At 45.8% G+C, this 60,948-nt stretch overlaps 2 protein-coding genes across 2 annotated transcripts in view; both read right to left on the reverse strand.

Annotated features, from left to right (window-relative positions):
* The window catches only part of LOC121150183 (butyrophilin subfamily 1 member A1-like), a 14,256-nt gene extending 16 nt beyond the window's left edge, over window positions 1–14,240 (reverse strand). The window contains exons 1-8 of the mRNA XM_040970868.1: window positions 14,156–14,240; window positions 13,554–13,901; window positions 9,667–9,948; window positions 9,170–9,196; window positions 8,936–8,962; window positions 7,634–7,660; window positions 971–997; window positions 1–637 (exon numbers count right to left, since the gene is read on the reverse strand). The exon at window positions 1–637 is cut by the window's left edge and continues 16 nt beyond it. Of these exons, the coding sequence (XP_040826802.1) occupies window positions 1–637; window positions 971–997; window positions 7,634–7,660; window positions 8,936–8,962; window positions 9,170–9,196; window positions 9,667–9,948; window positions 13,554–13,901; window positions 14,156–14,240 (1,460 nt within the window). The remainder of the gene's footprint in view (window positions 638–970; window positions 998–7,633; window positions 7,661–8,935; window positions 8,963–9,169; window positions 9,197–9,666; window positions 9,949–13,553; window positions 13,902–14,155) is intronic.
* A 32,214-nt stretch (window positions 14,241–46,454) lies between these two features.
* On the reverse strand, window positions 46,455–59,755 carry LOC121150190 (butyrophilin-like protein 1). The gene is given in 6 exon segments (XM_040970881.1): window positions 46,455–46,489; window positions 46,580–46,600; window positions 46,883–47,083; window positions 47,188–47,469; window positions 59,330–59,656; window positions 59,659–59,755. Coding segments are annotated over 6 exon segments (963 nt in total).
* Window positions 59,756–60,948: the final 1,193 nt, after the last annotated feature.

The raw sequence follows: 60,948 nt of genomic DNA on the forward strand, positions 1-60,948 counted from the left end.
AGTAATGGAGACTCAGCCCCTGGGAGAGCAACCTCAGCACCAGAGCCTGAGCTCAGCCCCTCCCCTCGGGACCTCCCAGACTGCTCTAAAGAAGGAGAATTGCTCAGGGCCGCAGGAAGTCCCTCAGACCCACCCACTGGGGAGCAGATACTCAGGGTCACATCTCCTGTATTAAGCCTGAAGTATGGGTGGAGGGGTCCAGAGAACACAGCTGTGGGGAAGGAGAACATGTGGGACCCATCTGTCATGTTATAGAAGGAGACATCACCCTCACTGTAGTCCAGGAAGATCCCAACACTGCGGGGATACTGCCTAAGGAATAGAGGACTTGATTTGTCAGGACAAGCATAATATTCATGGTAAGCACACTCCAAAACCCAAAATCCCTTCTCTGATGATTCTCTGATTAAGACTGACCTTTCCACATGCTTCTGACAGACCCCCAGAGCCCACTGACTTCTCCAGTCATCCTTGATCTCCACCTCCCAGTAACATCTTCCTGATGTGATACCCTCAAGGCCCAACACACTGGAATGATCCCAAAAGCCCAAATTTTTGTCATTCCAGGTCACAGTGGTGCTTTCAGGAGAAATGGCAAGGTCAGCATCGGCAGAGGCTGGATCCAGAGTGACAGACCCTGCAGAGAGAATTCTCAGTCAGTCCTGTCCCCCCTTACCCCATAAACAGGACACAAAACCAACCGAATAGCATCCAGTTGCATGGGGAAAAGGCAAAGCCCCTGAATTAAGACCCCAGGGAGTCAAGCCCATGTCATTCAAGCAGGGGGGACCACAATGCTTTGAGAATCAGATGCGTCCCAGAGACCTGAGGGGCAGGTCGTTCTTCCACATACTCCCCATCCCCCAAAGCTGATGATGCCAGCATCTACATCAACACAGAGAACTGAAGGAGAAGTCAGGGCCATGGGCACCACATGATGAACACCCAGGAAAAACATGAAGGAACTCACAGGCCTGGAACTCTTCTTTCCGCCAATCTATAAGAAAATAGAGGTTGGTGTCATGGTTTGCATGTCCGGTCAGCACCTGCTCCTTTCAGACAGTGATGTGCAGAATGAAGGAGAATTGTGCTGGGAGACATTCAGTTCATGAAAAGCTTCTTACACACATGCGTGCGTGCACACACACACACACACACACACACACACACACAGGGGGAGAGAGAGAAAGCTTGCAGCAGCCTTCCTGCAAAGACCAAACATAAAATTAACATTCAGGATTGAGAAACTGGACTCTGACCTCAACAGATAAGCCATTATAAAAATTTCATTAACAGGTGCTAACCAATTTCCTAGCCATAAAATCATCCTGAAAGCTAGATTTCCCTTGAATAAATTGGGGGTTTCAAAATTCCAAGTCCTCTATTCACTTGCAGAACACTAAGCTAAGCTTCTAGGTTGCTTCTACAGTTCTATTTCACTTATTGCAGTTGGTACACCGCTATTTTTTTTGCATTTATGCCACTCCTTCCAGCGGGTTCCAGGTCTGTGTTCTTATGATAGATTTCCACCATGGTCTCTGTAGCCCCAGCTCCTGGCTCACCAGTTTCCACCTTCTGTGATAACATGCTGAGGCTGCACCATTACTATACAAACTTTCTCCCACTTCCAGTTGGAGCAGGCCCCATGATTAAAGAGACACCAGGTGTCCTATATAGCTGGGTTGTTGATAGTGTTGATCTTGCTGGAACCTATTGGCCATTAGTTCTGAGGGCCACTTGGACCTATTTTGACCCATACAATGCCAAAGTCGGTATTATGTTCCTGTCTGACCAGTACAATGCACTGTGCTCAGGCAGTTCTTGCCAAGCTCAGCACATGTACAGCTCACTGTTGTCCTCCGCAATCTTAAATTCTTTGCCATCCATATGAAATGACACCTGATGTGCCACTAGTAGAATTCTTGATCTGTTTGCTGTCATGTCTGAAGGCTACCCACCTGTCTTGTGTGGAACCTGTAGGATGTCGTGTTGTTGCAGTCCACTGAACCAGAAATGAGTTCACTCCCAGCTCAACGCATGTATAGTACTGTACCATATCCCTTGCCTCCTTAAACAAAGTGGCATACAATACGGTTCTATGGGGACAGACTGGGCTGTGAAATCCAACCTGTTCTAACAGTGCCTGACTGAGACCTGGCGCTCTGTCTCTGCTCTTGGTCAAATTAAACAGAGCAGCAGGACAAGCAGTTCTTTGACTGGGTTCACCTCCTGAGCTCCAGGTGAACATCCCTTCCCACCTTGTTGCTGGTGGAATTCTGGCTGCTGGTGGAGTTCAGATCACCACTTGCTGAATGCTGCTGGGGTATTGGTCACTGCAACACCACACCTTTGTGTCCGCTGCTTTCCTGTGTCTGTCAGTCTCCAGGTACCCCTGTGCTGTTGTTCCGTCCTCTCCTATTTCCTGAAATGTGCCCTCTCTGCTTCATGCTGGCTTATATTTCTCCATCTGTTTCTGAGCAGGCATTTTCCAATAGAACAATTTCTGGCCAAATGTGGTAGCCTAGTGGATAAAGTCCTTGTCTTGAACATGCCAGGATCCCATATGAAGGTAGTTCATGCCCCAACAGACCCACTTTCCATCCAGCTTCCTGCTTATGGCCTGAGACAGGAGTCAAGAATGGCCCAATTACTTGGAAATCTGCACCCATGTGGGAGATCCTAAAAAGTCTAAGAGCTCCTGGCTTTGGATCAGCTCAGCTCAGCTAATGTGGCTACTTGGGGAGTGAATCAGCAGTCGAAAGATTTCCCTTTCTATCTCTCCTCTTCTCAGTACAGCTGACTTTCCACTAAAAATTGACAAATGTTAAAAAAAATTTCAAATAGTTCATATTTTGTACAATGCTCAGGTTCCCTAGCTATCAGGAAAATACAAATAAAAACTACCTTGAGATGTCACCTAACTCCAGTGAGAATGGCCTACATTCAGAAATCTATGCACAATACCTGCTGGTGCTGCCTCTGTGAATGTGGGGAGAAAGGTATCCTACTTCACTGTTGATGGGAATGTAGGCTGGTACAGTCACTGTGGAACTCAGTATGGAGAGTGCTAAGAGAACTGAAAATTGATTTATGATATGACCCGGCTATCCCACTTCAGGGAATATATCCAAAGGAAATGAAATCTGCATATGAGAAGGGGATCTGTAATCCTATATTTACAGCAGCACAATCTACAATAGCAAAGCAAGGAAACAACCCAGATGCCCATCAAAAAAGGAGTGGATAAAGAACCTGATACATCTACTCTGTGAAATACTATTCAGCCATTAAAAAGAATGAAATTCTATCATTTGCAACAAAATGTTCCCAACTAGAGTTCAGTGAAATGAGCCAATCCCAAAAGCAGAAACACCATATTTTTTCTCTGATATGTCACAACCTTTATGCAATATAAAGATCAATACATATGTAGGTGAGCAAGCATACACATGTATTTTTCTAGAAGAACTGTATACTGAGAAGTGAATGAACAATGCAGTATACCTCTCTACTCCTCCATCAAAGATGAACTCTCAATGAAATTGTTAAATATATCTTGACAGTAGGATACTGTACTCTCTACCATTGGCTATACCTACAATGTCATGATACACTTGTACAGCAGAATGCTGGACTTGTGACTTGCTGCAGGAGTATACCATTGTAATAATATAGGAAAAAAAATGGGGGAAGGGTGAATAGGGAGGATGGAAGGGGAAATCCTTCAGCCTAGCATGAAAAAAATGAAAATTTTAAAAAGCAAGAAAACAAAACAAACTATTTCATTTTTAAAATCAAGACATTTGTTCTCAAATAAAATAAATTTGTATGCCCTGTCACATATAATAATAAGGAAGAAAAAGAGGAACAAAAGGGGAAAGAGAAGGAAAAGGAGGGAAAAATAGAAGCAGAGCCAGGCTGTGAGAGTAAAACTGTCTAGTACTGCTTAATAAACATCAGTGTACAGGTGCTGGCACAGTGGCTTAGCAGACAATCCTCCACCTGCACCGTGATCATCCCAGAGGGGTGCAAACTTGAATCCCTACAGGCTCACTTCCCATCCAGCTTCCTGCTTACACCCTCAGAAGGCAGCAGGGAGTGACTGAAGTTTCAGGGTGCTGCATCCATGACAGAGAACCCAAAGAAGCTCCTAGCTCCTGGCGTCAGACAGACTCGGCTCCAGCTGTTACACCCATGAGGGGAATAAACCAGCAGACAGAAGATATCTCTCTTCCCTTCTCAGTGTGTGTGTGTGTGTGTCCTTCCCCTTCTGTAACTCTGCTTTCAAATAAAAACACTAAAACAAGAATTTTTAAACATCAATTTGCTTCATTTTCACAAGACAAGTGTAAGTTAGGAATTGTTTCAATATCAAAAGTAGAGATCACACATTTGTCCAGAGATGAACTCACCACAGGAAAATCTTGATTTTAATGTAATGATGCTCTCTGTTCTTGCAATGGGTAAAAGACCCTGATAGGGTTATTAAAATACAAAAGATAAACTCTGCAGATGACAGAAAAGATAGATAGATAGATAGATAGATAGATAGATAGATAGATAGATAGATAGATAGATAGATAGATAGGAGATAGATAAGAGCATCATCAGCCTTTATAAATAATACAGGTCCTAGAGAATGAGACTCTGCAATGTGGGCTTCCCAGTCACCTGGTGTCCAGGCCTCCTGCCCCTCAGAGGAGCCATGACTCTCAGTTGTTCAGTCTTTGTTCCCAACCATGAACACAGACACCAGAGCAGGGAAGGGCCTCTCACACAGGTCCAGGGAGGACAGATCCTGCATCAACACCTGGTGCAGGGTCTTCTGGATGAACATCCACTGAACAGCGTTCTCCTGCCCACATTCCTTCCCTGACTGCTCCTAAAATATTGACATGGTCTTACTATCAAGAAAAATGTAGTTGTGTGTTTATTTCTTTTTTAAGATTTATTTATTTTTTATGGGAAAGGCAGATATACAGAGAGGAGACACAGAGAGGAAAATCTTTCAACCCATGATTCACTCCCCAAGTGACTGCAATGGCCCTGTCCAAAGCCAGGAGTCAGGAATTTCCTCCAGGTCTCCCACACGGGTGCAGGTTCCCAAGGCTTTGGGCCATCTTCCACTGCATTCCCAGGCCATAAGAGGAAACTAGATGGGAAGCAAGGCCGCCAACCGGGATTAGAACTGGCAACCATATGGGATTCTGGCGCATTCAAGCTGAGAATTTTAACCACTACGCTATCGTGCCAGGCCCCAAATTGTCTTTTTAAGATCAGATTTAGAAGCTACATTTATTCCAGTCATTGAGATACCCACATCCACCTCCTGGTGCCTGGTTCAATCCCGATTGACTCTGACTTCCTTCTGTTGAAGATCCTGGGAGGCAGCAATGATGGTTCAAGTAATTGGATTCCTGCCACTCAGGAAGGAGACCTGGTATGAGTTCCAATCCTGGCTCTGTCCTCAGCACACAATCAGAGATTGAAGGAGTCAAACAGGGCATAAAGCACTTGCTTGCACTCCCTCTGTCCAAAGAAATTTACTTTTATTTTAATTTCAGGCTTTTACCTAAATGTGTCAAGGAGATATCTTGGAGACAATCATATTCCCTACCTACTCCCTAAGACCTCTGTAACCTTCCTAGATTGCAAAACCATGCTGTGACCCTCAGCCCACATCGGTCCCTCTGAACCACCCAGAACCTCTGCACAGCATCACTGCAGGTGCTTCTTTGCTGCCTAACTCATCTCCTCCTCACTTCCCCATAGAACATACTACACCACCGTTTATTTATTTTTTTTTTACTTCTCTTTCTTTGGTAAGTAATTTCAATTTCATAGACTTCTATTTTCTAGTGTTCATGTATAAACCCTAAAGAAAACTGAACAAGTCAAGAATCTTTACACAAACAGAGTTCTCCTAAAGCATGACAAAGTGATGTAAAAATCTTACATTAAAATTTTGCTTCTGTTTTTGGGGCCCAGCACCATGACCTAGTGGATAAAGTCCTCACCTTGAACGAATCGGGATCCCATATTGGCACAAATTCTAATCCCGGCAGTCTCAACTTTAATCCACCTCCCTGCTTATGGCCTGGGAAAGCAGCTGAGGATGGCCTAAAGTCGTGGGACCCTGCACCCACATGGGAGACTCGGAAGAGCTCCTGGCTTCCGATTGGCACAGCACCGGCCATTGCAGTCACTTGGGGAGTAAATCATGGGATGGAAGATATTTCTGTCTGTCTCTCCTCCTCTCCATATATATCTGACTTTGCAATATAAATAAACGAATCTTTTTAAAATATTTGTTCTTGATTTTTTTAAAAAGCATCTAATTGTGGACAGATGTTTCACCTCAACAGTCACAATACAGGGACTGGGTAACAGGCCACATTCCAAATCTGAGTGCTTGCATTTGATGACCAGAATCAACTCCAACTCCCAATTATGTCTTTTTATCAGTGAACACCATGGGAGGGAACAAGTGACAGATCAGGTAAGTGGATCCCTGACGTGCATATTGGAGACCATGAATGAGTTGCACACTCATAGATTTGATCCCAGCACAGCCCTGAAACTACCCTGGACACTGCAGACATTCAAGGAATGCAACAACAAATAAGTAAGAGTGTGTGTCCCTTCTCACTTTCTCTTCCTCCCAAACAAGAATTATTTTCATTCACAGGGTCTAGTACTTAGTAGACTCTACTAGTACTATAGTAGCAGTTAAGACACTACTGCCACTGAAATGTCTGGTTCAATTCCAAGCTCCAAGAACTGACTCCTGCTTCTATTGACTAAAGACACTCTTGAGAGGCAGCACTGAGCAGGGGAGATGCTGACATCACATGGGAGACCTGAAGGAGTGCCCAACCAGCAGCTTTGATCTGGCCAAGCACTGGCTGTTGATGGCAGATGGGGAGAAAACTAGACATGGAATCTCTTGTCTTTCTCTTCCTCTGCCTCTCATTCTCACTCTGCCTGTCTCCCTGTCAAGCAATACTCAGAATGATGCAATAATTTCAGATGTTTCATACACACCAACTCAGAAATCCATCCACAAATACCCTGGACGGTTTCCAGGATTAAGAACATGTACTCAGAGTAACTCATTCCTCTGCAACCAACGATGTGTAGAGGAAGACACACAGCTTGGACAGTGGTCAGAGCACAATACACAGAGAGCAGCATCCCAGAAGACCGGGAATACATGGGGAAACAAACGTGGTACTTACAGTGTAGGTATTTGGGGATAAGAAGATCATAGAACTAACAACCCTCTTACTGACATCTGATGTCTAAGCAGGTGAATGTGGTTTCCAGCATCTTCTAGAGACCAGCAATTCTTGATCTGAACAGCTGTCACCCTGCTACTATCTCCCCGTGGTCACCACCCCAATGAGAAATACGAGCTGAACAAGGTCCTGCAGAGGGTGTCCCAAACAGTGACCTTCAGGAGAGGGAGAGTCCAGAATGGAAGCAGAGCTGTGCTCCTAAGGAGGAGTCCCTGCATGGGGGCCACAACAGGGACAGGGAAAGCAGGGATACCTTCCCATGCTGGAGGAAGTCCACACACAGAGGAGGGGCAGGGCAGAGGGAAGGGAGGCAGAGGAACCACCAGTTCACTTACCAGCATACAGCTGCGCCTTCCTCCAGCCTGAAAGGAAACACACCTGTGAGACCACAGCCACCACCTGCTCAGCCCCCACCTGCCCTCTGTGCTGAGGGGAGAGACAGCAGGAGGAGGGAGGCTGCAGAGGAGTGGCCTCCTGTAGGTTAAGACATCCAGCAGAGGACTGTGGGAAGTTCCTGGCCACAGATCAGGAAGCCTGCTCTGACACATTGCTGTGTGATTTTTAACTGTCAACCCGTTGCCCTGAGCCTAAGAACACAGAGACTCCTGTGTCATGTGTCCCTCAGTGTTGCTTCTGTTATAAAACAGAACAGCATAGTGAAAATTATAATTGATGCTATATGTATGACAATTGGTTATTACCTATCATTTCCAGAAAGTAAAAATTGGAAAAATTAAAACACAGAGAACGTGGGATTCCAGGGTTGAATATCAGGCTAAGCCATCATATACAGTGCAGCACTCCAATATGGGGGCTAATGCAAAACACAGCAGCACCACTTCTGATCTGGATCCCTGCTACTTGACATTGGAAGGCAGAAAATGAAGTCCAAAGGGCTTGGAACATTACAACCACTTAGGAGACAAAGAAAAGCTCCTGGTCCCTGGCTTTAGCATCAACCAGAACTGGCTATTGTGACCATCTGCAAAATGAACTAGCAGATGGAAGACATTTGTCTCTATAAAATTCACAGCCCCAATTATAACTTTCGAAATATACAGTAAATCTTAAACATTTATAAACATAAATATGGAGAGAGAGGAGAAACCATTACTCAGAAATATTCATCTCCTCCCATCACAGGCTGCACCTGGTCCTCTTCTCGACCATTAGCACCTGCACCTGTGCAGAACAGGACAGAAATGCCTCCCCCTGGTGGTACGTTGAGAAGGAAGCGGGTCACACTCCCAAGCCCAGTGTGCCATTTACTCATATCCCACCTCCCATGAAACCTAGAACATCTGTTTTTGGCTTCCTGATGCAGACCCAAACGTGGTGCATTGCAGGTTAACACAGCAACAATAAACATGGGAGGGACACAAGTCAGAGTTGAAATAAAACCCAGGTGGCAGGACAAAATCCTTGGCCTGGGTTTGTACCCTGGGCTTAAAGAGAGGTGGGAAAACAGCTGCACAGATGGAAAAACACATTGAGCCAGGATTAGCCACCCACCACTACTGCTGCTGCCCCCCCCCCAAGAAGGGGTCCATATCTCTGTGCCAGGTCAGAAACAAAGAGAGGGGACAGCTGGCCAGGCCTGGGACAGGAAACCACAAATCATTTGCAAAGTCACTCACCAGCCCGGAATGCTGCCTTCCTCCGACCTGAAAAGCACCACACAGGGAACAGGTGAGCTGACAGCCACAGGATTCTCTCCAGCAAACACAGAGCTCAGGAGAGAGAGCAGAGCTTACCGAGTTCTGCCTGGAGCTCATCTGAAAGAGAGTGGAAACACCGTGAACTCCACACCAGGAAAAGGAGAGACCATGTGCTGAAGACCCCACAGGAAAGCCCTCTGCTCTGTGCTATACACAGCTCTGACTCCAGAACAACCACACCTCCACATCCCCCCGCTCTGCTCTGAGTCTCCACAACCACCTGCTCTGGGCCTGCGGTCCTGGATGTCCTCTGAGAGCTGCACCCATGGACTCCAGTCATGTCAGGCTGTCCCCTCTATGCACTAACTGTCGCCCCTGCCCTTCTGAAACCTTCCTCCCTACCTCTGGACTTCAGAGCCTCCTCCTTTGCCTGCTGGTCTTCCTCCTTAGCCCGGCACAGATCCTTCTGTCTCTGCCTTTCCTGCACCTTTGCAGAATGTTCTCTCTTGGTGACCCAGCCAGCTCCAACAAGTAGCAGCCCCAGCACAGTCAGGCTTACAGCACAGGCTGCCTTCCAGGGAGAAACCTGAGGGAAAAAGGGCTCTGTGCCCAGAGGGGGACACACAGTCAGGGGAGGACCCAAGCCCAACCAGCACACCCAGGGACACCACCCTCTCCAACCCTGCTGGGAAAGAACAGACAGCACTGACCTGGGATGGGAATGGCCATGACCTTCTCCTGGCCCAGGATGGGATTGAGGATGGAGCAGGTCACATCCCCTGCAGAGTTGTCTCTCACCACCAGAGCAGACTCCACGCTGAACAAACCTGCTGCATCTTGGGTGTTGGCCTCGGAGAACTCCAGGAACTTCTCTCCACGGACGTCTCTCCACTGCACCTGGGGCTTCGGGAACCACCCTGAGGCCTTGCACACCACACGGACTCCATCCTTCTCTGGCCCCTCAATGTGTACTTGTGGGGCAGAGCCCAGGCCTGCAAGAGGGGAGCTGTGGAGATCTTGGGGAAGCTACAGGGGAGCACAGTTTCAGCAAAGTCTAGTGTTGCCCACATTCACAGGGAGCCATGCATGCTGCATTCTTGGACCCCATGGAAAGGGCATGCCCTAAACGACATCAAGAGCCCTGGGACCTTTAGGAGGCACAGGTTGAGGGAGCATTTATGACTGAGGGTCCTAGATAACAGAAAATACTGAGTCCCAGGACTTTGCCTTGATTCTCTACCCTTTTCATCTCACTGACCTTTACATCTGCTTCCACACACACTGCCTCTGGAAACTGCTTGCAAAACCACACCAATCAAAACCTCTTCTCCCCAGCTCCCTTCCTTATATCCATGTACCTGTGTGTTATCTCAACCAATTGCCTTACAAACATTTGAAACTCAAACACTCAGCACTGAATTCACAATTTTGACATCTTAGAGATCAATTGATTACAACGTACCTCTTAAACATTATCCTTCTTTATGCTGAGCTAGTGCTTCACCATGTGCTTTGTAATTGATTAACACTCAGAAATTCATCATGTGATTCAATTTGACCAATGAAAAACTAGATAATGTGGCTTAAGCAGAGACTGGGAATGTTCTTGTGTTATTGGTTTACTCTCAGCCATTTCCACAAGAACAAAGTGCCTGGGTAGGCCTTGGAGGACAGGACTGTTGGGATGTCACTGGTCACCCAGGCGCTCTGGTTGAGGATGCCTAGGAGAGCCAACAGTCATGTGAGCACACACAGCCCATGGTCACCCAGTGACCTCTTCAGCTGATGGAAAGGACAAACAGCACTTAGAGTAAGATTTCAGTCTCCATGTTGTAATGAGATGAGAAATCCCCCTCTCCTCTTTTTTTCTGCAACTGTTCACTTTTGATCACTGAGAACTGTAGGCACCTCTTCTTGTATGGAATATGAAGGTGTAATTTTGAAAAAAATACAGGACTTTTAATGACTAAATGACCCCGGTATATCTTTCATTGCTCAGGAGACAGCATGCTGAAATGTCACCATCAAAAGTTTCAGCTCCCCTCTATCATTTTCTTTGAAAGCATCAGGGCCTCACTATGTTGAAAAAACCACCTGCTAGTATAGAATGAAAGAAGTTGAGATTGCCTCAAGGTAAAAGCAATTAACCATTACAATAATCAGGTGAATTTCTAGTGAATTACATGTAATATTTAGTATGCCAAGTGTTATTATTGGAGGAATAATTGTAGTTTGTTTCTAAAACTATGCATGAGGTTGTTTGTTGCAGCAGGTGAAGTAATGCTGGGGATGGCCACATCTGAGTGCTGGGTTCGAGTTCCCCCTGTTTCCAATCAAGCTTCCTCCTGATGGGCACATTCTAAGCCATTGATTCAACAATCGATACTTCTGACTGCTCTGGATCCATGCAATAGGCCCTCATTGCTTCAGAAACAGAAGCAGGATAACCTGATAAGAGACACCAAGGGCCCAGCAGCCTGTGGCTGCATCAGTGGCTACGATCATTGAATCTGTCACAGTTCCTGTTGGCACTGCAGGTTTTCATTAAGCTTTAGTGCTAGGGTATCCCTGTCAGCCATGAACCAGGGACCCAGCACATTCACCCACACGAGATAAAGGGCCAAATCCAGACAGCCCTGGCGTAGAGAGAGAGACAGCTGAGCATCTGCACAATGGTTGTCAGTTTGTTCCATCCTGGACCATGCACAGGCTCACACCACACATCAAGGACACATACTCAGAGAAGGTCACTGATCCTTGTGAGATCACAGAGAGGTGGCTGGCAATGAACTCAGCCAGACTGCAGCCCAGAGCCTCCAGGCCCAAAATGAGGGAGACAAGGAGAAGAAGACCAAGGTCACAAGAGAATAAACAGAGTTGGCCCTCAGCATGATGGCTGGTACACTCCAGGGTCTCTCTATTCCTTTAATATATCTGCTTCTTCCCTCTCATGCCCAATTGGCCCTTGGGTGCCATTGTGTCAAACAAAGACCCAACTGAAAAAATGAAAATGTAACATGTATAAAGATATGGAATGCATATTGCACCTGCTTGTCTATATAAAAAAAAAAGGAAGAGAAAGCTTTCTTGCTGTCTAGGCAAGCCTTGATGGAGTTCCTGTACTGTGCAATGTGCTCAGGTTTGATTCTCAGCAAAGTGTTGTCTTCCTCTAGTACCTTTGCTGGCAGGATTTCTTGGAAACAACCATGGTTTTGATATCACTTCCACAACCAGACTAACAATGTGTGAGTTACACAAATGATTTTAACCAAGACCAACTCTGGTTAAAATCCCTTGGTGCCTATATTGAATTCTGCTATATGCCACTGAGATTTCCTGGCTGTTCCTTACACAGTATTATCATGGGAAGCTTCCTTGACACATAATCACCAATATTCCGACCATTGAGAACAAGCAGCCAAGGTAAGCCCTAACAGTCCCTGCAGGCCCCAACTCCCCCTCTGAACTCTCTGTCTGCAGTGAACTCATGAATTAGATCAGGCTATTAAACATCCCCCCTGGCTGACACCTGCTCTCCCAACCCCTACTGCTGCCTGAGGTCACACACTGGTCCTCTCCACCCCAGACTGCCCTCCATGGCCCCTCACTCACTTTCCATTCCACATCCTCACAGCCTTCAAAGAGAATCCTCCCACCACTGCTCTATTCAAATTTCCCTGCTCTTCATCCACACTCCCAGCACAGCACACACAGCCTGCAGCCATCTGACATCTGCCTCACACTTGAAACCCCTTCCCTCTGCCACCCTCCCTGACCCTACAATCTGCTCCACAGGACCCACACACACTGTCACAAGGACTGTTTGAATCACTGTGGATGTCTGTGGACATAGCGCAATACATGTCTCTGCCTTCTCACATTCAATCCATAGAGGATCCTGGGATTTTTACTGCAGTACTCGTGTGTCAAAACAAGTGCCTATGACAAATGATCTTTTTTGCTGGTCATTGGGCATTGCTACTCCAGGAATATCTAGCTCTTCATTGCAATATTATCACTGCACATTGTCACATTGCCTTCCCCCATCATCACTTCTACCCACACAACACAATGGCCTCCCTGTATTCCCAGAGCACGCCAAACATCTCCTGTACCAAAGGTTTCACACTGCATACCTCCCTACTTTGAAGCTTGTTCTGCCCCCCTCACCCAAATATCCAATTAGAGAGATAGCCACTTCCTTTGAGCCATGCTCAGATCAACACTGAGGCCTCATCTTAACCCACAGGCTGCCCTCCCTCCACTGCCGACAGCCAGCTTCCCTCCATTTCATGCTCCTGGCCCTCTTTTATTTTATCTTTAGCACCTATTACCTTCTAACATCATCAAACTACTCGTTTATTTTCCTTGTTTTTGTCTCATCTCTTTATCATAAACTCCACAGCTATCCTCCCTGGTATCCAAAACAAGGCATGGCACAACTTAGGTTCTTCTCATGCAAGATTTATATTGAAAAAGTGGATCAATGAATGAATCAGCTGCCTTTTCCTCACTATGAAATGAGATCCTGAATTACGTGAGTTACCCCCCAAATCCAGTATACCCAGGCTTCTGCAATATAAATCAAGTCACCAACCTGCCACCTGCAGTTCTAAAATGGCTTCATCAGATAGTATTCCTTGCTTGAAGAGGCAAGTATACTTGCCATTGTCTGAAACCTGTATGTTCTGGATGTGCACAGCAGCCTTGCCTTGGGAAAGATGTCCCCTCACCAGCAAGGTCCGCCCTGCATACTGGGGCAGCTGCTCCTCATCCAGCTCCTGGCCGTTCTGATAGACGAGCACTGCTTCTAAGAACTTAGACCGGAACCACCGCAGCTCCATGTCTTCTGCATTCATGGGTGGCCACAGGGAGCAGGGCAGAATGGCATCACCACCCAACACTGCCACTATGGGGTCAGTGGGGCCAATCACCTGGAACACATCTGTGGACACAGACACACGACTGAGAACAGGGAACACACAGGCCGAGCCCATAAAGATCCATGAACACTTGTCAACATCCCTCACGCTCCCCTGATGGTCAGTGACTCTTCTTAAATGAGAAAGAACAATCAGGGTTGAGGAGGGCCATTCTGTACCCAGACTTGAGCCACACACCTCACCCCATCCTGGCAGACAGCACCAGGGGCTCCACCCACCCCAGGGAGACCAGGAGGAGAGATCGGGACACACTCACCTGCAGAGCCCCACGTGGGCAGCTGCACCAGGAGAAGCAGGGAGGGGAAACTGAAGAGCAGAGAGGGGCGACTGCCACATTCCATGTCATCAGAGGACAGTGAAGGACAAAGCACTGGGCAGGAAGGAGGCAGGTCCAGCACAGAGGGCAGCTTCTAGATGGGGACGGCAGGATCAAGGTCACCCCATCAGCCCTCACAGATGATAGCATCCCCTATAGGATCCTCATGCAGCCACGTGGGGCCCACAGGACCCTGACAGCAGAGGAGCATCAGAGATAGTCCCATCCTCATGAGCCTGTGTGCCCATCACAGGTGCCGAGCAACCTGTCTGACTTGTGGGCTCTAATGTCACGTCAAATGGAATCGCATCTGGGCTCCTTCCTCCGTTTGCTCCGTTGCCCTGCATTGAACAGAAATCCAGGATATTCCCACTGACAGAAGAATCCTCAATCTATACATGGGGAGATTTCTCCAAGAGCATCTAAAGGATCCTGAGGTGAAGCCACAGAGACAAGGACACGAGCATTGGTCAGAACAAGATGCCACCCACTGTTTGTGAGTAAAAAAAGGAAGAGGGCAGGCTTGGTCCTGGAAGGACAGGCTCAAGGGGCCCTTCTGCTGGGCTCCCTGCAGCTCAGCCATTCCCAGTGTCACCACTCAGGCACAGTGTTTGACATTCCTGGACTCAGTCTCTTTTTCTGTCAAAGAGGAGGTAGCCTCACCCACAATACCCTGAGAGCTACATGACTTTGTATCTGTACGGTCACTATGAGAGGATAGTCCTACGACATACTTGAGAAATATGATTAAAAGTAATGAAACAAGGCACTATGATAAGCAACGTTTTCCTGGTCTTCCTGGAGTGAAACTTATCCAGCCACCCCCTCCTGCCACCCTCTGCCTCACACTCTGAGCCTCCTCCCAGCCTGCTGCTCCCTGCCTTCCTCCTTCCCCACAGGTGTCCTCAACCCAGCTTACCTGCTCCTCTTTGTCCTCAGTGTGAACACCTGTGACTTCCTGCAGGGTCTTTAAACAGCAAATTCAGAGACCCCAGCAGTCCACACCTCCAAGCTTCCACCTGCCATGGGCTGCCCTCACAGCCACTGGGTCCTCTGCCAGGTCCACTTCTGGGCCCAGGGCAGCTACTCCCAGGAGACATTGGGCTCCCAGGAGACCAGAACAAAACAGTGGGCACAGCTGCAGCAGCTTCTGCAGAGCCCTGACCCCAGGACCACTACACCCTCCCAGCCACAAGCACCAACATCTCTCTGGTCCCTGACACCATTTAAAGTGAAAGTGGCCCCACCAGGACAGGGAATGGCTGCCCTGTGGACCTTGCTCCCTGCTCTCAGCATGAACATGGACATGGAAAGCCCTACAGCTGCCCAGGGAGTGGCAGCTGCACAGCCCCTCACAGCTCCAAACACTCCTCAGCCTCTCCTCTCAGTCACCACCTGCACTGCCCATCAGGGGGTTGCCCAAAGCCTAGAGATGCTAAAGAAACAGCTACATTTTACTCAGTGTGGATTAGCTGTCAGGATCTAAGCTACACACATTAGCTTCCTGCCACCTTCTTGTCACACCTGTAAGCAGACTAGAACATGCGCCCTGTCATGTCCAGATCCAGGAACTTCCAAGAGGAAACAGGAAGGTAGAGCTTCAGGGAGACTGCACCCTCCAGTGTCCCCAGCTCTCCCTCCCAGCCCCAGTTCCAAACGTTCCAAACAACACAAAGTGAGGAAGAGCTGCCAAAGGGACACAGATTCCAAGGGCCTCCAGTTGATATACCACCTGGAAGCTTCTCTCACCCTGCAGCCCAGCCCAGACCTTTGCCCTGCTTATCAGACAGAGGAAGGAGCATCCAGCACAGGGCAGTTTCTGCAAGACACACCCACAGGGCCCTGTGAGCTGCAGAATGAGGCCAGTAAGAAGCAATACCACCTCCCAGTTCCCCAGGACCCAGGCCCAGGAGCTGTAACAAGAGCGTGTTCACTGAGCCACCAAGGCTTTCCCCCTCAAATATAAATGATCCTAATAGTGTTGGGGTTAACATGTTACTTCCATGTTAGCAGGCAGGTCATACCTCTTAGTATTTCTAGTACTTTCAACTTAGATTTGAGTAAGAGTCTCAGCCATAAAATGACAGACAACACAAAGTATATTAAACATGTTACTATTTTAAAATACAACAGATGGGGCAGCTGCTGTGACATACTGGTTAAGCTGCAGCCTGAGACACCTTCATCCCATAAGGGCACTTATGGATGTCCCAACTGCTCCAATTCTGAGCTAGCTCCCAGCTAATGCCTCTGAGAAAGCAGAAGATGATGCCCCACTGGAGATCTGGAGGAAAATTCTGGCTCCTGGCTTTAGATCAGCTCAGCACTGGCCATTGCAACCATTGGTAGAGTGAGTCAGTTGATGGAAGTTCTTTCTCCCTGTCTCTCTTCTCTGTAAATCTGTCTTTCCAGTAAAATTAAATCAATATTAAAAAAAACAAAACTATTTTGAAGTTGCTCATTTTCCGAAAACAAACAAAAATAAAAGACACATGCTCACATGTGAGCACACACAAACACATACACACACACACACACACACACACACACACACACACACACACACACTGAGTGTAGGCCCAGGTCTCCCAAGGGTTAACTTCACAGCTTAGCTTGTTTTTCAAGGTGTAACAGGATGAGCAATCTTGGCCTGATACATTTAGTCCCTGGCTTGACTGCAAGTTCCCTCTTCCCTGCTTCCCCTTTTTACATGCCCTCAGGGGAGTTTAGGTGTTGCTTGAGCATTGGGAAAGTGCTGGGAAGGGCCAAGCAGACTATAAAGGTGCAGCTTGACTTTGAATAAACTGGCATTCTCTTCACAAGAATGATCCATGGTGTGTTGTCTGTTTTCTCTGTCTCATAACCCTAGTCCCTCCGCCTGGCTCGGCTTGGGATATGCGGCAACGCGGGTGTTGCCCACAACTGAGTGGTATTTTTTTTCTATTTTATAAAGTTTTTCATTCCATCTGACACTAACCTGGCCGGTGAGCAGAGCTGTGGCATGTCAGCCTTCTGACCACAGGCCCAGGGGCACTTTCTCCTTCTGGGCCTGTCAGTCTGCACCTCATGGGGAAGAGCCTTCCCAGGCCAGGCTGTCACCCCTACAATGATACAACTCAGACTCAGAATCAGCCTTCTGCTTCTTCTCCCTCCCAAGGACCAGGGTCCGCCCAGCCCCACCCAGAGGTCAGCCACAGAGTCCTCCTGGCCTAGGACCCCTGCTGCCCAACCTTGCTCTGAATAGACCCCCACCCACTGCCAAGCCTGAGTCCAGAGTAGGTGAGGAGGTCTCGCTCTCCTCCAGCTCCTGAGATGCACAAGGGGCATCAGAACATTCGTGGAAATAGAATCAGAAGATGGATTGACTTTGGTGCAAAAATGTTGTAATCTAATTTCATAGAATGCATTTATCACAAGTTATAGTATTGTACTAATACACAGAAAAAAATTAGCTCTGATTTAAAAAGTCATAGAGAAAATTTAATAAATTTAGCCTAACAAATAGGTAAAAATAAAAAATTAGAAAGGAGAGAAAGCAGACAGAAGGAGGAAATAAGAAAATAGAGAGTGTAAAGGAAGGAAAAAGAGGAAAGCAGGGAGGAGAAAGAGAAATATATTCCTGACATACCTGGAATGGAGAGCCCCAGGAGACACACACTCCCCAGGCACCACCTGCCAACGGCTGAGTCCCAGAAGGCCAGCGCATGTCCTGCCCACATGGGCAGCCCAGGAGGTGACCACAGAGGAATCCACTGGAGCCACAGCCTGCTGCCAGTGACCACCACCACATCCTGGGCCTCTGTTCCTCTGAATGAGGCAGACATCCTTCCTGCTTCACTCCACTGTCAGGTGCTTCTGGCAGTTCTCACCTCAGGGCTGAGACAGGGTTAGCAACAGGAGAAACATGCCCAGGTCAAACACCAACAGGAGCCACGCCTGACCCAAAGTTCCCCTGAGTGCCCAGTGAGGCCGCCATGTTGGAGCAGCGGCCCTAGGGTGCTCCAAGGATCTGAGGAGCATGAGGGAGCAGCAAATACATGGGAGGGTTCTTCCAGAAGTTCCTGAAAACAATTTCATGGGTTTAAAAAAAAAAAAAAAAAAGGTTGCACAACACAACACAATGTGCCTTTTTTCATTCTGCTTTTGCATAAACGTTTTAACATTTAAACGATTGCATGTAAAAGGGAATGCGGAGATCTTTGCTCCAAACCTCAGCTCTAGAATTCTCCAAATCTGCAGGCATCAGAGAAAAGACCCAGGAGGGTCTACCAGAAGGCCTCCCCAAGGCTGCTCAGGTTTACCTAGGGCTCTGCTGCCCTCTGGTGGCCGGCACAGGGCAGACCGAACATTCCCCTGCAGGAAGACGCTGAGGAGTCAGAGCACCCTCTTCCAGAAACCTTGGAAAAGTGGGCGGGAACACTGGAAACCAGACAGGAAAGGCCCCGCCCACACGCTTCCAAACTCAGGGAGTGGAAAATACATAGACCACGCACTGATGGAGATTCAGAAGTCCTTTATTGCTAGCGGTGAAGAGGGGATTCATGCCCTAAGACCTCTCAATTCCCAACTACAGAACAGCGGGGGCTGTAAAGGGGAAACTACCGACCAGGAGGGGCTCAGGTGGACTGAGCAAACACACTGAGCTAATGCAGATCCTAGAGATGAAAAATCACTAATCGCTAATTTCCACAACTGCCAGAGCTGAGCTGAGCTGAAGCCAGGAACTTCTTCAAGGTGTCCTTCGCAGGTTCAGGGTCAGATAGCTTTGGGCCATGACCTAATGGTTTCCCAGGCCGCAAGCAGAGAGCAGGAAGGGAAGTGGAGTAGCTGGGACGCATAACGGTGCCCATAGGTGGAGGGCAATAGCTCTTACTCCAGAGTAAGCAAATCTTAAAAACAAAAATTCCCTGACATTTCCTTAGTATTGCCCTTTGTAGATTCTCCTTCCCGGCACACTGGGATCTGCGCAGCGGGACCTCAGAGCACCACAGTGGGTTTCCCAGCCCCAACTCCCCGCAGTCCAGGCTACTGACTTTGGATTGGCTCAGCTCCAGCCATTATGGCTATTTGGGGAATGAACCAGATCTCTCTATCTCTATATGTCTGACTTTTGAGTAACATTTTTTTTAAATATGCAGAAGTGAACTCTTTTAAGGTATATAGCAGCCTGTTGTGTGTTAACTAAAATTGAAATGTCAATGAAGTAGTCATAGGAGGTGGTTAAGAACTTGCATTTTCTAACATATTGGTCACTCAATACCATGCCAATTAACTCCATAATGCTGTAAATTGTTGTCAATGTTATGCTGTAGCCTTTCATTGGACGGGATATCTTCTGCCAGCTCTACTTTCAGACCAGGGATGGTCTCCCAAGGAAACTGTTGAACTTATCTGGACAATGAGAGGCTGGACTCTGCACAGAACATGATCGCAATGAAAGAATCATGACTGAATATGAACTGTCATACTGCAACAAGGTGAAGGAATCCACCATGGTAGGAGGGCATGCAGAGGGGCTAAGGGATCCCAGAACCTATGAAACAGTGTCATAAAATGAAATACATACATATATATACATATATATATAAAGGCAGAAGTGTGACTTAATCAGATTTCTATTGTTGTGTGGATTTGTTTTGTTTTACCTTTGCCTTCATGGCACAAGATTTTTGTGTTTTTTTATTTTTATTTTTATTGCAAAATCAGATATACTTGCAATTAAAAAATGTCAGGACAGAAAGAGACAAGTCACTCCCCAAGTGTCTGTGTCAATCTGAAGCCAGGAACCAGGAACATTCTCTGGGTCTCCAACAGGGTCCGAACCATTTGGGCCACCCTTGACTGCTTTCCCAGGCCACAATCAGAAAGCTGGATGGAAAGCAGGGCTGCCGGGATTAGAACCAATGCCCATATGGGATCCTGGCTCGTTCAAGGCAAGGACTTTAGCCACTAGGTCACTTAGCCAGGCCCTGTGCTTTTTGTATGAAAGTACTCATAACAATATTTTAAGCATTTGCAGAAATGGACAGAAGAGCACAATGAATGCATACACACATACCAGTATTCCAGCTCAAATGCCCATCCCACGGGAGGGAAGCCAGGCATCTGACCGTCTCCTCAAAACGTGCCTGTGACCACAGTTCACACCTCAAGAAACAGCAACAGTGCTGCCACTCCAGTGCCATGGGTCCATCCTTCCTCCTGAGGAGCTGACTCAGAAGGTCAGAGCAGGGAGACAAGCAGGAAGGCAATTAGAGACCCCGAGGAGACTGGAAAGGGCCAGAGCTCCTGACTCCTGTCTGAGCCCACTGCTCACACCTGCAGCTGGCGTGTTCCAGGTGGGAGCCAAATGGCCCACTGGGGGCTTATTCAGAAGCCAAGTTAATGCCTTGACAGTGATTGGCTGTTAAGAACAGGAGAAAGAGGAGATCTCAGATGTCTGTCCTGTCTGGCCCACTTTGTGCTGTAACAAAGCATCATACAGAATGGATCGTTGATAAAGAACACATTTATTTTTTTCTTTTGTATTAATTATTATTTTATTTTGATACTCTTTGCAGAGTTGATTGGAGCACAAAGGGTCAAGGGCTACAGGAAAGCGGGTAAGACCATTGCTTACCCATCTTCTTATTTTTTTTTTCTGTGTCTGGTGTAAAGGGAGAGATAAAGGGAGAAGCCCCACCCAGCCTCCCACCCATCCCGGGTACCTGACGTGAGGCATGCTCTGAGGGTCCTGCTCAAGTGCTTCTCTTCAACAATTCAGTTCAGCTGACAATCTCTCCATTCTAAGCACAATGAAACCTCTCCAGAATCCACTGGCTGACATAGTTCACTTTAGAGTCTTTGCTTGCCCAGGTTTTCTCTGCCAACACATGGCTGGGGTAGATGATGCATTTGTTCTGTCCTCCATCCTCTGTTGTGGTACTAGGTGTCCTCTGCAGGTTCTGATTAACTGCCATATCCTCCATGTGCACCTGGATATGCTGTCCACTGCTCTCTCAGCCTCTGAAGAGGCTCAGCTGTTTTTCTTCTTTTTCTTTTTAATTATATTTACCAGTATATAGTATTCAAGCAAGATTTTACAGAACTGCAAGTACTTTAGGATAATCAAAACAGACTTATAACTCTAACAAGCCATATATGAACAATTGAAGAGTAGAACAGTCTTAGGCAGGGGCACAGAGAAATCTCCAGTAACTTAGCTAGTGAGGAATAACTGAATTCTGCATCCTTCCTAGTGAGTTCTAGGAAAAGCCAAGGCAGGAGCCTGGCCAGTAAGGTACAGGCTGAGCAGTTAAGGACCAGCTGACTTTTACATGCCTGTATAAAGCTTTCTATATTCATCTCTCTCTGTCTATATGAGCTAATTTTGGGGTTCCTGAGCGGCTTTGACAGTCACTGCAAGAGAGGATGGGGACCTAAGCTGGACCTAAGTAAGGACCAGAGAAAGCTGCTCTCCTGACTCCAGAAGGAAATTTACAATTCTTCTATCTCTGAGGACCACATGGGGCTCCTGGCTATTGTTCCAGTGTCACCAGACCCTATGAGGAGGGTTCTGGGCTACTTCAATCCCATGTGGGAGATCCAATAGCAACTGGCTGACCTCAGAGTCTTGGCCTACAAGGGCATGCAACTCCCCTGTGATCTCCTTGGCAGTCAGGATTTAGTTATACTATCTACACGGGAGTTTGTAAGGTCCCCTCTTAGAATGCAGAAAAGTGTTTATCAGCAAGAGTACTAAAGTCTCCTTGAGGCCAATTTTAAAAATTAAGTGTTAAATGCAAATTTTTAGCAGTATTATCATATGTAATCTGTCAGTCATTGATTATTGATTCATAGGTTACAGCACAATATCTTATTGCATGTAGTACAGACAGTTGGAGGGTATGACAATAATACATTTTATAGGTACTATTATTACATTTGACATCATTTTATCTTATATTAAGGCAAACATGTGACATCTGACCTTTTGGGATTGGCTCATTTCCCTTAGCATAATACTTTCCTTTGGGCCCATTTGGCCACAAAGAAATGCATTTCTTTTTTTTTTTTTTAATAACAGAGTAGTATTCTATAGAGTAGATGAACCACAGTTGCCTTATCCAGTCTTCTTTTGATGGGCATTTTGGTTGCTTCTAAATTTTTGCAATTATTGATTTGCTGCTATGAACATAGGGACACATGTTGGTTTCTCATGTAACAGGTGTTTTGGATATATTCCAAGAAGTGCTATTGCTGGATCATATGGTATGCAGATTTTCAGTTGTTTGAGTATTCTCCATACTGATTTCCATAGAGGCTGCACCAGCCTGCAGTCCCACCAACAGTGGAATAGAGTTCCCTTTCCCTGCATGTTCGCCTGCAAATGTTGTTGGTGTTTTTCCGTATGTGAACCAACATGTCTGGGTGAGGACCTCTTTGGTCATATGTGAGACCATCCAGGCATGCAGAGGTCTTGGCCACACCTTCAGGTGGGCGGCACCAGCATTGCCCACCCATTTCTTAACTGATTAAGAGACCACCAGTGGTGAACATCTTAGGTTCCCACCCAAAAAGGAGAGGTCAGGGAATGCTTAAAATCCCAAGACCCTTCCTCAAACCTCTGGTGTCTCTCTTTCTCCTCTTTCGAGAGGCACCCCAACCCCTGGCTTTCTGTCTGAGGTGCTTCCCCTTCCCTCTCCCCTGCTCACCTGGTGCCTTCGCAAATACACTTTTCTGTCTGCAACCGACTCCCACCTTTTTATTTCTATACTAAACTGAGGAAAGAACCCACAGGGCATTTCTGATAACAATATCTGTTTGGGGTTCTCTGTCCTTCCTGGATTTGGATCGGTCTTATGATCCCAGTATTTTGGAAGTTCTCCTGTATAATTTCATTGGCTGCCTCTTTGCAATCCTGTCTCTCTTTCCACTCCTTCCAAAAGGCCTATAATTCTGATATTCAGCTTTCTGATCGTGTCATTCATTTCTTGTATAGTTTTCCTGGCTTTGTTCAGCTTTTCTTCCAGCTGCTGAATGAATTGCATGCTTTCATTTTGGTTGTCTCCTTTTTCTGATTTTTGTCTTCTGCAGCATTCATTCTGTTGATCAGGCTTTGAACTTTGTGTAAACCAAGGATTTCATTTTGAACTTATTTTATTTCTGTGATGATGTGATTTTTTAATTCCTTAAGTTCCTCCCATTGTTCTTCATTGTCTTGGAAGAGTTTCATAATTATTTTTCTTGGTATTCCCTGTCTGGTATTTCATCTGTATCTTCATCTTCCATCTCTGAGATTGTCCTGGTCTTTTGGTCATTTTGGGGAGAAGCACTGCCTCCTTTGTCTGAGTCATTTCTTTTCCTGTTGCCTCTCTCCATGCCTGTGTGTTGTCCTGTTCCCTTGTGGTATTGGTCTCTGATGCGTTGTTGGGATTTTTGGTTACTTGTGGCTGATCGATGACCTGGGAGGTGCTAGGGTAGTGTTACACTGTGACCCTCTTAGTGGGTGTATGTGAGAGTTTGCTTTTTGTTTACATTTATTTCTTGATTATTTTTTCAAATTTAGATGTCAGTTGTAGCCTGGGGAAATATATTTCTTTGTTTCTTTTTTAAGAGGAAGAAAGAGAGGAACATCTTTCTTTTTTCTTTTTTTTTTTTTTAAGATTTATTTATTTGTTGGAAAGTCAGATATACAGATGGGAGGAGAGACAGAGAGGAAGATCTTCTATATGCTGATTCACTCCCCAAGTGACCACAACGGCTGGTGCTGTGCCGGTCCAAAGCCAGGATCCAGGAACTTCTTCCAGGTATCCCACACTGGTGCAGGGTCCCAAGGCTTTGGGCCGTCCTCAACTGCTTTCCCAGGTCACAAGCAGGGAGCTGGATGGGAAACGGGGCTGACAGGACCAGAATCGGCACCCATAAGATCCTGGAGTGTTCAAGGCGAGGACTTTAGCCGCTAGGCCATTGCACCAGGTCCAAAGAAATATTTTTCTCTCTCAAACTGCTTGTCCGCTGCTGCCACCTAGTGGGTGACAGAAGTTATTGCTCTCCCTGACGTTCTAATACCCTCCCACATCTACAAGGATCTGAGAAGCAGGTTTTATAACTTCAGCATGCCAGTGGCTTGTGGTCCCATCCCGCCTGCCAGTAGAGTGCAGCCGGTAGAGTGCAGTCCCAGACACCCACTCACTCCCCCTGTTCCTCACTCCTGCAATCTGGGAGACCCCAGGAGATATTGGGTCTCCCTTTCATGTTGTTCCTGTGGCCCACGAAGTAGCACAGGTGTGAGTTCATTAGGCTGCTGGAGTTCAATCTCGTCCCTAGAATCTCCTGCTCCTTTGTTTCACTCTAGGTGCCCTCTCCCAGTGGCAGTCCCTGCTCCAGTAGGGTCGTCCAGCTCTGCGCCTAAAGCACTCTGCTTAGTTCAGTCTCCCTTCGCCTGTGTTTTGCCCCGAGGGTCCTCGTGCCTTTCTCCCCATACTGTGGGCAGGAACCCATAAGTTTTCCCTGTGTCAGCAACTCACCAAATTTTGCTGCAGTCTCTGGTTGCCCTGCTTGGAGCCCGTCTTTACTCTCTCGGGTTGTAGTTGCAGCTCACAGTCTCTCACGTCTATTTCATACTTGTGTGCCACCTGCCTCAGTCCTGGCTGCACCCGGGCATTTCTCACAGACTTCCCATGATTCTCCTCTTCTTGCCCTCTCCTCTGCTGAATCCCATCCCCTTCTTTCTACACCCTCGGTGACTTCACCCTACCACAGTCAACCATCTTGCCCATAATCCCCTCACTCAAATATCTTTCAAACAAATACAAACCCTTTGTCATTTCAAAGTAAAAGGCCCTTTTGCAAGGCATTAGCAGCAACATCAACCTCCACACTCACATTGATAATAAAAACCAACTCCACGGCAAATAATGCCTCAATAGATTTACAAAATACTTGGGAAGGGTGGTCCAGTATCCAGGCAAAGGGAGGTGGAACTACCTTCAGGTGGTTGCAGAGACATCCGCCTGGCTCTGCCATGCGGCAGGAAATCCCTTGCAGCCTTGCCTGCAATAGAACAGTTCTCTTCACACCTTCATGTCCTCCACACACACTGCACGGACCCCAGCATGGGATCACTCCAGATGAAGTTTCTTTGGGGATCCTTCCAACTGAACTGCTGATCTCAGGACCTCAACCATGAAGAGACTGTGTCAGCCAGTGAATTCTGAAGAGATTTCATCGTGCGTGGAAAGGTGAGATTGGCAGCAATTCAGAACTGTTGAACTATCAAAACTGCTTTAGCAGAACTTACAGAATATGCCTCACATTGGGGACCTGGGATGGGTAGGAGGCAGAGTGAGGCTTCTCCCTTTATCTCTCCCCTTACCCAAGGATACAGAAAAAAATAATATTAATGTGAAAGCAATGGTCTTACTCGCTTTCCTGTAGGTCTTGACCTTTTGTGCCCTAATCAACTATTTAAGATTATCAAAATGAAAAAAAAATTTAAAAAGAGGAGAATCAGGGGGCCCAGCATAGTAGTATAGCAGCTAAAGTTCTCACCTTGCATGCACCAGGATCCCATTTGGGCACTGGTTCTTGGAGGACTGCATCAGTCAGAGTCTAGTCAGAAGACAAAAACCACTCCAGTCACTTCAGCAAGGAAAATTTTACAAGGAAAATGTGCTAGTTGTCACAAGAGGAAAAGAAAACTCTAAATTATACAGAAGAGTTATATTATGTCTATCAGATTAAGCCACCACTGGGACAACACCAATCTTTACCAGTGTCTGGTTCAGTAACTGGCTGCTCTGTTCTGAACCAGCTTCAAGTGGGAACAAATGATAGACAGCACATGATGACTCAAGTGCTCAGCTCCCTGCCAGCCAATAGAAGGACAAAATGGAGTGACTCACTGCTGGTTTCAGCGCTGACCCAACCAGACACGTTGCAGTCATTGAGGAATGACCTAGAGGACAAAAACATATCCCGCCCCCTTCTCGATTTCTCACTCCATTTTAAATTTAAAAAGGACAATGAGAACAAATAAATACATGCATTTTAAAGGAGTATAATATAAATTCAATCTTTAAGAACTTACGTGTACCACCACATAAATAAGAAGACAGAAAGAAAATGATTAACGCAGACATATGTAAGACAGGCAAAGGTAAAATATTCAAAACCACTGCACTAACCAGATGTTGAACCCAAGAATGAAATGCATCCATTTGTCCCCACCCAGCTGGCAGCAGCAGGGCCAGTCTGGGGGCACCTAGACCCCACGTGCTCCACAGGAGCCACAGGCAGCCTCACTGGTCCAGCTAAGTGTTTCGTTTGTTTGTTTGTTTGTTTGTTTGTTTGTTTGTTTGTTTTTTGCCCCCACCCAGATTGCAGTGGCTGCGCTGGCTCTAGGCTGGGTAACACAAGTACCAACAGCCCTGGGTGCAACCCTCAGGCTGCCCGGACAGCATGCTCCAGGAACTTGTGCTTCAGCTTTTTCAGGGAGATTGGGGAATTGCACAGGTGAGGGAGAGCAATGACCTGTAGCTTCATGCCCAGGTGAGAAATTACTTCTGAGAGACATCCCTGGAAAAACACCATAATGAAGGTGAGGAATGACTTCAAAACAACTCCAAACAACAAATTCATTGCTCTTGCAGGTACGCGAGGGGATTGAGACATCATGGTTTGAAAGGGAGAGACTGGAAGACCTTTATGGGTCAGACCGATGCTTCAGCCCACAAGGAGTTCTGAGCTGGGCATGTTAGCATGGAACACTGCTGATCACCACACGCCAGCTCACATGAAAGCTAGGGCTGAGGGCCTGTCTGGCAGAGCTTGATCCCAGTACAAAACAGTGAGTGTCAGAACAGTGGATGTGTCACATTGTGCTCCGCCATGACACCAACCAGCACACAAGAAAACCAGGCCCAGGGGAAGACTCTGTAGGGGATATGTGGACCTAACCCTGTGGAAATACAAGTCCCACTGGGTAGCTTGAGAGTTGCTGAAGTAGGGGCTGAACTAAGCGCAACCATGGAGTCTGCCAACACTCATGGGTACTAGGGCTGGGAAAAGCCTAGCAGATGCAGACCACAACTTCGCAAATAACCCCTGCCAGAGAGTAGGGCAGGCTGGATTGCATCATCTACCAGCTCATACAAAGGATGGGACAGAGGGAGCAGGCCATGCCAGGTGGGGGCCTGGCACCCACTGCATGTATGAGATCTGGGTCTGGGAATGAACCAATTAGGGGAACCTGGGTAACTCCCCCGTTAGATCATACCTTCTGCTTGGAGCACATAGTCCAGGCCTATGAGTTGGACAGGAAGGGATTGGAAGCTTCATCCATTGGCAACAACTATGCGGGCTGGTTTTGGAAGGTGGCAGACCAGGCATAGCCAAGAAGATCTTAGCCCACTGGCAAGTGCAGAAAGCTGGTGGGAATGCAAAACATTCTGGGCTAGACTATCATAGTTGCCAGTTTGCAAGAGCCAGGGATGGGAGCAGATTGAGTAGGTCCGGGTTGCAGCACCCACCAGCGAGAGTTGGGACTGGGGGCAGGGCAGCCTACAGCATCTAAGGCAAAGGCCAAGATAGGTGAGGGGCTATCCCATGCTGGGTGAGAGAAACAACTGGCACACGCAAGATCTGTGGCTGGGAACAGGCCTGGTTGGGGAGATAAAGGGATGCCCTGGCTGGGTTGTGGTTTCCACTGGTGAGCATGAGGGCCAGATGGGAGCTGTTGTCTAATCTGGACATGGCTGCAGTCTCCCTCAACTGGGTCTGGTGTGTGTCAGACTGGTATAGAATGCAGCATCCACTGGGGCTCATGAGAATCAGGACAGATGTAGCATGGGCCAGGATAGGTCTAGGTCCCTACTGAGCCATATGTGAGCTGTGTCTGGGTGTGGACCAGGCTTGGCTGGGATGTAGCACCCAACACTAAAAACCAAGAAAGCATAAGGGCCGATCAAAAAAGGCCACTATTCCTGCTCGAATGGAAGGTGGACTAAGTAGGGCTAGCCCAAGGAACCACCAGTGTGTGCAAGATTTGCCATTGCTAGAGATTCTGATGGAGGAGCTTGGCAACTCCTCTATCTGGACACAGCACATGCAGCTAGGTGCAAGAACCAACAAAGGGAGCAGCATAGACCAGGCCAGGGGATGGTACCCACCAGCATACATTTGCATCAGATCTGGAGCTAGCCAGGCTAAGCCAATTCAAATCACCCACTGACAAATCCAAGAACCTGAATGACATATTGGTCAGGCCAGTTGGAGCACAATACCAGCCAGCTTTACATTAGGGCCAGGAAAGGAAGCCTGCCTGGCCTGGACTGGGCTAGGTTATAGTTCCCACCTGTGTGACCTAAAATTTGGAGAGGCATCAGGCCCGGTCAGAATACAGCACCCACTGGCAAATGCTGAGGTGAGGCAGGCCATGCCAGAATGGGCAGAAGCACGCAAACAGCACACATGTGAACCAGTTGGTAGGAAACAAAAACAGAAGGAGCACTGTGTGGGGCTCCCCTATTGGACCACTACTTCAACTAGTAAGCATGAGAGCTGGAATTGGGGGCAGACCAGGCTGGGCAGGACTACAACACCTGTGGATTTCATGTGAGCTGAATCAGGAAAAATTAGTCTAGGCTGACTCTTCCTAATGGTGCATGCACAAACAAAATGGATGTGGATTGGCTGGGCTTTGCCAAAGCGTCAGCTGGCAGATGCTGATGCTGTCAAATTAAACTGCAGAACCACCTGGAGTGTGCAAGACCCAGGAGCTAGAGGGGCCCAGTAGGAAAATAGTGGGCACGTCCCTTTTGGGTTGCCGCTCCAACTGGTGAGCATGAGAACCAGGAGTGGAGCTGGTATGACTAGACAGAAAAGTAACTGCCAGCAGGTATGCTGGATGGTGAGGCTGGTTGGTGGAACTAGGTTTCAATGTCCATTGACATACATGAGAGCTGAATGGAATGTGGGACAGACTGGACTGATCTGATATACATATTGGCAAGCACAGAAATCAGGGCAATGGCTGGCCTGGGGGTGTTGTTATTAACTGTCACCCCAACTAGGCTTCAGCTCCCATTAGTTTACATGGGCAAATGTGTGGTGCGTATGACCAGGCTGGGCTGCAACACCCATTGGGTTTACATAGAGGAGAGGGCAAGAGAGAACTGACCAACCAACTGCAATAACCACACTGCATGTAAGCTGATTGGGGTGACAGACTGTGCAGGATCCAATAATGGCAAGCACACACAAGAATCAGGTCTGGGATCACCTCAGATGAGGTTTCTTTGAGGATCCCCCAACTGAACCTCTGGACTCAGAATTTCAATCAGGAGGAAAACTGCAGTCCATGGTCTAACCATGAAGTGTTTATGTTCAGAGCTAGACCTCCTCAGCAGCTTAGATGAACAGTGGTCAACATGGCCTCTTGCACATGAGGGTATAACAGTACATTAGAAACCACAGAGGACGCCTGGTACCAGAACAGAGGTCAGAACAAATTGATCACCTTCCCATCCAAGTGCTGGCAGTGAAAATCTAGGCAAATGGAGACCCTAAGGTAGACTATGTCAGCCAGTGTATTCTAGAGAGACTTCATCCTTCTTGGAGTGGCGAGATCAGCAGCAATACAGAACCGTTAAACTCTCAAACCCACTTGAGCAGTGCTCTCAGAGCAGGCCCCAAACTAGGGACCTTAGGATGGTTGGGAGGCTGGGTGTGGCTTTTCCTCTTATCTCTCCCCTTTCCCAAGAAACAAAAAGGAAAACGAGAATGTGAAAAAAAATGGTGTTACCCTCTTTCTAGCCCTTGACCCTAATCAACTATGTAAAACATTAAAATAAATTTAAAAAAAAAAAAGAATGAAATGCATGAGGCAGAGTGACTTCACAGGAACAAGAGGCCAATTCTGGCTCATGGCTTTGGATATTCAAACAGCACGTTCACAAGGGCCCACTCTGTTCAACAGGAGCAGCTCCCATGTCCCACTCTCCTCATGAATCTGCCGAGACTCAACCAAGGGGCTACACACTCACAGTCTGCCTGTATGAAGCCACTTCACAAAGGCCTCACTTATAACACAATGTTTTGGTTAACTTTCCACCACCATTGTGCCTTAATGTGAACATTTGGGGAACTGAATGCCTGCCTTTGGAAGCACAAATTTTGAAACTATGGCAGCCACTCTAACTGCTCACAAGGCCAGAATCAATACTATGATTTATTCTTCCACTCCCAATCATACCTTCTCACCTTCACCCAGAATGACAATACTCCAGAGATCATTTTTCACTTTTTATTTGGTATGAAGACAGAGCTTTCTTGCCCACTGGTTCACTCTCCCCATGCATCATAACGCAATAGCAACTGGACAAGGTTGAAGAGTGGAACCAGGAACTTAGTCCTGGTCTCGCACATGGGAGACAGGAACCCAACAATTTAAGTCATCATGCTTTAGTTACATCCAGCCTGAGTCTCTTCCCAAGAAATACATCCCAGACAACTCTGCAGAACAGCAGCGTTTATTGAGGAGGCAGGTAAACACACCAACTGGCAAAGATCAGCTCTGCTTTCCTTCAGAAAGTGACCCAGGAAACAGGCTACAAGGGTCTTTGTAGAATGGATAAGTTAGGAGACATGGGAATCAGGGTAGTTAGGCAGCCAAGGGAACCAGGATGTGGAAAAGCATACAATACCAATTCCTGGAGCAAAAGGCACTGGCAGGCTGTATTGCAACTTGTACTTTGGCCCAAAATCCAGGAAGCAAGCAAAACATTTTACACAGAAGCATAAAAAGCAAGTTAGTACACATGTGCAGGCCTGAGCCAAAGTGACTTCATTGTGTGACTGGATTCCACACTTTAACAGGCATCAATCTGAGTGGGAACTCTAAGAAGTAAGAGAATACACATGGCTTCTCGCTCATGGTAATGTATAGTGATGGAGTACTGGGGTCTATCATATACAGACATGGGTGTACAATGGAACATGTATCCCTGCACCCAGATGAAAGCTGGATTCCCAATGAAACTGTTGGTCCTCTGTAGACAATGGGATGCTGGACTGTCTGACACTGCCTGTACCAACAATGTCAGGGTACACTTAAATAAGAGACTAATAGAATTATGATTCGTTATGAAGAATTACACTATGGTAACAAAATCAGAAAAATCTGATGGGGATGGGAAATTGGAAGGGAATCCCAGCCTATATAAAAATGTACCACATAATTCGAAATAAAACTATTTAAAAATAAATTTAAAAAAGAAATATACTATTTATAGGTTACATAAATAAAAACTTTGTGGTTAAAAAATTTTTTTAATTTACAAAAAGAAGTAAGAGAAAAATAAATGTTCTTAAAATGTTCTCAAACTCACTGGGATACTGGGATGTTGTATGTATATATAAACCCCAAGAAAATGTTCCCCTCCTGAGTATTTGGAGTATCTAACATTTACTCTTCCAGTAACACTATGATAAAATTGCCCTCTTGTTGTCCATCAGCTTCATGTTTCATCACCAATAGAACAAATTCCATGGATTCCCATCTCAGCTGAATCACTTCCACAGTGTGGGTTAGCAGGAAGCTAGAATCACAGGTGGAGCCAGGACCCAAACCCTGAACCACGTGTCCTCTCCTGAGCAGAGCTCTTCATGTCATGAAGCAATCACATCTCCATGCTTAAAAAATCAGAGTCCTTCACACTCCTGCTGCTTTGGCTTGGCTATGGTGTTCCTGTCATTGTAACAGTGGGATTTGGAAGTACTAGGAGGTGATGCATTTGACCACCATCATGATCAAATTTTTGGTACTTGAACTTGCAATTGAAAGTTCTCTCTTCCTTTTCATCTGAGCACTATTCACTGCTTATTCTGATAACAGTTCACTTCTTCCCTCAGTTACCGTGTAAACACAAAGGGGGGATCCAAACCCTCATCCTCAGATTCCCTGTATTAACACACCACAGTGTGTTCACGGGTCATAGGAATATACTGAGGAGTGGAAAAGCAGTCATTTTTCTTCCATTCCAGAAAGGAAGGTACACAAAGTAGACCATTAGATTCCTTTGTATCAGTCATTCATTTCCATGGCAATATTTGGATGGCAAACTTTTGTCATCCAGTGAGGCAAATGCTCCCAGAACAGAGGTGGGAACACTGACATTCTTAGTCCTTCTGCTCAGACTCAACCTGAACATTTAAACTCCTTTTCTTCTGCTAAAAACACAGATTTCAGGCCCAGTGCAATAGCCTAGCCATTAAGGGCCTTACATCACACACACAGAGATCCCATACGGATGCCGGTTCTAATCCAGGCAGCCCTGCTTCCCATCCAGCTTCCCATCCTCCTCCCAGCTTGTGGTCTGGGAAAGCAGTCGAACATGACCCAAAGCCTTGGGACCCTGCACCCATGCAGGAGACCAGGATTAGGCTCCGGGCTCCAGGCTCCGGGCTTCAGATTGGCTAAGCTCAAACCACTGCAGTCACTTGGGGAGCGTATCAGTGTATGGAAGATCTTCCTCTCCGTCTCTTCCTCTGTATATCTGACTTTGCAATAAATGTTTTAAAAAATTTTTATCTCAGTTCCCTTCATATCAAAAGTGAATTTTAAAACTATTAAACCTGTAAAATAATTTTCACACCAAAAATCATTGTTTCATATTACAATATGACCTATCCTAAAACAGGTCAAACAAGAGTCAACGTTCATCTTCCTCTTCTGACACTGAAGCCCCAGGAGTGTCATACTGAGGAGTCAGAGCAGGAAGGACCCTATGGGGAGCAGGGAAGTAATGGAGACTCAGGCCCTGGGGGAGCACCCTCAGCACCAGAGCCTGAGCTGAGCGCCTCCCGTCTGGGCCTCACAGTCTCCTCCAAAGAAGGAGCATCACTCACAGTCCCAGGGAGCCCCTCAGACCCACCCAATGGAGAGCAGATGCTCAGGGTCAGATCTCCAGAATTAAAGCAGAAGAATGGGTACAGGGGTCCAGAGAACAAAGCTTGGGGGAAGGAGAATATGTGGGATCCATCTGTCATGTTATAGAAGGAGATATCACCCTCGCTGTAGTCCAGGAAGATCCCAACCCTGTGGGGCTCCTGCCTAAGTGATAGAACACTTACTTTATTAGAAGAGACATAATATCCATAGTTACTACGCCCCACAACCCATAATTGCTTCTGTTGTGGTCCACTAATACCAACTGAACTTTCCAAACTCATCTGCAAAACCCCCAGAGCCCACTGGCTTCTCATGTCATCCTTGATCTCCACCTCCCAGTAACATCTTCCTGATGTGATGCCTTCCAGACCAAGCACAGAGCCCGACACCATGGAGTGCTTCAATTCACCAAGCTTTTTGTCTCTAAAGGTCACAGAAGTCCTTTCAGGAGAAATGGCAAGGTTTGCAGTGGCAGAGAATGGATCCAGAGTGACAGACCCTGCAGAGAGAATTCTCAATCAGGCAAGGCATCACCCAGCCCCATAACCAGGAGGAGGAACCACAATGCTCTGAGAGTCAGATGTGTCCCAGAGACCTAAGAAGCAGACCAAGCTTTCTTCCACACACTCTCCATCCCACCACTGCTGATGGTGCAAGCATCTACATCACCACAGACAACTGAAGGAGAAGCCAGGGCCATGGGCACCACAGGAGGAGCACCCAGGAAAAACATGAAGGAACTCACAGGCCTGGAACAATTCTTTCTGCCAATCTGTAAGAGAAAACACATTTATATCACAGTCTGCAGACTGTACATGTCAGTTCAGCACCTGCTCCTCTCAAACAGTGACGTGGGGAGTGAAGGAGAAATGTGCTGGGATACATTCAGTTGATAAACAGCTTCTTACACACACACACACACACACACACACACACACACACCCTACACACACACGGCATTCCACAGCCTCCTGTAAAGGCCAAATATAATACAAATCTAACATCCAGGATTGACACACTGGACTCTGACCTCAACAGATGTACCATTACAGAAATCTTACTAACAACAGGTGCTAACCAATTTCCTAGCCACAAAACCATTCTGAAAGCAAGATATCCCTGAAATAAGTAGGGGATATAAAATTCCAAGCCCTTCATTCATTTGCATAGTTAAACTTCTAGGTTGCTTCTAACACATTATGCTGAGGGTACCACAGACTAAGTAGAATATAGAGGCTGACTCCCAATGCTGTGTATCTACAACTCCTAAAACACATCATATGACAGGGGAAGCAAGCTTTGCAAGTAACATAAAGTTAAGAACTTGATGTTTGGAGAGCTGCCTGTATCATCCATTATGCCAAATCTAACCAAATGAACCCAGAAATCATTTCCAGTCTCTGTTGCTGAGAAAGTTAAACTGTGATAGAAAAGGGGTCAGGAAAATGTAAACAATGCTGGATTTGCACACATAATACTGGGGCATTGAGCCAAGCCAAGCAAATCACCTCAGAGGCTGGAAGAGGCAGGAGTCACCAGAAAGGAATGGAGACGTGCATGCCATTATCCAACTGAGATCTCTTAGACTTCTGACCTACACAGTTTCAGTCAACAAATTTGTTCTGGGGGAGAATCAAGATGGCAGAATAGGGTAAGGATATGTTATAACGGATGGAGAAACATTTAATCAGGATGAAGCAGAGAGGACACATTCTAGCAAATAGGAAAGCACAGAACAACAGCAGAGGGGTAATGGAGACTGACAGACACAGAAAAGCAGCAGGCACAGCAGTGTGGTGTTGCAGTGAATGATACTCCAGCAGCATTCAGCAAACAGTGATCTGAACTCCACCAGCAGCCAAAACTCCACCAGCAACCAGGTGGGAAGAGACTTTCACTGGAACTTGGTAAATGAACACAGACAAAGAATTGTCCGCCCTGCTGGTCTTTTTCATTTGACCAGGAGCAGAGACAGAGCAGCAGATCCCAGATAGGCATTGTGGGAACAGGGTTGATTTCACAGCCCAGTCAGCCCCCTAGAGCTGAATTTGGTGCCATTTTACCTAATGTGGCAAAGGCAAGGGAAAGGACTGAGCATAAACTGAGCTGGGAGTGAACTCATTTCTGATTCAGTGAACTGCAGCAAAGTGGCATTCTAAAGGTGCCATCCAAGACAGGTCTGGGTAGCCTTCAGGCCTGATGGCCAGCAGATCAAGAACGCTAGTAGGGACATGTCAGGTGCCATTTTGTGCACTATGGGAAAAGCTTAGGACTGCAGGGGACAACAGTGCTGAGCTCATGAGAACTCACTGAGTTCAGTGAATTGCACTGGTCCCACAGGAAAATAATACCAACTGTGGCATCATACGAATCAAAATAGGTCCGTGTGGCACCCAGACCTAACATCCAACAGGTTCTGGCAAGATCACCAACAACAACAACCTAGTTATATAGGACATCTGGTGTCTCCCTAATCCTGGCACCTACTCCAACCAGAAGTGGGAAAAAGGCTGCAGAGACAACAGTGTAGCCTCAGCACAATAGTACAGGAGGTGGAAAATGGCAAGCCAGGAGTTGAGGCTATGGAGACCATGGTGAAAAACATAAGATCTCAGACTGGAACTTGCTGGAAGGAGTGGCACAAGTGGCTGCAAGCAAAAAGCTATGTACCAACAGCAATAAGTAAAATTAAACTGTAGACCTGTGAGTGACACAGCTTAGAAACCTGCCCCAAGGAGAAGAATCTGATAACCAGAAGTACAATGATCAAGAGCACAAGAAGACACAAAGGCAAAAGGAATATTACTGAAGACTCCCCTGCAAAGGAGCAAAACCCTATACCAACCTCAGAGTTAACTGAGGATGACATTGAGAAAATGGGGGACACAGCATTCTGAAAACTCATTATAAAGCTTCTGATCAAAAATGAGAAGCACATACAAGAGTTCAAAGAATTCAAAGAGTATGTTACATAAGAAATAGCAGCAATAAAGCAAGTCAAGGCTGGTATATCAGAAATTAAGACTACAGTAGAGCAAATTAAAAGTACAGTGGAGAGTCTCCAAAATAGAATGAAGCAAGCAGAAGAAAAAATCTCAGAATTGGAAGATACTTCCTGTCACCAGGGGGAAGCAAACAAAAAGCTGGAAGCAGAGCTGGATCAGACCAGAAAAAGCATTCAAGAATTGAAAGACACTATTAAGATGCCTAATATAAGAATTATGGGAGTTCCAGAAGGTGCAGAAAGAGAAACTGGAGTTAAAAAGGTATTTAATGAAACAATAAGAGAAAATTTCCCTAATCTGGAGAAAGAATTGGGAAACAAGATCCAGGAGGGACACAGAACTCCCAACAGGCTTGACCAAAAACAATCTCCACCAAGACACATGATTATCAAGATCTCTTCAATTGAACATAAGGAAAAGATCCTTAAATGTGCACATGAAAAAAATCAACTGACATATAAAGGAATGCCAATTAAACTCACAGGAGATCTCTCACAGGAAACTCCACAGGCAAGAAGAGAATGGAGTGACATATTCCAGATTCTAAAAGAAACAAATTATCAGCCTAGGATAACATACCCTGCAAAGCTTTCTTTTGTCTTCAAAAATGAAATAAAATTCTTCCACAGTAAAGAAAAGTTAAAAGAATTTGCCTCTTCCAAACCTGCCCTACAAATGATACTTCAAGATGTTCTCTTGACAGAGAAGAGGAATAGCACTATTGATATTAACACCTGAAGGCGAATGATTCAACTCATCAGTCAAACATCATAGATTAGAAGACTAAATCAAAAAACAAAACCCATCTATCTGTTGCCTATAATAAACACATCTCACCAACAACGTTAAGCAGAAACTGAAAGTGAAAGGATAAAAAAGGACATTCCAGGCAAATGAAAAAGAAAAATGAGCTAGTGTAACCTAGCTAATATCACATAATATACACTTTGATATGAAAAGTATTTTAAAAAAAAGGTAAAGGACATGTAATACATCAGGGATCCATCCAACAAGAAGAAGTAACTGTAATAAGTATATACGCACCAAATGTCAATGCACCTATCTACATGAAACAAATATTAATGCATTTAAAGGGGAAAATAGACTCCACTATAATAATAGTGAGGGACCTTAATACCCCTAACCTCAAATATAGATCAACAAGATAAAAAGTCAGCAAGAAACAATAGGACTCACCCAGACAATAGAACAAATGGACTTAATTGATATCAACACAATCTTTCATCCTATAAATGCAGAATATACTTTTCTTCAATAGTACATAGAACCTTCTCCAGAATTGTACATATTATAAGTCGCAAAACAAACCTCACAAATCTTACAAAATCTAAACATCCCATGCACCTTCTCAGACCATCGTGGAGTAAAACTGGAGGCCAACAAGTCAAAATACCCCAGAAGATATGCAAATACTTGGAGACTGAACAAAATGCTATCAAAACAATGGGACACAATCAAGGCAGTGTTAAGAGGAAAGTCCATTTCAATCAATGCTCATGTCAAAAAATGAGAGAAGCACAAAGTAAAAAGGATAACCATGCATTTTAAGAAATGATAAAACAGCAACAAAAACACCCAAAATTAGTAGGGAAAAGGGAATGATCAAACCAGGGAAAAACCAAACCAAAGAGAGAACAAAATATAAATACATAAGATCAATAACTCAAGGAGATATTTTTTGAGAAAATCAACAAAACAGATTACCACTAGCCCAACTAATCAAAAAAAAAAGAGGAAAAAGATATGAATCACTAGAATCATAGGCAAAAAAGCAGATATAACAATAGATACCCTACACATATATAGTCTAATCAAGAACAATTACAAACAATTATATACAAAAATAAGACTTACAGATATAAATTTTTGAACACATACAATCTATAAGAATTGAATCATGAGGTAATTAGTAATATAAATAGACTATTAATAAGCTAAAGGACTAAGATGAATCAGTAATTAAATTGCTCCCAATAAAGAAAATCCCAGGACAGATGGCTTCATTACTGAATTCTACCAAATGCCTCATGAAGAACTGACACTAACTCTCCACAAGCTACTCCAAACAACAGAAAGGGAGGCAGTCCTTCCAAATTCTTTCTATGAAGCCAATATTACCTTAACACCAAAACCAGACAGAGACACAAGAGAGAAAGAGAATTACAACACCTCAGATGAATATAAACGCCAAAATCCTCAAAAAAAAAAAAATACAAAGAATTACAACAGAATCCAACAGTACATCAGACAGATCATTAATTCAGAACAAGTGGGATTTATTACTGCATGCAGGGATGGTTTAATATATGAAAATCACTCAATGTGATATACCACATCAGCAAATTAAAGAATAAGAATCATCGGGCCCGGCGGCGTAGCCTAGCAGCTAAGGTCCTCACCTTGAACACACCGGGATCCCATATGAGTGCCGGTTCTAATCCCAGCAGCTCCACTTTCCATCCAGCTCCCTGCTTGTGGCCTGGGAAAGCAGTCAAGGACGGCCCAAAGCTTTGGGACCCTGTACCTGTGTGGGATTCCTGGAAGAAGTTCCTGGATCCTAGCTTTGGATCGGTATAGCATCGGCCGTTGCCCTCACTTGGGGAGTGAATCATGGGACGGAAGATCTTCCTCTCTCTCTCTCCTCCTCTCTGCATATCTGACTTTCCAATAAATAAATAAATCTTTAAAAAAAAAAGAATAAGAATCATGGGATCATCTAAAAAGATACAAAGAAGGCATGTGAAAAATGTAACACCCCTTCATGCTAAAATCCCCATGAAAAATATGTATGCAAGGAACATTCTAGAACAGAATCAGTGCACTATCCAAAAAACATCACACAGAATGGGGAAAGAATGGAAGCTTTCAGTAAGAGCTAGAACTAGACAAGGATGTCCACTTTTACTTTCACCATTGCTATTAAACATAGCATTGGAAATTCTAGCTAGAGTTAATAGGCAAAAAGAAACTAAAGGAATACAAAATCAGTAATGAGGAATTAAAGTTATCACTGCTCACACATGACATGATTCTATACACAAGAGGACCAAAACAATCAAGAGACTATTGGGGGAGAATCAAGATGGCGGAATAGGGTAAGGACACATTTAAACGGACGGAGAAGCATTTAACCAGAATGAAGCAGAGAAGACATATTTCAGGAAATACGAAAGGACAGAACAACAGCAGAGGGGTACCTGGAGACTGACAGACACAGAAAAGCAGCAGGCACAGCAGTGTGGTGTTGCAGTGAATGATACTCCAGCACAGCAAACTGAACAGCAGCCGGAACTCCACCAGCAACCAGGTGGGAAGGGACTTTCACTGGGAGCTTGGGAGGTGAACCCAGACAGGAAACTGTCCGTCCTGCTGGTCCGTTTGATTTGACCAGGAGCAGAGACAGAGCAGCAGGTCCCAGGTGGGCAGTGCGAGAACAGCGAGGATTTCATAGCCCAGTCAGCCCCCTAGAGCTGAATTGTTCGCCATTTTGCCTAAGGCAGAAAGGGCAAGGGAAAGGACTGAGCATGTTCTGAGCGGGGAGTGAGCTCATTTCTGACTCGGTGAACTGCAACGACGTGGCATTCTACGGGTTCCATCTGGGGCAGGTCTGGGTAGCCCTCAGACCTGACGGCCAGCAGATCAAGAACTGTGGTGGTAGCACGTCGAACGCCATTTTGCGCACTGTGGCAAAAGCTTTGGGACAGCAGGGGACAAAAGTGTACTGCGCATGTACTGAGCTCGCGAGAACTCGCTGAGGTCCCACAGGAAAATAATACCGACTGTGGCATCATACCGGTCAAAACAGGTCTGTGTGGAACCCAGACCTAACATCCAACAATTTCCAACAAGATCAGCACCACCAACAACTAACTAGATATTACACATGGTGTCTCTCTAATCCTGGAACACACTCCAGCTGGAAGAGGGAGAAAGGTTGCAGAGACAACAGTTCAGCCTCAGCACGGTATCACAGGAGGTGGAGAGTGGTGAGCCAAGAGCTGGGGCTGTGGAGACCACAGTGGATATCTGACATAAGAACCCAGACCTGGAACTCGCTGGAGGCTGTGGCACAAGTGGCTGCAAGCAAAAAGTTGTGTACCAACTGCAATAAGTAAAATCGCATTGTAGACCTGTGGGTGACACAGCTTAGAAACCTGCCTGAAGGAGAAGACTCTGCTAGCCAGAAGTACAATGATCAAGAGCAAAAGAAGAGACAAAGGCACAATGAATATTACTGAAAACTCCCCTGCAAAGGAGCAAAACCCTATGCCAACCTCAGAGTTAACTGAGGACGACATTGAGAAAATGGGGGACACAGAATCCATAAGACTCATTTTAAAGATTCTGGTCAAAAATGAGAAGCACATACAAGAGTTCAAAGAATTTAAGGAAGCAGTAAAGCAAATCAACACTGGAATATCAGAAATTAAGAACACAGTAGAGCAAATTAAAAGTACAGTGGAGAATCTCCAAAATAGAATGAAGCAAGCAGAAGAAAAAATCTCAGAATTGGCAGATATCTCCTGTCACCAGGGGAAAACAAACAAAAAGCTGGAAGCAGAGCTGGATCAGGCCAAAAAAACGTATTCAAGAATTGAAAGACACTATTAAGAGGCCAAATATAAGAGTTATGGAGTCCCAGAAGGTGCAGAAAGAGAAGCTGAGTTTGCAAATGTATTTAATGAAATAATCAAGGAAAATTTCCCTAATCTGGAGAAAGAATTGGGAAACAAGATCCAGGAGGGACACAGAACTCCCAACAGGCTTGATCAAAAGCGATCTTCACCAAGGCATATGATTATCAAGATCTCTTCAATTGAACATAAGGAAAAGATCCTTAAATGTGCGTGTGAAAAACATCAATTGACATATAAAGGAAGGCCAATTAAACTCACAGGAGATCTCTCACAGGAAACTCCACAGGCAAGAAGAGAATGGAGTGACATATTCCAGATTCTAAAAGAAACAAATTATCAGCCTAGGATAACATACCCTGCAAAGCTTTCTTTTGTCTTCAAAAATGAAATAAAATTCTTCCACAGTAAAGAAAAGCTAAAAGAATTTGCCTCTTCCAAACCTGCTCTACAAATGATACTTCAAGATGTTCTCTTGACAGAGAAGAGGAATAGCACCTACCAAAACCAAAGGCAAATGGGAAGAACATCCCAGTAAAATGACAACAGAAGACTAAATCAATGAACAACCCATTCCTAAAATGACAGGACCAAAGTACCACCTATGTATATTTAACTCTAAATGTAAATTGCTTAAGCTCAATCAAACATCATAGATTAGTAGACTGGATTAAAAAACAAAACCCATCTGTTTATTGTCGGGAGGAGACACACTCCAACAAAGATCAGTGGAAACTATATCACATGGGTTTTTGTTGTTTTTCTGTTGGTTTCATCTTTTCAAAACACTTTCTTCTGATTAAATCATTCAATGACTAGTAGATCACACAGTGGCATCATTTTCTTCAAGAAGGTTCTTGATTTTCACTTCTTCAGCTACACGTTAGACATTTAATAGCATGTTACTTTAACTTCTTTGCGTTGTTAATTTCTTTTTTCTCCCGGAAGTTGATTTTGTTTTGTGGCTCTTCATTTAAGGGAAGGTAAAGTAGTTGTGTAATGGAGACTGTCATATCTAGTAACATGTCATTAACTTCATGGCATTGTAAATTTCTATTTTTCTTTCTATTGTTGATTTTGTATCATGACTTTTCATTTCAGGGAATGTACAGTAGTTATGTAATGGAGACTAACATCCAGATGAGAGGATGCAGTGTGGTATGCATTTCTGTTTCCAGACAAAGAGGGACTTACAGTGAAACTGTTTATATTATATTTTGACAATAGGATTCTGGACCCTCTGCCATTGTCCATGCCCGCAATGATGAACATATGACTCAGTATGAAGAACTATATGTTAGTAATGATATAAAGGAACTGCGGGGGGGGGAGGGAATTGGGGAGAGGATAAGGGAATATGGAACTGTATCGTAAAATGATAGCAATAATAATAAAATGTGAAAAATAAATAATAAAAAATGGAAAAAAACACTATTGGGGCCCGGCACGGTGGCGCAGTGGTTAAAGTCCTCGCCTTGCACGCCTGGGATCCCATTTGGGTGCCTGTTCTATCCCGGCAGCCCTGCTTCCCTTCCAGCTCCCTGCCTGTGGCCCGGGAAGGCAGTCAAGGATGGCCCAAAGCTTTGGGACCCTGCGCCTGCGTGGGAGACCCGGAAGAAGTTCCTGGATCCTAGCTTAGGATCGGCATAGCATCGGCCGTTGCGCTCACTTGGGGAGTAAATCATGGGACGGAAGATCTTCCTCTCTGTCTCTCCTCCTCTCTGCATATCTGACTTTCCAATAAATAAATAAAGATTTTTTAAAAAATAGCACAGAGGAACCTTAAATACCTTGGAATTAGCCTATCAAAAGCATGAAAAACCTCCATGATGAAAATTGCAAAGTGCTGATAAATGCAACAGAAGGAAATCTTTAAGATTTTTTTTTTTATGGGATCCTGGGCGTGCAAGACGAGGACTTTAACCACTTGTGCCACCGCGCCGGGCCGGATAGAAGGAAATCTTAAACGATGGAGAAATTTACCATGTTCCTAGATTTAAGTCATTGCCTTAAACACACCAGAATCTCATATGGGCGCCAGATCTATCCCGGCAGTCCAGCTGCCCATCCAGCTCCTTGCCTTAACCTAGGAACACAGTCAACAATGGCCCAAAGCCTTGGGTTCCTGGCCCTGCTTAAAGACCTAGAGGAAATTCTGGCTCCTGGCTTCAGATAGGTTCAGCACCGGCCATTGCGGTCACTTGGGGAGTGATTCATTGGATACAGGACCTTCCTCTCTGTCTCTCCTCCTGTTCTCTGTATATCTGACTTTGCAATAAAAACAAATAAATCTTTAAGAAAAAGATCAGAATAAGCAGCTGGCATTTAGTCCAGCCACTGAGATGCCCACATCCACCTCATGGTGCCTGGTTCAATTCCCGGTGTCAGCCTCTGACTCTGACTTTGTTCTATTGAAGATCCTGGGAGGCAGCAATGATGGTCCATGTAATTGGATTCCTAGCACTCAGGAGGGAGACCTGGAATGAGTTCTTATCCTGGCTCTGTCCCCAACCAACAATCAAAAAGATTCAAGGAGTCAAAGAGGGAATAAAGCAAATGCATGCTCTCCTCTGTCCAAAGAAACTTACTTTTACTTTAATCTCAGGCTTTTACATAAATTTGCCAAGGAGATGTTATGGAGACAATCATATTTCCAACCTACGCCCTGAGACTCCTGTTCCCTTCCTAGATTCCAACACCATGCTGTGACCCTCAGCCCACATCGGTCCCTCTGAACCACCCAGAACCTCTGCACAGCGTCACTTCCAGATGCCTCTTTGCTGCCTAACTCATCTCCTCCTCGCCGCCCAACAGAACCTATTCCACCAGGGTTTTTTTGCTTTTCTATTTTCTTTTTTATATATATTTTTTACTACTTTTTCACAAGTAACTAATTTAAATCTTCTAGCTTTCTCTTTTTCCAGTCTTCCTATATTACCTCTAAACAAAACTGAACAAGGGCATGAAACCTTACCAAACAGAATTCTCCAAAAGTATGACAAAGTGATGTGAAAAATCACACGTTAAAATTTTGTTCTTTTTTTTTTTTTTAAAAAAAAAAGCTCTTACTGGTAGACAGGTATTTGGCCTCAAAGCTCACAATACAGGGACTGGGTAACAGGACACATTACAAATCTGAGTGCTTGAGTTTGATTATCAGATCCAACTCCACCTTCCAATTACATCTTTTTATCAGTGAATACCACAGGAGGCAGCAAGTCACAAATCAAATAAATGGATCCCTGTCGCGCGTATTGGAGACCAAGAATGAGTTGCACACTCATAGGTTTGATCCCAGCACAGCCCTGAAACTACCCTGGACACTGCAAATATTCAAGGAATGCAACAACAAATAAGTAAGAGTGTGTGTCCCTTCTCACTTTCTCTTCCTCCCAAACAAGTATTATTTTCTTTAACAGGGGCCAGTACTCACACTGCCACTGAAATGTTTGGTTCAATTCCCAACTCCAACAACTGACTCCTACTTCTATCAACTAAAGACACTCTTGAGAGGCAGCACTGAGCAAGTGAGATGAGATGCTGACATCACATGGGAGACCTGAAGGAGTGCCCAACCAGCAGCTTTGATCTGGCCAAGCACTGGCTGTTGATGGCAGATGGGGAGAAAACTAGCCATGGAATCTCTTGTCTTTCTCCTTCTCTGCCTCTCATTCTCACTCTCCCCATCTCCCTATAGAGCAATACTCAGAATGATGCAATAACTTCAGATGTTTCATACACACCAACTCAGAAATCCATCCACTAACATCCTGGACGGTTTCCAGGATTAAGAACATGTACTCAGAGTAACTCATTCCTCAGCAACCAAGGATGTGTAGAGGATGACATGCAGCTTGGACAGTGGTCAGAGCACAAAACAAAGACAGCAGCATCCCAGGGGACCAGGAAGACATGGGGAAACAAACATGGTACTTACAGTGTAGGTATTTGGGGATAAGAAGGTCATAGAACTAACAACCCTCTTACTGACATCTGAGATCAAACAGGTGGGTGTGATTTCCAGCATCTTCTAAAGGCCAGCAATTCTTGATCTGAACAGCTATCACCCTGCTACTCTCTCCCCATGGCCACCACTCCAATGAGAAATACTAGCTGAACAAGGTCCTGCAGAGGGTGTCCCAAACAGTGACCTTCAGGAGAGGGAGAGCCCAGAATGGAATCAGAGCTGTGCTCCTGAGGAGGAGTCCCTGCATGGGGGCCACAACAGGGACAGGGAAAGCAGGGATACCTTCCCATGCCGGGGGAAGTCCACACACAGAGGAGGGGCAGGGCAGAGGGAGGGGAGGCAGAGGAACCACCAGCTCACTTACCAGCATACAGCTGCGCCTTCCTCCCAGCTGAAAGGAAACACACCTGTGAGACCACGGCCACCACCTGCTCAGTCCCCACCTGCCCTCTGTGCTGAGGGGAGAGACAGCAGGAGGAGGGAGGCTGCAGAGGAGTGGCCTCCTGTAGGTTAAGACATCCAGCAGAGGACTGTGGGAAGTTCCTAGGCCACAGATCAGGAAGCCTGCTCTGACCCACTGCTGTGGGACTTTTAACTGTCCACTCTCTGCGCTGAGCCTAAGGACACAGAGACTCCTGTGTCACATGTCCCTCAGTGTTGCTTGTGAGATAAAAGAGTACATCACCAAATACTTAGTGAAAATTATAATTCACTCTGTAAGTGTGACAATTACTCATTACATATTATTTCCAGAAAGTGAAAAATTGGAAAAATTAAAACACAGAGAACATGGTCTTCCAGTGTGGTATATCAGGCTAAGCAATCACCTACAGCACGGCATTCCAATATGGGTACAAATTCAAATCACAACAGCACCATTTCTGATCCAGATCCCTGCTACTCCACCTTGGAAGGCAGAAAAGAAAGGCCAAAGTGCTTGGGCCCTGCAACCACATAGGAGACCAAGAAGAACCTGGTCCCTGGCTTTAGCATCAACCAGAACTGGCCATTGTGGCCATCTAGGAAATGAACTAGCAGATGGAAGACATAAGCCTGAGTGAATTTCACACAACCCCATTATAACTTTCAAAATATGAAGTAAATATTAAGCATATTTATGAACATAAATATGCAGAGAGAGAAAGAGATCACTACTGTCAGAAACATTCATCTCCTCCCATGACTCGCTGCACCTGTTCAGCAGCCCTGTCCTCTGCCCATCCAGTCACACCTGCGCCTGTGCAGAACAGGACAAAATGCCTCCCCCTGCTGACACGTTGAGAAGGAAGCAGGTCACACTCCCAAGCCCAGTGTGACATTTACTCATATCCCACCTCCCATGAATACTAGAACATCTGCTTTGGGCCTCCTGATGCAGACCCAAGCTTGGTGCCTTATAGGCTGTGCCACTGACAATACTCAAGGGAGAGATAAGTCAGAGTTGGAACAAAATCTAAGCAGCAGGACAAAATCCTTGGCCTGGGTTTGCACCCTGGACTTAAAACAGAGATGGGAAACAGCAGCATGAATGGAAAAACACACTAAGCCAGGATTAGCCACCAACCACTGCCCCTGCTGCCCCCCACCCAAGAAGGGGCCCATATCTCTGTGCCAGGACAGAAACAAGGAGAAGGGACAGCCGGGCAGGGCTGGGACAGGAAACCACAGAACATCTGCAAAGTCACTCACCAGCCCGGAATGCTGCCTTCCTCCGACCTGAAAAGCACCACACAGGGAACAGGTGAGCTGACAGCCACAGGATTCTCTCCAGCAAACACAGAGCTCAGGAGGGAGGGCAGAGCTTACCGAGTTCTGCTTGGAGCTCATCTGAAAGAGAGTGGAAACACCGTGAACACACCAGGAAGAGGAGAGACCATGTGCTGAAGACCCCACAGGAAAGCCCTCTGCTCTGTGCTATACACAGCTCTCACTTCAGAACAACCACACCTCCACATCCCCCCTGCTGTGCTATGAATCTCCACAACCACCTGCTCTGGGCTGAGATCCTGGATGTACTCTGAGAGCTGCACTCATGGACTCCAGTCATGTCAGGCTGTCCCCTCTATGCACCAAGTGCTGCCCCTGCCCTTCTGAAACCTTCCTCCCTACCTCTGGACTTCAGCGCCTCCTCCTTTGCCTGCTCCTCCTCCTCCTTAGCCCGGCACAGATCTTTCTGTCTCTGCCTCTCCCGCACCTTTGCAGAATGCTCTCTCTTGGTGACCCAGCCAGCTCCAACAAGTAGCAGCCCCAGCACAGTCAGGCTCACAGCGAAAGCTGCCTTCCAGGGAGAGGCCTGAGGGAAGAAGGGCTCTGTGCCCAGCGGGACACACAGTCAGGGGAGGACCCAAGCCCACCCAGCACACGCAGGGACACCACTCTCTCCATTCCTTCTAGAAAAGAGAGGCAGCACTGACCTGGGATGGGAATGGCCATGACCTTCTCCTGGCCCAGGATGGGATTGAGGATGGAACAGGTCACATCACCTGCAGAGCTGTCTCTCACCACCAGAGCAGCCTCCACGCTGAACAGCCCTGCTGTGTCTTGGGTGTGGGCCTCAGAGAACTCCAGAAACTTCTCTCCACGGACGTCTCTCCACTGCACCTGGGGCTCGGGGAACCACCCTGAGGCCTTGCACACCACACGGACTCCATCCTTCTCTGGCCCCTCAATATGCACTTGTGGAGCAGAGCCCAGGCCTGAAAGAGAGGAGCTGTGGAGGTCTTGGAGGATCATAGGGACCCACAGTTTCAGCAAAGTCTAGTGTTGCCCAACTTTAGTGAGAGCCATGCATGCTGCAATCAGGGGCCCCCTTGGGAATGGCATGCCCTGGAGGAGGCCAAGAGCCCTGGGACCTTTAGGAGGCACAGGTTGAGGGGGCATTTATGACTGAGGGTCCTAGATAACAGAAGGTATTGTTTCCCAGGACTCTTTCTTGATTCTCTACTCTGCTCACCCCACACTCTCTCCTGGGCATTTGCTATACACACACTGCCTCTTGGAAATCACTTGCAAAACCACACTAACCGCCCTGGTGTGGTGGCCTAGCAGCTAAAGCCCTCTCCTTGTACACACCGGGATCTCATATGGTCTCCGTTCTAATCCTGGAGGCCCCAATTCCCATCCAACTCCCTGCTTGTATCCTGGGAAAGCACTCGAGGATGGCCCAAACCTTGGGACTCTGCACCCACATGAGAGACCTGGAAGAGCTCCTGGCTGCTGGCTTCGGATCGGCACAGTACCAGCCATTGCAGTCCCTTGGGAAGTGAATCATCATATGGAAGATGTTTCTCTGTCTCTCCTCCTCTCTGTATAAATGACTTTGCAATAAAAATGAATAAATCTTTGAAAAAAAATGCACACACCAATTAACAACTCTGTTTCCCAAGTCCCTTCCTCATATCCATTTATCTATGTGTTATCTCAACCAGGTTGCCTTACAAACATTTGAAACTCACACTTTGAGCACTGAATTCAGTTTTGACGTCTTAGAAATTAATTAATTGGGGAGAGGAAGAAGATGGCCGACGTAGGAGGAAGGCTGTGAGGGAGCGTCCAGTGAGAGAAGGATAGAACGCTACAGAAGCAGCAAAGAGGAACAGCAGGGAACCGCAGGGAGAGGTCCGTGAAGTTCCCTGGGACAGTGTGGAGCCAAAAAGATCCACACAACTCGGAAGAACAACGAGAACGGAGCAGGGCAAAGGCAGAGAAACCGACATCCCACTCCAGACCTGCTGAGTCACTTTTGAAAACGGCCTGACGGGAGACGCGGCCAGCTCAGAGGCGGGGAGATCAGGGGGATCGTCGCCGGCGGGAGGCCTTCGGCAGCGGTGGAGGCAGACTGCAGCGGCCAGACGTTTGGTGAGCTGGGGGTTGACGTGGCAGCCTCCGCATTTCTCGCCCCCTGCTGAGGTTCCAGCCTCTGAGAAAGCGGAGCAGGCGGCCGAAACTGTTGGGTCTGTGTGGAACTACGCACAGTGGTGTTGGTGGCTGAGGGGGTCCCGGGAAGGCGCCTCGGAGATTCCTGCGCTGAGGGGGCCAGTGCGGCTCGGTGCGCAGAGGCAGCTGGCGAGGGTCTGGAGTCCCCCACATCCTGCCTGGTGAGTGTGCGAAACCACCAGGAGGACTCTGAACGCTGCACCGAGCGGGCTTGGCGGCCCCGCCTGCAGCAGCAGCACCTCCGCAGCGCAGGTGTCAGGTGTCAGGAGAGCTCTGAGATTTGGGAAGTGTAGCGCTGTGTGTCCCTGACACGCAGGTACCACTCCCATAGAGTGAACTGCTAACTTCTCGCCTCCCACCCTGCAGTTCTGAGTGTGGGCGACCCACCAGGAGAGCTCTGAAAACTCCTGCACCAAACTGACATGGTGCGAACCTTCCGTGAAGTCATTATAACAGGGCCACTCCTCCGCTAAGGGCCTGTGTGGGGGAGCCACACGGGAGCAGGGGCTCTGAACACCCACACACCACGAGTGGTGGATTCACTGCACAAGAGCCACGCCTAGAAAGTGCCTCACCCACAGTCCCGTGTGTGGGAGACGCACCAGGTGGGCTCTGAAAAACCCTGCAGTCCCTGACACGGAGAACGCAGAGAGAAAGCACATAAAACCCGTGGATTCCCGTGCAGGGGGCACACCCAGAGAGCGCCTCCATCCCTCCACGCCCTGGGGTGTCACACCTGTAGAAGAGGTGCCCAGAGTGTGCCTGGAATCCACTGGGCCCCCAAGGTGGTGCTCTACAGACCCGGGCCCTGAGAACGCACCAACGGTGCCTTGAAAATTACCACGCCCGGCAACACCACGCCTGCAGGCTCCAATCTCTACAGGAAAGCACCTGACAGCCCCTCAACACACGGGTCCATTTGCCTCACCAGAATACACCAACGCAATGGGAAAAACCACCAGAAAGAGTTGTGCTCCAGATGAAAGAGCCAGCACCCCACCAAACAAGGGCCAAAAGCCATTATCAATATCGGCGATACGAGATGAAGACATGGAAGTGTTACCAGCAAAGGAATTGATGAAAATAATGCTAAAATTTCTCAGAGACGTGGACACAAAGCTGGAAGACCTCCAGAACCGCATAATCACCGAAATACAACAAATCAAAACCAAACTGGATGCCCAAGAGAATAAGATTGAAAGCCTCATCAACAGAATAAATGCGGCAGAGGAAAGGATCTCTGAAACAGAAGACACACAAAATGAAGGTGCCCAGCGAATTAAACAGCTGGAGACAAACCTCAGCAAAACTAATAAAATGATGCAAGAGATGAAGGATTACCTTAGAAAATTGAATATTCGGATCATCGGCCTCCCCGAGGGAGTAGAAAGAGAATCTGGGATGCAAGCAGTGCTTGATGAAATTATACAGGAAAACTTCCAAAACACTTGGAACACGAATCCACCCCGCATACAGGACAGACAGAGAACTCCCAACAGACATGATCCAAAGAGATCTTCACCCAGACACACGGTGCTCAAGTTCTACTCCAATGAAGACAAAGAAAGAATCCTGAGACAAGTACGAAGTAGAGAAAAGATCACATACAGGGGAAAACCCATCAGAATCACTGCTGACTTCTCCGAAGAGACCCTACTAGCAAGGAGAGAATGGACAAAGATCTTCCAAGTCCTGAAACAAAACAACTGTCAACCAAGAATAATCTACCCAGCAAAGATCTCATTTGTATATGAGAACGAAATCAGATACTTCAATAGCAAAGAAAAACTAGAAGAATATGTCTACACAAAACCAGCTCTGCAAAGTCTCCTTAGAAATGCGCTAGTCCCGGACAAAAAGGAGGCAAATCACAAACAAAGTTGGCAAATAAGAAGGTCTCCAAACTAAAGGCCGCACAAACAAGACAATTACATAGGCAACAACACACACACAACACAATCACATGGCAGGGCAAAATTGCAACCTCTCAATTTTAACTCTCAACACAAATGGTCTAAATTCACCAATCAAACGACAGAGATTAATAGAATGGATCATCAAACAAGACCCAACCATCTGTTGCCTACAAGAAACGCATCTAACCAGAAAGGATGCAAAGAAACTGAAAGTGAAGGCATGGAAAAAGATATTTCACGCCAATAGACGAGAAAAAAAAGCTGGGGTAGCTATCCTAATTTCAGACGAGATAGATTTCATTCTAACTAACATCAAAAGAGACAGGGAAGGCCATTTTATACTGGTGAAAGGAATGATCCATCAAGAAGCAATCACCATCATTAATGTTTATGCACCGAATCTTAATGCACCTACTTACGTAAAGCAATTACTTACAGACTTAAGGGAAGACATAGACACCAGCACAATTCTTGTAGGCGATCTCAACACACCTCTAACAACAATGGACTGGTCTACGAAACAAAAACTCAACAAAGAAACAACAGAGCTCACACAAACAATAGAACAGCTGGACTTAGTAGACATATATAGAACTTTTTATCCTAAGGCCACAGACTATACATTCTTCTCAGCGGTGCATGGCACCTTCTCCAGAATCGACCACATGATAGGACATAAAGCGAATCTAAACAACTTCCAAAACATTAGTATCATACCATGTACCCTCTCAGACCACCATGGAATGAAACTGGAAATCAACAACTCAAAACTCCCCAGGAAGTATAGGCACTCTTGGAAATTGAACAATATGCTATTAAACGAACAATGGGTCAGAGAAGAAATTAAAGATGAGATCAAAAAATTTATGGAAACCAATGAAAACTCTGATACAACATTCCAAAACTTGTGGGACACCGCCAAAGCAGTGCTACGAGGTAGATTCATCGCAATTGGAGCTCATGTCAAGGCCCAAGAAAGACGCCAAATACAGGAACTAACCTCACACCTCCAGGATCTGGAAAAACAGCAGCAGAAGAGTCCCACGCACAATAGGAAACAAGAAATCATCAAAACAAGGGAGGAGATAAACCAAATAGAAATCAAAAAAACTATACATAAAATCAACAAATCAAAAAGTTGGTTTTTTGAGAAAATAAACAAAATAGACACTCCACTGGCCCGATTGACCAAAAAAAAACAAGAGAAAGCTAGAATTAACAGCATCAAAGATGAAAAAGGCAACATAACAACAGACACTGCAATCATTAAGAAAATAATTAGAAATTACTACAAAGAACTGTACTCCCACAAATTTGAGGACCACCAAGAAATAGAAAAGTTCTTGGACTCCCACCACTTACCAAAACTCAGTCCGGAGGCAACTGCAGAATTAAATAAACCCATAACCGAGGTAGAGATTGAAACAGTCATCAAAGATCTCCCAACGAAAAAAAGCCCAGGCCCAGACGGCTTCACTACAGAATTCTACAAAACATTCTGAACAGAACTAACCCCAATCCTCTACAAGCTCTTCAAAACAATAGAGGAAGAAGCAACCCTCCCAAACTCATTCTATGAAGCTAACATCACCTTAATCCCAAAACCGGACAGAGAACCATCAGAGAAGGAAAACTACAGACCTATTTCTCTGATGAACATTGATGCTAAAATTCTCAACAAAATCCTAGCCAATAGAATTCAAAAAATCATCAGACAGATCATTCATCCGGATCAAGTAGGATTCATCCCTGGAATGCAGGGATGGTTCAACATTCGGAAATCCATAAATGTTATAAACCATATCCAAAAACTGCAAAACAAGAACCACATAATAGTTTCAATAGATGCAGAAAAAGCTTTCGACAAAATCCAACACCTCTTCATGCTAAAAACTCTAGCCAAAGTAGGCATAGATGGGAAAATCCACAACATAATCAAAGCAATTTATGAAAAACCCAATGCCAGTATCATACTGAATGGAGAAAAGCTAGAACCCTTCCCACTGAGATCTGGAACAAGACAAGGGTGCCCGCTATCACCACTGCTATTCAACATAGTCCTAGAGGTACTTGCAGAGGCCATAAGACAAGAAAAAGAAATCAAAGGCATACGTATAGGAAACGAAGAAGTCAGGCTTTCACTATATGCAGATGACATAATCCTATACATAGAAAAACCAGGAGACTCAATACAGAAACTGCTAGAACTTATACGAGAGTTTGGCAGAGTGGCGGGGTACAAAATTAACGAACGAAAATCAACAGCCATAGTGTACGCAAATAACACCAAGATGGAAGAAGATCTAACCAACAGGATACCATTCAAAATAGCAGAGAGAAGTATGAAGTATTTGGGAATAAATTTAACCAAAAGCGTAGGAGACCTATTCGAAGAAAACTACAAACTATTTAAAAAGGAAATTGAACAAGACCTCAAAAGATGGAATAACATCCCGTGCTCCTGGATAGGCAAAATCAATATCATTAAAATGTCTATACTACCACAAGCAATATACATTTTCAATGCAATTCCAATCAAATTGCCCAAAACATTCTTCATGGAACTGGATACAATGATTCAAAAGTTCATCTGGAAACACAAAAAACCACGAATAGCTAGAACCATCCTGAAAAATAAGAAGTTAGCAGGGGGAATCACAATCCCGGACCTCTGGACATACTATAGAGCAGTGGTTATCAAAACAGCCTGGTACTGGCACAAAGACAGAAAGGAAGATCAATGGAATAGAATAGAAGCACCAAAAGGGAACCCACACAAATACAGCCAATTAATCTTTGACAAAAAGACCAATGACAACTCAAGCAAGTGGGAAGGCCTCTTTAGTAAATGTTGTTGGGACAACTGGCTGATAGCCTGTAGAAACAAAAAGATAGACCCACATCTATCACCATACACCAAGATCCAATCTACATGGATAAAAGACCTAAACCTACATCCAGAAACCTTCAAACTCTTGCAGGAAAATGTAGGAAATACCCTGCAAGACCTAGGAGTAGGTTCCGACTTTCTAAGAAGGACACCAAAAGCAATAGCAGTTGAGAACAGAATAAACAAATGGGACCTCATCAAACTAAGAAGCTTCTGTACAGCAAGGGAAACAATCAACAAAGTAAAAAAGCAACCCACAGAGTGGGAGAAGATCTTTGCACACGATATAGGCGATAGGGGGCTAATTTCCAGGATATACAAAGAACTTCAAAACAACCAAAAAACCAAAACGAACAAGCCACTCAAGAAATGGGCACGGGAAATGGGCAAACATTTCACAAAGGAACAAGTCCAAATGGCAAACAAACATATGAAAAAATGTTCCAGCTCCCTAGCAATAAGGGAAATCCAAATTAAAACATCGATGAGGTACCACCTAACACCAGCAAGATTGGCCCACATAAACAAGAACACCAACGACGCTTGCTGGCGAGGATGCGGGGAAAAGGGAACCCTACTCCACTGCTGGTGGAGCTGCAAATTGGTACAGCCTCTATGGAAATCAGTCTGGAGAACACTCAAGCAACTCAAAATCTGCATACCATATGACCCAGCAATAGCACTCCTAGGAATATATCCAAAACACCTGTTTTACGACAAACCAACATGCATCCCTATGTTCACAATCAGTATGCAGCACATCCCTATGCAGCACAATCAGTAATTGCAAAAACATGGAAGCAACCGAAATGCCCATCAGCAGAAGATTGGATAAGAAAGCTTTGGTTCATCTACTCCATGGAATACTACTCAGCTATTAAAAAAAACAAAATGCAGTTCTTTTTGGCTAAATGGGCACAACTGGAAACTATAATGCTAAGGGAAATGAGTGAATCCCAAAAGATTAGATACCACATGTTTGCCTTGATTTAACCTGTAATTTTTGTATGGTTGTTTGTTATTTTTTGAACCTGTCATTGATACTGTCTCAACCCAGGTGTTTCGAAGAATGGAACTTGCATTATTTTTAACATATTGTTTACCCAATACTATGTCATTTAATTCCATAATGTTGTATATTCATACTGAGGCCTTGTTGGGGCTTTTAACTGACCGGATCTTTACTCTGTTAGACCTATCTTCAGACCATAGAAGGTCTCCCCAAGAGGCCACTGAACTTATCTGGACAATAAGACGCTGAACTTTATGCTAGGCATGTGTTTGCAAGCAATGAATCTCAACTGAACTTGAACTATGGTTATGCAACAAGGTGGAGGAATCCACCATGGGGAGAGGGGTATGGGAGGGGTGGGGGGAATCCCCAGCGCCTATAAAACTGTACTACATAATGCAATGTAAGCAACAATAAAAAAAAATTAAAAAAAAATCTAAAAAAAAAAAAGAAATTAATTAATTATGAAGAACCTCTTAAACTTTATCCTTCTTTATGCTGAGCTAGTGCTTCACCATGTGCTTTGTAATTGATTAACACTCAGAAATTCATCATGTGACTCAATTTGGCCAATGAAAAACTAGATAATGTGGCTTAAACAGAGGCTGGGAATGTTCTCGTGTTATTGGTTTACTCTCAGCCATTTCCACAAGAACGACATCCCTGGCAGAGGCCCTGGAGGACAGGACTGTTGAGATGCCACTGGTCACCCAGGCGCTCTGGTTGAGGATGCCCTAGGAGAGCCAACAGTCATCTGATCAACAGAAATGTGAGCACACTCAGCTTATGGTCTCACAGTGACCTCTTCAGCTGATGGAAAGCACAAACAGCACTTAGAGTAAGATTTCAGTCTCCCTGTTGTAAATAAGATGAGAACTTCCCCTCTCCTCTTTTTCTGCAACTGTTCACTTTAGATCACTGGGAACTGTAATTATCTCTCCTTGTATAGAATATGAAGGTATCATTTTACAAAGTAAACAGGCCTTTCGATGGCTAAATGACTCAGAAATGTCTTTCACTGCCCAGGAGACAGCATGCTGATATGGCACTATCAAAAGATTCAGCTCCCCTTTACCCTTTTCTGTGAAAGGATCAGGGCATCATTAAATTTAAAATCCACTTTCTACTACAGAAATGGAAGAAGTTGAGATTTTCTCCAGGTAAAAGCAATTAGCCACTACAATTACCAGATAAATTTCAAGTGAATTACACATCTTCAAGTCTTCTAGTCTGCTGGGGTCCGTGCGGTAGGTGTGGATGGCACGAAGGTGTAAAGAGAACAGCTCCCCTGTTTGGCAGGGCCCGGGGGAGCTTCCAGCTGTTTGGCAGGGCCCGGCGTATTTCTCTCTGACCACCCTGATGCTGTTTTACCCCCTGGCTGCATGGGCACTCAAGCACCCCACTAAGAATTCTGTACTCTTTTGAGGCATTGTTGTTCGCCCCTGTGAGACAGTTTTTGCAGGTTTTTGCAACCAATGTGAGTTTGAGAGTTAATGTCACTGATAATGTCTTGGTGAGTGGGCCTTTGACAATTTACACACAGGAGCACAATTAAGCCCATGCTATTTTTGGACACCTTATTGGATACTTCACCATTGTCTTAGAATTTGGCCCAGACATGTAGCACACCTTCTGGGAAGGGGCTTGAAAATATCCTAAATATTAATGCAAGTGATGGGAGTGAGAGCTGAAACTGCTATGACAATAAATATAGTTATTGTTATCTCAAAGGCTAGCCTGTCTTTGCAATTTTTTTGGAACATAGAAAATGTAACTGTTTTAGCCACTTTTATAATTTTTAGCTAGAGGAATTAAGGATGCTTTTATTAAAGAAAAATTCTTTATTGTTTATGGGGTTGTAGGAGTCTATAGTTGTAGGGAGATTTAACATTTGAAGTTTCTGTTTTAGATTTTAGGTTTTTTCCCTTGTAACCTATTTTCCCATTAAATGATGAGTAAATTGTAGAAGTAAAAATGTGGTGGGAAAGTACTACTGATTAGCAGGTAATCGCATGTGCCTTGGCCTTGGAGTCCTGGCTGTTGCTCCATGGCTACTGTTGAAGAATAAACAATAGCTTGCTTTGAAGAATATGAATACAGTGTTTTGCAAAATTATCTTTAGGAGCACCTGCTTAGCCTTGAAGTGCAGACGGAGTGACCAAATGTCTGTACATGCCCCCTTGATTTTGAAAAGAAAAAAAAATAGAATAGTTGCTTGTGCAGAAGCTTGAGAAGGGTTTTGAGAAAATAAAAAGGACAGCTTTTTCCTGAGCTGTGGTGAGAACGCATCAAGTGCCTGTGTCTGTGTCTTTCTTTATCGCCGACTCCACGCACCCTTCCCGAGCTCCGAACTCGGCTGGAGCTGAACTCTGGCACTAGTCATCTAATGGGATGATAAGTTTTTTCTATGAGGTTGTTTGGTGCGGCATGTATAGTAATATTGGGGGTGGTACCCACATCCCAATCTGAGTGCTGGGTTCAAGTTCCTCCCTTGTTTCCAATCAAGCTTCCTCCTGATGAGAACATTCTAACACATTTTATTCACAATCGATGCATATGACTGCTCCGGACCCCAGCATTAGGCCCTCATTGTTTAAAAAATATGAGCAAGGTAGCCTGATGATAACCACCAAGGGCCCAGCAGCCTGTGCCCACGTCAATAGCTGCAATCACTTCATATGCCACATTTCCTGTTGGAGCTACAGGTTTTCATTAAGCTTTAGTGCTAGAGTATCTCTATCAGCCATGAACCAGGTACCCAGCACATTCACCCACACAAGGTAAAGGGCCAGAGAGACCTGGTATAGAGGAAGAGGCAGCTGAGCATCTGCACAATGGCTGTCAGCAGGTTCCATCCTGGACAATGCACAGGCTCACACCACCACCCATCAAGGATGCACACTCAGAGAAGATCATTTATCCTTGTGAGCTCACACAGTGCTAGCTGGCCCTGATCTCAGCCAGACTGCAGCCCAGGGCCCTCCAGGCACAAAATGAGACAGACAAGAAGACCAAGGTCACAAGACAGTAAACAGAGTTGTCCTGCAACATGATGGGCTGGTACACTCCAGGGTCTCTCTATTCCTTTAATATATCTGCTTCTTCCCTCTCAGGCCCAATTTGTCCTTGGGTGCCATTGCGTCAAACAAAGACTCAGATGGAGAAAGCCAAATAAAACTTTTATTTAGGTATGGAATGTATATTGTACCTGCTTGTCTACACGCAAAAAAAAAAGCTTTCTTTCTGTCTTCACGAGCCTTGATGGAGTTCCTGTACTGTGCAATGTGTTCAGGTTTGATTCTCAGTGAAGTGTTGTCTTCCACTAGTATCTCTCCTGGCAGGATTTCTTGGAAACAACAATGGTCTTGGTATCATTTCCACAACCAGACCCACAATGTGTGAGCCACACAGTTTGGATTAGCCAAGCCCAACTTATGTTGTTTAAATCCCTCAGTGCCTATATTGAATTCTGCAATGTGCCACTGAGATTCCTGGCTGTTCCTTACACAGTATTATCATAGGACGCTTCCTTGACACATAATCACCAATATTCCGACCATTGAGAACAAGCAGACAAGGTAAGCCCTGACAGTCCCTGCAGGCCCCAACTCCCCCTCTGAACTCTCTGTCTACAATCAACTCATGAATTAGATCAGGATACTAAACATCCCCCATGGCTGACACCTGCTCTCCCAACCCATGCTGCTGCCTGAGGTCACACACTGGTCCTCTCCACCCCAAACTGCTCTCCATGCCCCCTCTCACTCACTTTCCATTCTACATCCGCACACCCATCAAAGAGAATCTTCCCACCACTGCTCTATTCAAATTTCCCTGCTCTTCATCCACACTCCCAACACAGCACACACAGCCTGCAGCCATCTGACATCTGCCTCACACTCAAAACCCCTTCCCTCTGCCTCCCTCCCTGACCCCACAATCTGCTCCATAGGACCCACATATCCAGTCCTAATGACTCTGGATTAAGTGGAGGACTCTGGATTAAGTGGAGTGTATTACAATTGCCTGCCTTCTCACATTGAATCCACAGAGGATCCCAGGATTTTTACCGCAGTACTCATATGCAAGTAGAAGTGCCTATGACAAATGATCTTTTTTCCTGGTCATTGGGCACTGCTACTCCAGGGTTATCTAGCTCTTCATTGCAATATTATCACTGCACATTGTCACATTGCCTTCCCCCATCATCACTTCTACCCACACAACACAATGGCCTCCCTGTATTCCCAGAGCACGCCAGACATCTCCTGCACCAAAGGTTTCACACTGCATACCTCCCTACTTTGAAGCTTGTTCTGCTTCCCTCACCCAAATATCCAATTAGGGAGTTAGCCACTTTCTTTGGGCTATCATCTTAACCCACAGGCTGCCCTTGCTCCACTGCCCACAGCCAGATTATCTCCATTTGTTGCACGTGGCCATTTTTGTTTAGTACATATTACCTTCTAACATCAGAGCCTATGTTGTTATAAAATTAAATGCATTAAAAAATAAAAATAAATAAAAATCTCTTCTCCAAAACAAAAACAAATAAAACCATTCATTTATTTTCCTTGTTTCTGTCTCACCCTCTGGATCATACACTCCACAGGGTCCCTGTTTCCCAAAATCAAGCATAGCATAACTTAGGTTCTTCTCATACAAGGTTTATATTGAAAAAATGGATGGATAAATGAATGAGCTGCCTTTCCCTCATATGTGAAATGAGATGCTGAATTACATGAGTTTCCTCCCAAATCCAGTATCCCCAAGGTTTCTAGAATACAGATCAAGTTACCAACCTGCCACCTGAAGCTCTAAAATGGCTTCTTCATATTGCCTTCCTTGTTTGAAGAGGCAAGTGTACTCGCCATTGTCTGAAACCTGTATATTCTTGATGTACACAGCAGCCTCACCCCAAGAGAGGAAATCCCTCACCAGTGAGGTCCGCCCTGCATACTGGGGCAGCTGCTCCTCGTCCAGCTCCTGACCGTTCTGATAGACGAGCACTGCTTCTAAGAACTTAGACCGGAACCACCGCAGCTCCATGTCTTCTGCATTCATGGCGGGCCACAGGGAGCAGGACAGAATTGCAGAACCACCCAACACCGCCACTATGGGTTTGGAGGGCCCATCACCTGGAACACATCTGTAGACACAGACACAGCACTAAGAACACTGGAAGATGCAGGCCAAGCCCATAAATATACTTGGACACTTGTAAACATCCTTGAACAATCCCCTGATGGTCAATAACTCTTCTTAAATGAGAAAAGAATAATTAGGGTTGGGGAGCACCATCCTGTACCCAGACTTGAGCCACACACCTCACCCCATCCTGGCAGAGAATACCAGGGGCTCCTCCACCCCAGGGAGACCACGACAAGAATGGGAACACACTCACCTGCTGAGCCCCATGTGGGCAGCTGCACCAGGAGAAGCAGTAAGGGGAGACTGCAGAACAGAGAAGGGCGGCCACCACATTCCATGTCATCAGAGGACAGGCAAGGAGGAAACACTGGGCAGGAAGGAGGAAGGTCCAGCACATAGGGCCAGCTCCTAGATGGGGACAGCAGGACCAGAGTCACTCCATCAGCCCTCACAGATGACAGCATCCCCTACAGGATCCTCATGCCAGCCATGTGGGGCCCACAGGACCCTGACAGCAGAGGAGCATCAGAGATAGCCCCATCCTCATGGAGCCTGTGTGCCCATCACAGGTGCCCAACAACCTGTCTGGCTTGTGGGCTCTAATGTCACCTCAACTGGAATCCCAGCCTATCCCCTTCCTCCATTTCCTCAGCATATGTCCCTCAGTGAGCAGGGGCCCAGGAAATTCCCTCTGACAGGAGAATCCTCAATCTCTACATGGGGAGATTTTTCATGAGCATCTAAGGACCCTGTGATGAGGCCACAGAGACAAGGACACAAGCTTTCGTCAGAACAAGATACCATCCTCTTGTAGGAGAAAAGGAGAGAGGGCAGCCTTGGTCCTCAGAGGACAGATTCAAGGGCCCCTCTGCTGCACTCCCTGCAGCTCAGTCACTCTCAGTGTTCCCACTTCAGCCATAGTCCTTGGCATTCCAAGACTTAGTTCCTCCAACTGCCAAAGAGGAGGTAGCAGCCTCACCACCATGCTGTGAGAGCTGCATGACTTTGTATCGGTAAGGTCACTACGAGAGGTTAGAACCTGACCTTGTCCTAGTACCTGAGAAATACATTTAAAAGTAATGACATAAGGCACTATGATCAGCAACATTGTCCTGGTCTTCCTGGAGTGAAACTTATCTAGCTGCCCCCTCCTGCCACCCTGTACTCCACACATTCTCAGCTTCCTCCCAGCCTGCTGCTCCCTGCCTTCCTCCTCCCCCACACGTGTCCTCAACCCAGCTTACCTGCTCCTCTTTGTCCTCAGTGTGAA

The sequence above is a fragment of the Ochotona curzoniae genome, unplaced genomic scaffold (genome assembly GCF_017591425.1).
Source record: "Ochotona curzoniae isolate NIBS_2020 unplaced genomic scaffold, NIBS_Ocur_1.0 contig_2071, whole genome shotgun sequence".
In the NCBI taxonomy this organism is placed as follows: domain Eukaryota; kingdom Metazoa; phylum Chordata; class Mammalia; order Lagomorpha; family Ochotonidae; genus Ochotona; species Ochotona curzoniae.